Genomic DNA, 62,941 nt, shown 5'->3' on the forward strand with positions numbered 1-62,941 from the left:
GCGATGCCAGAGGAGTTTCCTGATCCTCACAGGTTTTTAAACTCACTTTTTAACAGCCCCCACTTACAAGAGCCCCCACCCAAGCCCAGCCAATTCCACCTCCTCACTTACCTATAATTACTGCTCTTTTGGGCTGGCAACGGCATGTTTTCTTCAACTACTGAAGAAAAAACAAAAAGCTTGCTTTAACTTCCTGCTTTGCTGGCTGAGGAACTCTGGGATTTGAAGTCCACAATAGAATAAAATAAAATAATAAAATAAAATATTTGTGCAGCTTTCTGAGATTTGGGGTGTTTCTGTAGTGTTTCACTCTAACTACACACAAAATTTCAGAAAGCTGTGTATGGCATTTTGTGAGTGTGTGTGTGTGTGAGTTGTGTGTGTGTAAAGTGTGAAAGTTGGTTTTTGAGCTTTTTGTGGCTGTGTGAAGTGTGAAGTGCAGCTGCTTTTACATTGTGTGTGTGTCAGTTGTGTTGTGTTGTGTGTGTGTAAAGTGTGAAAGTTGGTTTTTGATACCTCTTATTGTTTTTATACTTTGTTTATTATTATTTTATTATTATTATTATTATTATTATTATTATTATTATTATTATTATTATTATTATTATTATTATTATTATTATTATTATTTGCATTTATATCCCGCCCTTCTCTGAAGACTCAGGGCGGCTTACACTATGTCAAGCAATAGTCTTCATCCATTTGTATATTATATACAAAGTCAACTTATTGCCCCCAACAATCTGGGTCCTCATTTTACCTACCTTATAAAGGATGGAAGGCTGAGTCAACCTTGGGCCTGATGGGACTTGAACCTGCAATAATTGCAAGCAGCTGCTGTTAATAACAGACTGCATTAGTCTGTTGAACCACCAGAGGCCCTTATTTATTGTTATTGGCCATGCCCACTCAGTCATCTGACCACCAAGCCACGCCCACCAATTAAGCCACACCCACAGAACCAGTAGGGAAAATTTTTAGATTTCACCCCTGTGTAGCACCCACAATTTCTGAAGGCAAGCCATTCCATTAATTGATTGCTTTCATTGTTATAAAATTTCTCCTTAGTTTTAGGTTGCTTGTCTCATTAGTTAGTTTCCACTAACTTGCATTGCATTTTGGTGCTTTGGAAAATAGTTTGTCTTTGTAGGAGCTGCTCAAAAATCGGAACAGTACTATTATGTCACTCTAGTCCTTCTTTTCATTAGACTAGACATACCCAATTCCATTAATCGTTATCCTTCTCTTTCAAGAATCTCAACATCTTTTTTTTATTGTGACCAGCACTGGATTCAGTATTCTAAGTGTGGTCTTACTAAGGCTTTGTTCTAGTTTTAGAAATTGGCTCTTCACTGTGAGTGGCTCAGTATTTATATTGCAGACATGTTAATAATCTATAATGAACTAGAATCAGTGGTGGGTTTCAAAATTTTTTATTTCCAGTTCTGTGGACGTGGCTTGGTGGGCGTAGCATGGCTTGATGGACGTGGCTTGGTGGGTGTAAAGGTTACTGCAAAATCTCCATTTCCTCCCAATCAGCTGGGACTTGGGAGGTAGAGAATAGATGGAGGCGGGACCAGTCAGAATTTTTACTACCGGTTCTCTGAACTACTCAAAATTTCTGCTCCAGAACTGGTCAGAACCTGCTGAAACCACCTCTGACTAGAATGAATGAAAACAAAATAGAGAAATATAAATGTGTTGTATCATTTATAGTTCTTGGGGCCTATAATACAATAATTTGTTGAGGCAGGTCTGTGTCTAGTCAGTACCAGAAACAAGGGATTGTCCAAGAAATTTTATTTCTTTGAGTTGCATTATGGAAAAAAGAGGAATACAAATGATTTTAAGTAAATGAAACATACATGTTCCTCTAAATACAGTGGTCTGAGGAACTGAACACAAGATCGACACATAGATTATATTTCTGTAAACTGTAACAGATTAATATTGTAAGGTGATGAAAGAACTCTGTGGGTCAGGGAGATGCAATATTTTAATGGTAATTATTATTTATAATTAATAATTACAAATTGCAGTAGCTGTTTTTAGTCTTCCGCTAAAAGGAATTATAGCACTTGAAAAAAAATGCATTTAGTTACCATGGAAAAATTAAATCATTGTAATTGATTTCAGAATTATAGTTTTGTATATAAATACTGTATAAAAATTAGGTTGCAGGCAGTTAAAGATAACTCTAAAAAGTATCTGTGAGTCCAGCAATTTGTTTAAAACAAAACTGAACTTTTTGTTAAACCTAGAACAGAGGTACCATCTGGTGGCCATAAAGAGAAGTTTTAAATTATTAGAAATGCAGAACACGTTTTGCACTTTGCTAGGATAACCAGAAGTGAAACCAGTGTGGAACGAGACTTCATTATATTTTGGATAGTTATATAAACGAAACTCTGGAAGAAGGTGTTCATTTGGAGACAAGGCAGATGCACATTTTCTTATTGGCTGGATGGTGCAATTGGGGAAAAGGGCAGAAAAATTGGTGTTCTGACCAGCAACTTCTTTCCTTCGCTTTCTTTATGTTTTGTTCATTGCTTTCACATGGAGAAAGAAAATACCCGTAGTTGTGTGAAGAGAATGGTAAAACCAAACAGCGCTTGAGGAGGGAGAATGAAATCCCAGGAGCAAACGGCAAAAATTTCAACAAAAAAGTAATTGCTTACTCTGCAGCTTCATGAAAATGTTGGAGCAGTAGCCTAGCAGCCAATCAAAATCAGTAGACTCATGCAAGCTCTATGGTATTATCATGGGAACAAAAAGATAGTGCTATAGGTTTTACATGCCATAGCTTCAAGTCACTAGAGTTGAGTATGGCATATATTAGGTGAATTTAGGCTAGTTGTTACCTTTTAGCCAAGTTATCTCACAAGAGTTTTGTTATGAGATGCCCCTATGCACAGAGACAGCACTATTTAAAAAAATTTTTTTTTTCAAAAGTGCAGTTAAAAAGTGAGCCACGATGGCGCCACGAGTGCAGTATTGCAGGCTACTTCTGCTGTCTGCCGGCTGCCTGCAGTTTGGCAGTTCAAATTTCACCAGGCTCAAGGTTGACTCAGCCTTCCATCCTTCTGAGGTGGGTAAAATGAGGACCCAAATTGTTGGGGCCAATAGGTTGACTCTATAAACCGCTTAGAGAGGGCTGTAAAGCAGTATATAAGTCTAAGTGCTATTGCTATTGCTAAAAGACTAATTCATGTTAGAGAACTTGTGCCATCAGCTTCTGCAAACACCTTCAATGAGAGATCGCTTTTCTAATTTATTATGGTTGTGGTTGATGTTTTAATAGTCCTAGTCACCTCATGGTGAGATAGGTGGCAAACAAATTTAATAAATAAGTAAATAAATAAATATTTGTCAACTTTCTTGAAAATTTTTCCTTTAGAGAAAGAAAAGCATTTAAACAAGCATAAAAATATCCATAGGTACAGTGAGAGTTTGAATTTTTTTTCCCAACTAGCCTACCCATGTACCCTATGCAAATCCATGGTGAACCAATGGCAAAAATATGGATGCTCTCATCATACAATTGCCACAATGTACATAATAGCAGCATTTATGTGATAATGATAGATTCAGATATAAAATTGTCACTTATAAGATTTACATTCATTGTTATGGTTACTGATTCATAAACAGGACAATTTGCTTCTTTTTAAAAGCGAAAAAATTCAGTGCGGGTAGAATATTCAAGTTTGTATAAATAGTAAGCTACAAAGCTTTGTTAAAAAAGCAGTTTACAGTTAAAATAGTGTTGACCTAACCTGAGATTTCTAGGATAATTTGTGAACATAATTTATTAGCAACTCTCAGCATAATTTATTCTGCAACTTTATGTGAGACTGACAAAATAATAAAATTGCAAAATTTGCAAGGTCCTAATCAAAATTGTTCTCTCATTTTAATGTTCAGACCAATGGTGGGTTTCAAATTTTTGTACTACCAGTTCTGTGGGTGTGTCTTGGTGGGTGTGGCATGGCTTGGTGGGGGTGTCTTGGTGAGTGTGGCAGGGAAGAATACTGTAAAATCTCCATTCCCACCCCGCTCCAGGGGAAGGATACTGTAAAATCTCCATTCCCACCCCACTCCACAGGAAGGTTACTGCAAAAATCCCCATTTCCTCCTGATCAGCTGGGAATTGGGAGGCAGAGAATAGATGGGGGTGGGGCCAGTCAGAATTTTTACTACCGGTTCTCCGAACTACTCAAAATTTCCACTAACAGTTCTCCAGAACTAGTCAGAACCTGCTGAAACCCACCTCTGGTTCAGACTCAAATCTTTTCTAGAGCAGAATAATACATGTTTGCATCAGAAGAGTTAATCTGATCATTTATTTTGGAAAAGTAATTTCAAATAGAAATGCTAACTTGAGACTAAATTCTAGTGAATCTAGTAAACTTTGTTTCTGAACAGATTTGTATAAACTTATACTAAATCGCTAGTGATGAATACTTATTTGTATCCATGCCCCACTTTGACTACAAACTCATAAATATTCATACAATTGCATTTTAATGTTTTTTTTTTAAAAAACTGCTGGATAATTCTTTTTCAACTGTTGGGGAATATGTTCAAAAATGATGCTTTGGGCATTGCTAGAAACTTAAAACAGCTTGGATCTGCAACCATAGACAACATTTATCCTGAAATCACTCATGCATATTTATAAGTCTATATCAAACTTTGGCTAACTTTTAAGTAAAAGAGAAGCAAACTCACTGCTAAAGTTTAATCTAGGACAGTGTTTTTCCAAACTAGGCAACTTTAAGATGTATGGACTTCCAGTCCCAGAATTCCTCAGGCAGCATATCTTGTCTCAGAGATGAGAAAGGATTCAGAAATGTTGACATATGATATATGGCTGCGAAATTCTGAGAGTTAAAATCTGCACAATTCAAAGTCTGAAAAACATTGATCTACGAGATGTCACCAGGGTTTTGTTTCGTTGTTCGATATGTGCACTTGCCTAAGCTGTTACTCTATATAAAAACGGGCATTCTCTGACTTCCGAGAGGCTTTTTTTGTGGCTTTTGCAATCTCAAACTGTCAGTGCTTAAAACTATTGGCTTTAATATTGTTAAAAACAAAGACACAGGGAACTCCTGGTCCTCATTTATCTCATCCCTGAAATTAAAGAATGTCTACATCTTCTATGGTTGAATATACACATTGCATAACTCTTTAAAGAATGAGCTAGAATTGTTAAGGTTTTATTTTTATTTATATTATATATTTTTAGAAATAACTCAATGTGGCAAACATATCCAATGCACCTTCCTACTCTTATTTGCCCAACAACAACCACCCTGTGAGGGGATTTGGGCTGAGATAGAGTGACTGGCCCAAAATCACCCAGCCAGCTTTCATAGCTAAGGCAGGACTTGAACTCACAGATTCCTGCTTTCTAGCTGGTGCTTTAACATCTAAACCAGGGGTGTCAAACTCAAGGCCCGGGGGCCGGATCCGGCTTGCAGGATGCTTTTTTTAAAAACAGTAACGGAGTTGGAAGGGACCTTGAAGGTCATCTAGTCCAACCCCCTGCTCACGCAGGAGACCTTTACTAGGGATTCGAACTGCTGAACTGCTGACCTTTCTGATCAACAAGCTCAGTGTCTTAGCCACTGAGCCACCTAGTCAGGACTTGGGACTTGAAATTTTCATAGAAAAGTTCTGTGTGCTATTATTTCTTCTGTCATTTTTTTTTAATTAGCCAGTGAATTCTGTTCTTACTGGAGTGGAAAGGGGCCTGGTACAATAAACAGTGACAGATGTTCTAAGGAGCTACCCTGGAAACAGAGAAGGACTGGCCCGCAGTACCTCTGCCAGCGAAAACAGAGCTCAGGAGGACTGCAACCCCCCCCCCCCCAAAAAAACTCTGTTTTCATTGGGAGAAGATTGCAGAAGTCTGTTGCAGCCGAAAATGGAGCTCGGGAGCCTGTTTCCACTGGCAGAGTGCTCAGGCCAACACAGGCGCTCTCGACACAAATGATGTCGAGCTGGCAATGCCCACCCTGGCCTCTGAGGTCAAACACAATTCTGATGCGGCCCTCAATGAAATTGAGTTTGACACCCCTGATCTAGACCAAATTGGCTCTCATGCATCATACGAAGAAAGAGGTCATGTTTTATAAATAATGCTAGATTTGCACAATAGGATGAGTGTCAATAAAAACAAAAGTGCTTGCTGGTATTTAAGTAATGTGTAAAACTACAGAAAATGAAATAATTTCCTTTAGAGGGTGGTGGAATCCTGGAACTTTTAATGTGAGGGGTTGTCAAAAATTAACAGTTTCACCCCTCTAATTTAAGAGCCCAGAGAAGGTGTACAGGTAGACCTTAATTACCCACTGCTTCATTTAGTGACCCTGGAAAATTACAATGGTGAAAAAACAAGCTTTGCCACCAGTCTTTACATTTACGAGTGTCATGTGATCATCACTGGGGCACTTGGCAACTAGTGCACATTTACAATTGTTACATCATCCAATGGTCATGTGATTGTCATATGTGTGCTTCCCAACTAGCTTGCAACAAGCAGAGTTAATGGAAAACACAGACGTGAAATTGCAAGTTGCAATCCCAAGATGTCTCACCTAATGACAGAGACATTGTAAGCCCATCAAAGTCATGTTTTGTTCTTAGCGACCATACCTCTTAGTGATGAAGTTGCCAATCACAATTGGGTCACTAACCAAGGACTATATATATCACCCATAGATTCATCAAAATTAAACTAATCACGTGCTGCAGGTCAATATGTGATTCTTGAGTATTAAATTTTGACACATCTTCCTCCTGAATGGTTGCAAATTGCATAGAAAACTATCATCCTAATAACAAAACAAAACAAATACTTTAAAAAGGCTCATACTTCCAAAAACATAAGTGTAATAATAATGGATCAATCCCTCCTAGTTCTGCAGAAGTGTTTCAAGTCATTACTTTGGAGATGGTGGCATCACTGCCAACCCCCGAACAGATTTGCCTGGGAAAAAAGTTGAATTCCTGGACAGTCCTTGTAGGATCTTCATAGCAACACCAAAGTAGAATGGAATGGAATAAAAACTTTTTTGTCAATTTAAATATATACTAATCAGCATACATTAAAATGAAATTTTGTTGCATTCAGCTCTCAAAAGATAACCATTAAGCATTCACCCACATACATACACATCAGTGGTGAAATCCAAAAATTTTTTACTACCAGTTCTGTGGTTGTGGCTTGGAGGACGTGGCTTGGTAGGAATGGCAGGGGAAGGGTACTGCAAAATCTCCATTCCCTCCCCACTCCTGTGGGAAGGATATTGCAAAATCTCCATTCCTACCCCAATCTGGTACCAGCCAGAGGTGCAATTTCCAGTTCTCCGAACTACTCAAAATTTCTGTTACTGGTTCTCCGAACTACTCAAAATTTCTGCTACCAGTTCTCCAGAACCTGTCAGAACCTGCTAGATTTCACCCTGATACACATCTATGATACAGAGGAACATCGCAGTCTAGTTTGAATGTATACATATGCATGGCAAAAAAAAAAAAAAAGAATCCACCAAATTTATAAGACAGATGACATAAGGAACAAAACTGTTCCAGAATCTAGTTGTCATAGATCACAGGTGTCAAACGTGGCATGTCAAGTTGCCGTCACATGATATATCGTGACTTTTTTCCCTTTGCAGAGCTGGGGTGGACGTGGCCTACGCATGATGCATCTGGCCCGCGGGCAACCAGTTTCACACCCCTGCTATAGATACTTCAAAACCTCCTCTCAGAAACGAGCAATGGAAATATACTTCGAGCTCTAAACACATAGAGCTTGTAAGCAGTATCCTGAATAATGGGAAGCGAGCTTCCTATAATCTTCTCAGCTGTTCTTTGGAACTCAATGATATGCAACTTCTAGTGCAGGATAGTTTTTTATTTATTTATTTCCTAGTCTAGGCAATAGTTTGGGCACACTTCCTGATAGTTTCAATCTAAATAATAAACACTTCCAACCTTGCTTAGCTTTTTGAGATCAGCCAAGTTCAGCTAGGTGCTGTCATTTCATGGCAGTGAGCATCTAGGACAAAACTCACTGGAATCAGAAAGTTTCTTTAATATAGTTATTTCACAATTGGATTATCATGTGAATGGGATGCATTCTTAATTTAAAATTTATTGATATTGAGATGTATACTCTATCATTACTGGAGTTTCAGTGCCAATAGTAAGAGTAAATATCATCTATATATATAAAAGTGAAAACCACTCATGCTGTAATCATGAAATCTCCAGAACTGTAAAGCCTACAAACTTGAAATTTGCCAAGTATGTTTCTCTTGGTTTCTAGGTGCTTATTAAGAAAGGATTTTTTGAAATGACCATCAGAGCATTAGTATTTCCTATATTATTATTAAAACGCTCTGATGCTACTCCCCCTCCTCACCTCAAAAGAAATTTGCTCCAAATGCAAAACACATGCAGAGGAGAGGAGTTTCACTTTCAGTTTTACTTTCACAGCAGGAAGCAGCTTTAACACAGAACACTTGAGCTAAGCCACGGCCAGCCTCCTTCTTGTGTCCTTCTTGCTCACACAGCAAATACTGTTTGAATTTCCAAACACCCCTCAACTCTCTCACACACTGACAGGATACTAGCCAGATGAGTACCAATGGATGCTGGGACATTCTACTCCCCTCCCCCTCTGTTCCAATTGCCAGTTGCATTATAATAACACACTCTGATGCTATGGAGTTACACATTCTACATTAAGTTTCAGGCAGTAAGTGTCAATTTATCAATCCCGAGCACATAGTTTCGTTGCGACGCATGGGTCTCCAGCTAGTCTGCAATAAAATGTATATGAACATTTTAGTATGCTTTTTTTCAAGATTCCAGATTGCCATTTATGGCCAATTTTAGAAAGTTTTTCTCTTCAAGTCTCAAACCTGCTTTGAGTTGACCTGTGAATTTCACAGGTGCTCATGTAAGCCAAAAAGAAAAATATAAATTGAATATTTTTCTTGGCCACAATACAGGCATACTTTTCCAATGCTTGCTTTGGGGACTTTTTCAACTTTCTAATCTAGACTACAGCTCTTGGATTTCCATTCAAGCACTATCCAGACCCAAATATGCATAGCTTCCTAGCTCAGAGAAGATAAGCCAGATGCTGTGATCTAGATTTTGCTATCTAGATGTTGCTATATTCTTATTTAGACAAGGAAAACCACAGAAAGTAGTTTTATAGTTAGGTTTATGGCTAGGTTAAAAGCAATTAAAGCCCAGTGACAGAATACAAAATAGAAATGGAATGAAAGTCACAGTGACTGAACACATTGAAGTCCTGCCTTATCATTTATCAAACATACTAATATCAGTCATGTTTACTTGGAAAAAAGACATTCACTCTTCAGTGGGGCATTTCTTTTCATATTTATATTCTGTTAACTCAGTCATGGCCCTTTTACCTAGTTTCCAAAGGAGGGAAGGAAGGCTATTTCTATCAGTTCCTGCAAATGACACCACCTGAACTATTTAGATCCCAGCCAATTAGCACAAGAATTGTAATGGTTTTTTTAAAGGATGTGATCTCTTTTATAGGATGATCCCCAGATCATTTTGCTTTTGTGCTATTTATTGGCACAAAAAGACACAGAGTGGTTTACACTTTGACAAAACAGATAAAAACAAGCAGGTAGATGTAATCAGTATAACCAAACCCACAGAAATCAAATTGTCATCAAGTGCATTGCTCCCAAAGCACACAGGAATGGAGGGAGCAGGACCGGTGGTCTTTTTCAAGAGATGTAGGATTCCACAGTATGGGGGTTGCCATTGTTGGAAGAAATATCCATCTGGGTTCAGTTCCAAGTGGGGACAAAGACACTGGAAACATGGAGGCTGCTTGGAAAGATGGTTTAATGTTGGTCAGGATCACATGGCTTGAGTTCCTGAACAGAAAAGGGCTGAGACCCTGGCTTTATGCTTTTTGGGGCACAAGAAATAAATAAATAAATGCAAATAAATAAAATAAAAAATAAATAAATAAATAAATAATAAATAAATAAGAAGAGTATCCTGATTGGTTGTCAGACTCCCAGGGGGTGGGGTCTTAGCTAGCCTTGCTGGCTGATGTAATCTTCCCCGGTGTCATGTGGTGAGTTTCTGTTGCTAGGTGGGTCCTATTGTGTTGCAGATGATGATGGCCCATTGACAAAGGTGGGGAGAATGGGTTTCTGTCTCTGGCCCATTGACAAAGGTGGGGGGAGTGAGTTTCTGTCTCTGACCCATTGACAAAGGTGGGGGAGTCAGGAAGCTGCTTTGTCTTTAAAACATGTTTCTCCATTTCTCATCCAGGGAAATATATTCTGCGTTTTTAAATATTTTCTAAAATATTTCATTCTTCTAGGAGAGGGATGGGTGCTAACTTCCTATACCATCAAGAAGGCATGTTCCCACTATGCCTGGGAGAGACTCTCAGTAACTCTTCCCATGAGATGCACAGGACAAGTTACTGTGGGGTCCTTGATGTTCTCTGAGCTTGGTGGTTGCTGTTGTTGTTTTTTGTAGATGTTTCATTACCAAACTAGATGACATCACCAGTGCACTGATGATGTTACCTAGTTTGTTAGTGAAATGTTTACAAGAAAACAATCAAGTTCAGAGAATACCAAGAACTCCACAGTCCAACATTGAGTTACAAAATATACTCTTTTTTTCAGGACAAGCTGCATTTAGTGAGAAAGACCATCCAGATCTTTGTACAAGTTCATAGGTTACAACCACCATCTTCAATTGTATCCAGAACAGGGTGCTATTCAGCAGGTTCTGGCAGGTTCTGGAGAACCGGTAGCTGAAACTTTGAGTAGTTCAGGGAACCGGCAAATACCACCTCTGGCTGGCCCCCGAGTTGGGTGGGAATGGAGATTTTGCAATATCCTTCCCCTGGAGTGGGGATAGAATGGAGATTTTGCAGTATCCTTCCCCTGCCATGCCCACCAAGCCACGCCTGCAGAACCGATCGGCTATTGAATCTTATTGTCTCTGTTAAGAACCAGACCACTGCATTTTGTATCACCTGCATTTTAAGTTGTTTTCAAAGACAGTCTAAGTACAAAACAAAGAGGGCATGAGTCATGGTTGTAAATGCTTCCCAGTCCAGAAAGGTTCATTGGGAAGCTATGTGGTCAAAAATTTCCACTTGGTGATCCAAAGGAGATCTCAATCCAAGAGGACTCAGAAGTCCAAGCAGTCACAGATGTCCTCCCCCTAAACTAATCTAGTGACTGGGATTGAATCAGTTGGATCAGTTAAAACAGTTAACTGTTAAAAACATTGGGTATGAGCTTGTTTGGATCCATCAGTGCTGTTTAGTTCCTCCTGACTGGGAAGTATTCAGATCTAGTTTGTTTAGGATCTCTTTAGCTGAAACTCTATCAGCATGTCCATAATCTTCTCCCAAAATAAATTTGGGACTGGGCAGATGTTGTCTAACCCAGCTTGATCAAGACACTCCCCTTTCGTAATAGGCAGTACTTCCTAAGAAAGCTTTAATTACCTCCGAAATCCATCCACACACCTTTAAAGACAATAGATGGATCAATGGCTCCATCTGGTATAACTCATGTCACTGATAAACCTATCTGGTTCCTGTATTGCTACAGGATCAAAAAAATGTTACTTTGACTCATAAGGCATTATTTGAACTAGATTCCCCACCTAACACTGAGCAAATATGTTCTGCAAAGAATTGTGGAGATACGTCACAGTGGCCCAAAGAGCAATCTTCAACCTGTCTTTCCCCAATACATCACGGGTAACTCCTATAAAGGTTGCTGGATACCAGTCTGCAGATGTAGTAAGATTGTAGAAGGAATGCTTTGCTGCTCCTATTCCCACAATATATTCCTGTGGTCATATTCACTTGATTTGTTTTCTGCCATTATATTGCTTTACATTTCTTTTTTTTTTTTTTTTTTTATAAAAAAGTTTTATTTTTACAATCTTATCAAATAATTCATCCAATGTACAGTTATATACAATTAGTCGGGCCTGCCCAGTCACCACCCCCCTTTTTAACCTTCTTCCCTCTTCTACCTTCTTTTACTTTCCAAACCTTCCTCTCCTTCTCTTATCTACCTCCTCTCCTCCCTCCACCCTACACTCTTCTCCCTCTTCTACCCCTCTTCCTTCCTCTTCTCCTCTTTCCTACCTCCTACTCTCTCTTTTTTCCCTCCCCACCATTCTAAAATGGCAACTGGTCAGACCCGACCCTACATTAATTATATTTATACATCTTCAATAATCCCTGTACATTAACCATCATTCCATCACTAACCTCAACCCCCAATTCCTTCCCTTTACCCCCACCCCCACCCCGACTTCCCAGAACAAAATGCAGGGTATCAAAACTAACAATCATAATCTAAAATAATTCCTAAATTATAATCTCTAGTCTCTCACGCTTATTCACACTCTCAATTCCCCTCTCCTTCAAAAATATATCTAATACAAATTATTTCCTAAATTTACTCATATGCTATTTGATATTTTTTTATCTGATACTTATTTTGAATATAATCAATCCACATTTTCCATTCTAAAATATATTTTTCTTGTGTATAGTCTTTCAAGTAAGCAGAAATTTTGCCATTTCTGCCAGATTTGATACTTTAAGAGTCCATTCTTCAATTGTAGGTAATTCTTCTTTCTTCCAATATTGAGCAATCAAAAGTCTTGCGGCTGTTATTAAGTTCAGAATCAATTTAGTCTCTATAGCTGTACAATCCATAATTATTCCTAGTAAAAAGAACTGCGGGGTAAACTTAATCTTCTTTTTCAAAATATTCTGCATGATCCACCATACTTTAATCCAAAATGCTTTAACTTTTTTGCAAGTCCACCATATATGATAATAAGTAGCATCTTCACAATCACATCTCCAGCATTTAGCCTGTACATTAGGATACATACATGACAATTTTTTGGGGTCTAAATGCCATCTATAAAACATCTTATAAAAATTTTCTCTCATATTTTGCGCTTGTGTAAATTTAACATTCCTCACCCAAATTCTTTCCCAAGTTTCCAACATTATTGGTTGCTGAAAATTTTGTGCCCACTTAATCATACAATCCTTAACCAGTTCAGTCTCTGAATCTATTTCTACTAATACATTATACAACCTCTTAATATGCTGTTGACCTTGATCTCTCATTTGTTTAACAAATTATCCTCAATTTGCTTAACACCTATTTTTTGATCTAATTTCCATCTAGCTTGTAGTTGTCCATATTGGAACCATGTATAATTTTTCCCTTCTTCCCCCATCTTTTCTCTAGATTTTAATTGTAACTCCCCCTTTTCCATACAAAGAAGTTCTTTATAAGTAACTACCTCCATCTTTTGATATATATTTATATTTTCTATCATGTGTCTCGGGTTTGCCCATATTGGAATCTTTCCCTCTATTTTGTATTGATATTTCCTCCAAACCCTCAATAATGCATTTCTAATTATATTATTTTTAAATATTTTATCAACTTTCTTATCATATAATAAATAGGCATGCCACCCATATAACAAACCATAACCTTCTATATTCAGAACTCTTTCCTCAGTTAAATTAATCCAATCAGTAATTAATGATAAAACAACTGCTTCATAATACAATTTTAAATTAGGCATTTTAAGACCCCTACTCTAAAAATGCTTTTTTAATCAAGTTCTTTTGATAAACTTCCTTACCCCTATATTCTATTTTATCAATCGTTCGTGATTTCTGTTTTTTCCTTATTAAATAGGCAAGCCATCTTCCTGGCTTATTGGCATTATTAAACGTATTATGTTTTACATATTGTAAATTAATTGCTACTTGATCTGCCATCAACATATTAAACTGACCTCTCAATATATTTATTGATTCTTTTATTTTACTATTTCCTGGGCTATTTATCAATAATTGTTCTTTCTTTTTAATTTCCTCTTCCAGTTCCTTTTTCTTTTTCTGCAATTTATTTTGTATTTAATATTCATTTGTATAAGATTTCCTCTCATATAAGCCTTACTGGAGTCCCAAATCATCTCTATAGATGTCTCTTTTTCATATTCATAATAAAAATTCTTTCATTTGTTTTTACATTCATTTACATTTTGTTCATATTTAAACAAATTCTCATTCAACCTCCATGATCTCCTAGCCTCCTTTTCCCGATCAAATTCAATCCAAACTGGACTATGATCAGATAAAGTTCTTGAACAAATCTTCGCCTTCTTCACTCTAGAATACAAGTCATTAGTAATCAAAATAAAATCAATCCTCGAAAATGATTGGTGCCTATCAGAAAAGAAGGTAAAATCCTCTCTTCTGTATTATGTTCTTCCAAATATCTCTTAATTCCAAGTCCTCCATCATTTCAAAAAAAGCCTTTGGTAATTTGGCCCGGCTTGATACCTTCCTTAAGCTTTTTTTGTCTTTTTGAGTATCCAACACACCATTCCAATCACCCATTAATATATATGATTTATAATCCCAAAATACTATTCTTTTATGTAAAAACTTGAAAAAATTTTCTTGTTGTTGATTTGGAGCATAAACTCCTATTAATAATGTCTTCTTTCCCTCCAACAAGAGTTCAATAGCAATGTATCTTCCTTGCTTATCCACCTCAATTAATTTTGCTGATATATCCTTCTTTATATATATAACTAAACCATTTTTTTTCTCCAAAGAGGAGGCAACAAAATGTACTCCCAGTTTTGAATTTATCAAATATTTCTGGTCTAAAGATCTAATATGTGTTTCTTGTAAACAAGTAATGTCATTTTTAAATTGTTTCAAATAATGAAATACTTTCCTTCTCTTCTGCGGTGAATTCAAACCATTAACATTCCAAGATAATAGTTTAATTGCCATTATCGGCCAAAGGAAACTTTTGGAACACTAGCCGCAAATCACATTTTGCTTTAGGCCTTGCTCCTCCCACTGTTTCCGTTGTAGTAGTTGCCAGTTGTTGTTGTGCCTTCATCTCTTGTTCCTTGCGGTTAGCAGCAGCTCTTGTCAGCCTTTGTTCTTTTGAATCTGGACCCGTCATAGGTATTTCCAACACTTGTAATAAATCTTCTTCCATCGCAATCTGTTCTTGAACCTGCTTCACTTCTCTTTCCTTCACTTCAGTCTCCTTTCTTCTAGCATCCAGTGGAGAAAGACTTCCAACTTTAATGCCTCAACATAAAATTCTCTGCTTTTCCAACTGTATTGAGACGATGTACTTTCCCTGCATAATATACTATTATACCAGTTGGAATATCCCATCTATATTCAATCTGACGTTTTTTAAGTTCATTCACCAGGAAGGCAAATTCCTTTCTAGCTCTTAACATTTTGGTGGAATTTCCTTTAATATTAAAATATCCTGACCAGCAATCTGAATCTTCTCCCCCTTATATGAGGCTTGCAAAATCTGATTTCTCACTGTTCTATTTGTAAAATAAATAACAACATCCCTTGGCAACTTTTTTTGCCTTGCTATCCAAGAATTCACACGATATATTTTATCAATTTGATAAGCCACATCTACTGGACGAGCTGCTAATATCTCAGCAAATACTTCAGAAAAAATTTCCCTTAAATCCTCTTCTTTATTCTCTTTCAGACCACGAATTCTTAGAGCAAATTCCATATTTCTGTATTGTATCAAAACTATTTCATCCTCTGTCTTTTCCATTTTACTTTGAAATTCAGCCATTTTATTTTCTAATTTTAAATTACATTGCTTAATTACTTCAACCTCCTCTTCTAATAAAATCACATTCGTTGCCAAACTTTGTACTGCCATTACAAATCCTTCTTTAACTTCTTTATTTCCCACTTGAATTTCTGATATCTGCTCTTTCATTTCAGACATCTCATCAGTTATAACTTTAAATTTTTCTTCTATAAAGCCTTTTAAGTTCTCTTGTAACGCCTCTAAATTCAATGTTCTAGTCTCTGCTGTATGAGCTGGAGAGGCACCAGCTGATAAAGTTCCAGAGCTCTTTGTTACAGTAGACTTTAATTGTTTGGCTGCCATCTTCTATAAAATTATTTATTTATTTATTTCCAACTTAATATTCACTTTAAATCTTCTTAACTTCTGAGAAACACAGTCTTTTAAAGCAGTATTTAAAAAATCTCCTAGATTCTATCAGCAGGCAGCAAAGAGTTAAAGCAGCAAGTAACATGCAAATTACCAACTGCAGAGGCACACGCTGAAAGTATCACTTTCGCTTTCCACTCGTTAACTTGTTAACAATTCGCCTCCATTTTCTTGCTGTTTTCAAGCTTGTTACAAAGTATCGGGGAATCGGCTTGGCTACTTGCTTAAAGTTCTCCCACTTTCGTTCTGTCCGGTATAATCCTTTATTGTCCAAAATAAATCTCGGCGTTTGGTCGTGGTGATTGGTTCCGCCAAAGCAGAAGAATCCTCGGATCTGGAGCTCTTCGGGTTGCTGGAGGGAACTTAACCCTTCAAACCCCTTTTTTCTCAGGGGCTTTAGGGAAATTCAACCTCTGCCCTCAGCTCACCCCTTCTCCTTCTCCCGAAGAGGGGGTTTTCCGAACCGCTGGACAGCAGATTTAAGCTGTCCTAGCGATTCCACATAATCCAGAGGTTGGTGATCGTAAAGATCACCGCCATCACCTACGGTGCCAAACAGGAAGTCTCTCATATTGCTTTACATTTCAAGGAATCAGGGGTGGGTTTCTACCGGTTAGGGTGAACTGGTAGCGGTGGCAGTGGGAGGCTCTGCCCACCCGCCCAGACATCATCAAAAACACTCTGTGCATGCACAGAAGCTCCGTGCACCCGCAAAGCAGGTGCGTGCCCCTGTGCGCTACCAATAGCGAACTGGTAGAATAGAATAGAGTAGAATAGAATTTTATTGGCCAAGTGTGATTGGACACACAAGGAATTTGTCTTGGTGCATATGCTCTCAGTGTACATAAAAGAAAAGATACGTTCATCAAGGTACAACATTTACAACACAATTAATGATCAATATATCAATATAAATCATAAGGATTGCCAGCAACAAGTTATAGTCATACAGTCATAAGTGGAAAGAGATTGGTGATGGGAACTATGAAACGATTAATAGTAGTGCAGATTCAGTAAATAGTCTGACAGTGTTGAGGGAATTATTTGTTTAGCAGAGTGATGGCCTTCGGGAAAAAACTGTTCTTGTGTCTAGTTGTTCTGGTGTGCAGTGCTCTATAGCATCGTTTTGAGGGTAGGAGTTGAAACAGTTTATGTCCAGGATGTGAGGGCTCTGTAAATATTTTCACGGCCCTCTTCTTGATTCGTGCAGTATACAGGTCCTCAATGGAAGGCAGGTTGGTAGCAATTATTTTTTCTGCAGTTCTAATTATCCTCTGAAGTCTGTGTTTTTCTTGTTGGGTTGCAGAACCGAACCAGACAGTTATAGAGGTGCAAATGACACTCAATAATTCCTCTGTAGATTTGGATCAGCAGCTCCTTGGGCAGTTTGAGCTTACTGAGTTGGCGCAGAAAGAACATTCTTTGTTGTCCTTTTTTAATGATGTTTTTGATGTTAGCTGTCCATTTGAGATCTTGTGATATGATAGAACCCAGAAATTTGAAGGTTTCTACTGTTGATACTATGTTGTCAAGTATTGTGAGAGGTGGAAGTATGGAAGGGTTTTTCCTAAAGTCTACCACCATTTCTACGGTTTTGAGTGTGTTCAGTTCCAGATTGTTTTGGTTGCACCACAAGGCTAGTCGTTCGACCTCTTGTCTATATGCGGATTCGTCATTGTCTCGAATGAGACCAATCACTGTTGTGTCATCTGCGAACTTCAGTAGCTTAACAGATGGATCATTGGATCATTGGTAGCGCTGGCATTTGAAACCCACTACTGCAAGGAACCCCAAGTATCTGGCACCAAAAAGCAGCTGCTTGGGAGCAATCTCATCTAACTTCCTAGTGACAAAGAGTACAGTTGGACACATTTTTTTATTCTCTGGGAAAAATTTCTAAGGACCTTCAGAAAACTCTCTGGATCCAGCTGGTTTCTTAGTCCAACTGTTTTGTCTATCATTCCTGCAGTTTGTGTGAGACAACAATATGCATGCACAGAGTGATCTGATCATGGCAAAAGACTGACAACTTGTCCCCCATCTTCTGATCACACCATCATTTTAAAGTAAACACTATGTCTCATATGCAATCTCTAGTCTGCCTAAGACCACAGAATGCTTGGGGAAAACCAGTGGTGTTTCAGTATATATCCTAAATTAAACGAAAAAAAAAATTACCTCAAAGGCAGAATGTATCATGTTCTATACCAAGCACATCAAATGTGTGAGATGAAAATAGTGCAATGAAACAAAATAGTCAATTAACACTGCAAGTTAATAGTTAGAAACTGAGGGACCATGACAGACTGGAGGTTGTGGGACGACTAGCCTTGTGGTGCGACTGGAACAATCTGAAACTGAGCACACTCAAAACCGTAGAAATGGTGGTAGACTTTAGGAGAAACCCTTCCATACTTCCACCTCTCATAATACTAGACAACACAGTATCAATATTAGAAACCTTCAAATTTCTAGGTTCTACCATATCGCAAGATCTAAAATGGACAGCTAACATCAAAAAGTCATCAAAAACGGACAACAAAGAATGTTCTTTCTGCGCCAACTCAGAAAGTTCAAATTGCCCAAGAAGCTGCTGATCCAGTTCTACAGAGGAATTATTGAGTCTGTCATCTGCACCTCTATAACTATCTGGTTTGGTTCTGCAACCCAACAAGACAGACACAGACTTCAGAGGATAATTAGAATTGCAGAAAAAACAATCACTACCAACCTGCCTTCCATTGAGGACCTGTATACTGCATGAGTCAAAAAGAGGGCTGTGAAAATATTTAAGATCCGTCACATCCTGGACATAAATTGTTTCAACTCCTACCCTCAAAATGATGCTACAAAGCACTGCACACCAGAACAACTAGACACAAGAACAGTTTTTCCCCAAGGCCATCTCTCTGCTAAACAAATAATTCCCTCAACACTGTCGAACTATTTACTAAATCTGCACTACTATTAATCTTCTCATCATTCCCATCATCCATCTCCTTCCACTTATGACTGTATGACTGTAACTTTGTTGCTTGTATCTTTACAATTTATGTTTATATTGATTGTTTCCTGATCGCTTATCTGTTGCCTATGACTATCATTAAGTGTTCTATCATTAAGTGTTAAATTTGTACCCTATGTCTATCATTAAGTGTTGTAAGTGTTGTGCCTTGATGAAGATATCTTTTCTTTTATGTACACGTAGAGCATATGCACCAAGATAAATTCCTTGTGTGTCCACTTGGCCAATAAAAAAAAAAAATCTATTTAGTTCTGCTGAAGCAAAAAGCCCGCTGGATGGCTTTGGGCCCGTCATTTTCTCTCAGCCCTAGGCATTAAATCCACTCTGATTTACTGGCTTTGGGTTCTGAGGCATACAGGACCACCAGCTTTATGAAGTGAAGATACACTAGTCAGGGAATAAAGAAAAATTATGAACAAATCGCTCCTCCAGAAGCATGATGACCTTTCTCATTTATCATCTGGAAGACTCAAACCCAAGAAACTCCGGCTGGCACTGGCACTTGCACAACATCTACCCAATACTGATTCCCAATGGAAAACCAAATGGATCAGTGAATGCCGAGATATAAGATGTCAGAGTGCACAGAGCGTGACTATGTGAGACAACCCAGGAGCAAATACAGTAAACAGAGGTTCGTTATTTAAATAGTAGTTTTATCTAAAAATAATATATACATACAAGTACTTTGGTCAGAACTCAAATGAACAGCAATCAACAATTACAGCATGGAAACACACACACACAGATACAGGGTCTCTTCTTATTACAGTGATATCAGTCCAAAAACAGTGCTGACTCATCCCTAGCATTACCCCATCGTAGTGGCTGATCAGCTCTTAAATCATGACAGAAGTCATATAAATGATCCCATAAAAAAAGTGCCACATTTTGAATTACCACGTTGGGAGGAAAATATATCTGGTTCAGTTCCAAACTGGAAGAAAGATGCTGGAAACAACATGGAGGCTGATTGGAAAAAAGGTGTATTGGTGAACAGAACCACACACAAAGACAGCATGCAGTTCTGGGTCAGCTAAACAACTAGCTGAGTTCTTATATGGCTCTGTGTTGTTGAAGTTTGAGATTTGTGCAATATGGGCTTTGTGTTTCTAAAGAATGTGTTGGGCAATTCCCATTGTGGTTGATGACTTATGTCCTGTGCTGGATTTTGGGTGAGGGTCTGCTTGTTATAATCCTATTACTTGGCTTTTGTTAGCTGTCAAACGTTACTGTAGGGGTTTTGAAATTATCCTGTCTTGAATGGACTTCTGCTGGAAGTATTTGCTTTGCTTATGAATGGAGCCATCTATGTAGTTGGCTTCCTCTTTTATTAAGCTCGTTATCTCCTTAACTGCCAGCATCTGCAGTTAGCTTCTTCTTACAATGTTTTCTTTAGGTGTCTGACTGGAATGTGGAATAGGCTTCAAGCAGTTTTTTATTAGTCTTGGTCTTTTGGCTTTTCTGAGGCTTTTCCTTATGGCTAATATTTTATTTGGGATAAAGGGGTGTGTGTGTTGACTTCTTCTTACATGTCATCCTGAATAGGATTTGCATCTCACATGTTGGGTCTCTCTGTACAAATGGGACATAGTATTTTCCCCACAATGTGACTGAGAGGGTCCTAGTCAAACTGTAAATCACATGGTGACCAGCTGTAAACTGAGGGCATATACTGGTCCAGGATGCAATTTTTTAAAAATATAAATGATGCTGTGCTTCAATGGTTAGATGGCCTAGGGCAGTGGTTCTCAACCCTTATAGTGCTGCGACCCCTTTAATACAATTCCCTACAATGTGGCGGCCCCTTTAATACAATTCCCCACGATGTGGCGACCCCAACCATAAAATTATTTTCGTTTTGAATTTATCGCGCCTGAAGCCGTATTGGCTAGCGATCTGAACTGCTTGCGATTGCCTTGAGGACAGAGGCATTAAAGCGGAGACTGCTCCCCTATTAAGTTTATTGCTCCTGAAGCCAGATTAGGCTAGCGATTGGGAGTGATTGCAGCTGTCTTGAGAGGGAGACATCAGAGCAAAGATTTCTCTCTTTTTTAATTCATCACGCCTGAAGCCGAATTCGGCTAGTGATCTGAAGAGCCTGCAGCTGGCTTGTGGAGTCAACCATTGGAGCGCGATTCTTTGACTCGCAAGTATACTTCCCATATTTCCGATGGTCTTAGGCGACCTCTGGCAAATTGTCATTCGACCCCCAATGGGGTCCTGACCCACAGGTTGAGAACCGCTGGCCTATGGCCTAGGCCCATGATGGCGAACCTATGACCTGTGTGCCACAGGTGGCACGCGGAGCCCTCTCTGCGACCAAGTCAGCCATCACCCCAGCCCAGCTCCACAGCCAGCCAGTCTTTGGGTCTTTGTCATGCATGCACGGGGGTGGGGGGGGCATGTGCACAGGGGTGCTTGCATTGCATTTTGGGGGTTCATATGCATGCCCCCCCATGCCCTGTTTTGGGCCTGGAAGGCCTCCTGCACCAATCTGGAAGCCAGCACGGGGCACCGTGCAAGCCCCACTCCCCGTGCCGTTTTGGGCCTGGAAAGCTCAACCTGGAAGCCAAAACAGGGTGTGGGGAGGTGGTGCATGCGTAGGGGACGTGTGTGCATGTGCAGGTGGCACTCGCACTGCATTTTGGGGGTTTGCACATGTGCATCCGCATACATACATGCATGTTTTGGGCACTCGGTCCAGAAACGGTTAGCCATCACTGGCCTAGGCCCTAGAGATTGGTATTTGAACAGGGCCTCTGGTGGCTCAGCAGACTAAGTCTGTCTGTTATTAACACAGCTGCTTGCAATTACAGCAAGTTCAAGTCCCACCAGGCCCAAGGTTGACTCAGCCTTCCATCCTTTATAAGGTAGGTAAAATGAGGACCCAGATTGTTGGGGGCAATAAAGTTGACTTTGTATATAATATACAAATGGATGAAGACTATTGCTTAACACAATGTAAGCCGCCCTGAGTCTTCGGAGAAGGGCGGGGTATAAATTCAAAATAAAAAAAATAAAAAAAACATAGATCTTTTTAACATTTATATTTTGTTGTGCTTTACTAATTTAGATGTAATGTTGATAGATATTGCTAGTCCGTGTGTGATATGCCCTAGACTAACTAAATAATTATAATAAGCCCTAGAAAGCAGGCAATTGGCAAACCACTTCCAAACTCATGCCAAGAAAACCGCAGGGACTTGTCCAGGCAGTGGCAACGAATCAAAACTGACTCAAAGGCACGTGCGCACAAACAAAATAACAATTCAACCAGGATCAAGGTCTCACTTAACATCACTTCAAAGTGAATTCTGGCTCAAATTTCTTCCTGATCGGGGCGAGAGGCAGGAATTGCACCCAGAGGTGAGAAAGAGCAAAATTTTTGAACCCAGACCAGCTTTGGCTCCCCCGGCTCCTCCCAGCGTCTCCTTTTGCTGCCTCGGCTCTCTATCAGGTGGAGTTTTAAAAGGAAGGTGTTCTTGTCCGTCCCACTCGGCCTCTCCGCCTCCTTGAAGTCTTCCACGGGTGTGGCGCCTCGCCGCTGCCGGCAGAGGCCGCTGTGAGGCCACCCGCGAGCAAGCCGGAGAGACGGGAGCCGTTCTTGTCCTACGGCACGCCGAGCCCGTCATATGACCCACGGACGCCAGGAGCCAGAGGGGGGAACAGCTGCAGCCGCCGGGAGTGAGTCGGTGTCGTGGTGACGGAAGGCGAAGCGGAACGAGTTGAGCCGGCGAGGCGGACGCAGGGGAGAGAGAGACGCGGGGGGCTGGGCTGCTGTCGCTGCCACCATGCTGGCCTTGTTGTCTCGGCTGCTGGACTGGTTCCGGTCGCTCTTCTGGAAGGAAGAGATGGAGCTGACGCTGGTCGGGCTGCAGTACTCGGGCAAGACCACCTTCGTCAACGTCATCGCGGTGAGAGAGGCTTCGGAGCGCCCCCCCGACCACCACAGCCCCGGCTCGGCTCGGCTCTTTCTGCCCGGCTGGAGTTTGGGGAGGGGAAAGAGAAGGGGTTGCCCCGGGTGGCTGCTTCGCCGCCTGCCCGGGAATCCACAGCGGGACCAGAAACCGGCTCATCATCCCCCTTATATTTATATATATATTTAAAGTGCCTCCTGCATATAGGAGAAAGGTGCCACGGCAGGAGAACGTGTCCCACGCAACCTGGGAGGGTGGTGGTGGTGAAAGCCCTTTGGTCTGCAAACGCTGGCTTTTAAATGCTGCCTTTACGGTGGCGGCTTGTTAAGCAGGGTCACGTACGAAAAACGCCTGCAAAGAAGAAAGATCGATCCTTTCCTCTCCCACCCCTTCCCGAGTCTATTCCCCACGCACGATGTTTTCTGGGCAGCGTTGGCGCTACATACTAGTAAGCTATCCGGGCCCCCGTGGCTTGGTGCAGGTTATTAAGCTTCGGATGCTGCTGCCTGTTTTAGGAACTGAGGCTTCGTCTTTTTTGGGCATGGGGTGGGGCTGAGGATTTCTTCATTTCTTTCTGGGATTTTTTTTTTTAAAACCCAATTGTTCTTACTCAACGTTTTGGAGAAAACCAGATTGGTATCTTCACCTGGCTGGACCGGAGCTTCCTGCGTAGTAAGCGCTCCTTTGGGATGAGCAAGGTCAGGAGCTGCTTGCTCTGAATTAACCCTCCCTCCCGTCCTTGGGGCTGTTGTCATTCTGAATCTTCTGTGGGTGTGGCATCCCGCCCCCCCCCCCCAAAAAGGAATCGTCTAATAGTGTAGGGTAGAGATTCCCCAGGGTGGCGGAGGAGACAAAAAAACAGGCAGTTTGGCTTTATGGCGCTCTGCCTTGCTTTGGGGTTTTTCCTGCCTTTTGAAGAAATGGGATGCAAGGTTTAAGATTTGACACTGAATGCAAGATCACTTATATGTAGAGAATGCACTTACATGTGTAGAGATTGGCCTCGTTATGTAGGACTGAATATTGTGGGATCCATCAGAGAACTCAGGGTTGTCCTGGAAGCTCCCCTGTGTGTCTGAGATTTTCCAGAAAACATATAGATGGCTCACTCATATATCAAAAGTTGGTTATAACATTCAAAATTTATTGTACATTTTTAACCACTTGCCTGTAGTCTTGCTTTCCTAAGTGAGAATTGAGGCTACCTCTTGTGGAACTAGCAATCTTCTTGCACCTCAGAGGCAAGGTATTCTGTGGTGTAACAGATACTTTTCTTTGTCGTAGTCTTAATTTTACCTGGATGCTAATTTTCTTCTCAGACAGTATTAAAACAATTAGCTCTGTGAACTTATGCATGTATATTTAGTAGTAATTCTCAGTTAAGTGGGATAACTCTCAAAAGTTTTGTAACTTGCAGTCTTAGATACAAACAGAAATCTTTTGGTATGCTTTGGGATTTGGGAATATGAATCTTCATCAGATAATTTGTAGCAAAAATTACAATGTTATAGTTTAATAGGCTTTTATCCATACAGCTTCTTAGAACAGTGCTTTTTATCTATTACTTTGGTACTGGAATAAGCTGAATTTGTATGGCATACTTAATAAAGACTGAGGGGATTTAGAAAGATAAGAGTTAGTGAGTAACATCTATGAGAGTCATATGATAGAACAAAGTGGCCTTTTACTTAAAGCAGCAACAATAGGAGGGTGGGGTCAAACTGCTGATGGAAACTGGTTGGGATAGATTAAGAAATGCTTTTGCAGCGGTACAGTTTAGAACAGTGGTTCCCAACCTTTTCTTGTTTGAGGCACAACCTTTTCTTGTTTGAGGCACCCTTTTCTTGTTTGAGGCACAACCTTTTCTTGTTTGAGGCACAACCTTTTCTTGTTTGAGGCACAACCTTTTCTTGTTTGAGGCACAACCTTTTCTTGTTTGAGGCACAACCTTTTCTTGTTTGAGGCACAACCTTTTCTTGTTTGAGGCACAACCTTTTCTTGTTTGAGGCACAACCTTTTCTTGTTTGAGGCAGAACATGCCTCTTTAATTTAGCAGTTGACTTGATTATGCATGCTGAAATTAGCTCAAAATTCTTTGTTGGTGTTTTTTTTTAATGTGTTAGTTTTTACAGAACAAACAAGGTATGTGTAGCTAAGTTGGGTGTTCTTGGTAACAGTATTGTTCACTGTTGGTCTAGAATTATCATTTTGGTATATTTAAGGTATTTGTAATGTTGTAATTTACAGTTTTTGTATTGTTATAATTTACAGTTATGGTTTTATAGCTTGCAGTATAACACTACAGCTTCATCACATGTTAAATACTACTAGTTCTTTACAGCCCCTCCCTCAATATAATAAACTTGGTATGTAAATATTTTCTCTTTTTGATTATGAAACTTAGAAATGGATCCTGCTTGGCTTTTATTACATTTGTATCAATAATGTGCATAAAAAAAGAATAAGCAAGGAAGGTACTTTACAAACCAAACTATGCTTTGTAGAGAATACCATGTAATCTTGCCCTGAACTTAGGGAACAGTGCATTTGTAAATATATTTAAATGAGTTATCACTCTTACTAGCAAAATGTGTAAGTATATTATCTGTGATAGAAGCAGGCAATTGAAGCAATTTAAATTTTAAAATTCATTGATATATTGTATTTTTTTTAAGTATGATGGATACAACCCTAATTCTGACAAGATTTTCAGATGCCTTCTTAAGGGGGTATTTAAATGAAACTGACCTCTGTTTTTTTTGGGTGGATTAATGTTCTAGGATCCAATCTGGGTCAGTCACTGGACCTTCTGCTAGAGAAAGGAATTCTCTGAAGATTGAGTCTGAAATTCAGAAGACAAAACCTCTGGTCCCAGTGACTGACCCAGACTGGATCCTGCAACATTATTCTGGGATCATAAACACATGGCACAACATAGGAGAACAAACCCCTCAGGACTACATTCAGCAGTCCCTCTGCATTTAAAAGACAAAGGCCACTCTTTTGAAGACAGTAAAGTCCACATTTTGGACAGAGAGGACCACTGGTTTAAAAGAGGGGTCAAAGAGACCATCTGTGTCAAAATTGAACAGCCCTCTCTCAACAGAGGGGGAGAAATATAGCATCTTCAATCTACAACACAGTCCTTTTAACAGTTCCAAGAAGGCTCCACACCCATTTGTATCACTCAGGTGACCCTGATGAAACATAAACTTCCAGGTGACCTTAATGACTTGCATTGAATGCAAATGACCAGCTGTCTGCAAGGAAAATAAATCCTTCCATTTCCCACCATCCAGTCATAGCTGAAGAAGCTTTTTGGATAAGAAGTGAAATGTCTTCAAAGAAAAACCAGAAAGCCCAGTTGCCTTTTGAAAAAGCACCTTTGGGACAAACATGACTTGGATGTCTGAGAATCTCCATAGATATTATCCTGTGATCTATATATATTTGCCTTCATTTGTTATTCATGTTCTATTTGGGAGATGAGCTTGTTGACATGTTCTTTTTAATTTGGTTGATACATGCAGAAAAGCTTTAGTATAGATTAGGTAAAATAGGATCCTAAGATACAGTCTTGTTCATTGTTTGAAAGGTTCTTGATGTGTTCTCTGGCAGCAAAACACTATTTTTGAGGAAGAATGTAGCTCGTATCTATAGGTTGTTGAGTAGGTGCTTGAAGATTCTACTCTATTTGATTCACTCTTTTATTTCAGGTCCTGTATTTTATTTGGATGGGTATAGGTTAGAGTTGGGATTTAAAGTTTAACTAATCCAACATTTTCCCTGAAATAATTTACTTCTAAAGTGGGGAAATCATTGCAGGTTCCTTAAGAAATTGATGAAGGAAATAGACAAATTCTCTCCCTCTTATTCCTATATAATTTTTTTTTAAAAAAATGTTTAGAAATGGTGCTTTGGGCATTGCTAAAAATTCATAAGAGTTTTGGGTCTGAACCACAAATAAAATAGGTCCTGAAATTGATTCTGAATAGGGATTTCTCCTTTAAATTTAAAATATATTGATGACTTCTGTGGCTGATAAAAGAGAAGTAAACTACAGAAGGCTGAAATCAGCCCACTTGCCTAGGTAAAAGAAAATAACAGGAAAATTAGGCAAATATTCATGGAATATATTTCTATGATCAGCACTCAAGTACTAAATGTATTGCTATGACAATGTTTTGCAGAATACTTGAGTTAATATATAGCCAAATTTTATTAGTTAATTTTATTAAACTAATAAAACATGATCCTGAATGTCTTGTTCTTTGACAATTATATTACTTTTTTGAAGTTTACAAAGCAAATATCTTTAAGTGAGGTATTATTGAATTATAATGGTGAAGCCAAAATATATCAGCAATGATTTATGCTAGTTTCTTACTCCAATTATTTTTTGAGATGAGAAGGCTGTCTGTGTTAGCTTCCTTTCAAAATAATCTTCAAAGTAAACATGCCCTCTTGTAACCTCTTGTAACCTTTCAGATGAATTGTCAGCTATCTTTAACTTGGCATGTGTGGCTGTGTTTGTATAGATGAAATAAGATTTTTGTTTTTATTGATGAATCAAATTATTGGAAAAAAAACAGCATCAACTGAGTTGCTATTTATAACATAATTTTTATTTACGAAAAAGAATTTTTCATCTTAATAAAAATTGGTTTATTAGTCTAAAATGGAATAACATAGAGCAGGTTGAGATACAGAATTCTATGTGGAAAGAAGGGAAGGTTTTGTATATAAGAAAATTAAACTTAAATTTTTAAAGCAGAAATAGAATTTATTATAAGTGATAGACAATTATTTGTTAATTCAATTTGTGTAGTCATAAGATTACCAAATCTGAGCATAAAAAGTACAGATAACGACAAAATAACTACAGAAAGCCCTAATTCTTGGCTGTCATGTAATGGTTACGCTGATTTTTAAACTTCAGTTACCCAGCCCTATTAAGATGTTTCTTATTTCTCAGTTGAGTAAAAAGCTATTAAAATGTATCTTCACAAGTCCATTGATTAACTTTAATAATTAACTTATTTCTTAATTTATATAATGCTCTCTTTCAGGAGTCAACTAGGCTCAAATAAGTCCCAAATAAAAATTGGTTTATTTAGGTCATGACCAATATTTTGAATAGTGTCCAGAAACACTTTGAGGATAACCAATATATCTGGGTTAACAAGTGAGTTATGCATTTATAACTCAACTAGCTGAATACTGTGCTCCACTGCGAAACTATGTGATTGGGCTTGGTAAATCAACACAGCTTGAAAATTAATGAATAGTTACAATCAGCCTCTTCTCTCCCCTTCTCTCCCTTAGGCTTGTCCCACAGAATCCCCCTATCCTATCTCCTTCTCTCCCTGAGGCTTGCCCCACAGAATCCTCCCCTATCCTATCCCCTTCTCTCCCTGAGGCTTGCCCCACAGAAGCCTCTCTTATCCTATCCCCTTCTCACCAGAGTTATTTTCAGATTGGGAGGGGGAATAGAAACTAATTAGCATCAGAGTGTGTTAATAATAATATAGGAAATACTAATGCTCTGATGGTCATTTCGAAAAATCCTTTCTTAGTGAGCACCTAGAAGCCAAGAGGAACATACATGACAAATTTCAAGTTTGTAGGCTTTACGGTTCTGGAGATTTTGTGATTATGGCATGAGTGGTTTTCACTTTTATATATATAGATTTGGCTGCAGCGCAGTGGCTTTGTTGTTATTGCCATATGGTAAATGCTACATTGTTTTAGATGGTATTACAAACCTGCTTTACTTTTGTATTGGTCTTCCATTGATAACAATATCTCTCCAATAACAGATTTAAATTAATAATTCATAATTTACCAAATTATAGGCTCAGGACTTTGGCTTATTTTGTATTGGTGTTCTTGTGCCCTTTTAATATTTATTGAACGTTAAAAGATAGAATCCTTTCTTAGATTGGAGTTGATACATATTTAATGTTTTACCTAATTACTTCATCATAATTCTTGTATTACAAGTTTTGTTTAAGAACTAAAGTGAACATAATGGTCAGAAATCTAGGTAAAACTTTCATTTTTTTTTCATTTTGGGAATGAAATTAGACTGTGATTTTATATACCTTTTCTTTTGGGTAGTAAAGTATAGGATAGTATTATAAATTGTCTATGGCATACAAGCCAAGAGGAACATACATGGCAAATTTCAAGTTTGTAGGCTTTACGGTTCTGGAGATTTTGTGATTATGGCATGAGTGGTTTTCACTTTTATATATATAGATTTGGCTGTAGCGCAATGGCTTTGTTGTTAGAAAAGGTATATTTGTATTTATGTGCAGGCCTCATTGTAGCAAGTATCTCTGGAACAATTTCACTTATGTTAATGATAATAAAGATAGTCTTAGACTTACAACTATTCATTTCGTGACAGTTTGAAGTTACAACAGCACTGAAAAAAATGTCTTACAACCATTTTTCACACTTATGACCATTACAGCATCCCTTTGGTCACATGATCAAATTTCAAACACTTGGAAATTGGCATGTATTTATGATGGTTGCAATGTCCCGGGGTCATGCGACCTTCTGACAAGCAAAATCATGTTACAAAGAACCATGTTACTAACTTAACAGCTGTGGTGATTTACTTAACAGCTTGTGGCAAGGAAGGTCGTAAGATGGGTCAAAATGTTCATAAAAACTGTTTTGTTTAGCAATGGACATTTTGGGCTGTATTGTCATATTGAGGACTACCTGTACAGCATGGCTTTTAACTGCAAAGTAAACCTTATGTACAGTGTAGTTTCTTATGTAGTCATGTAGTTTCTTATGTCATTCAAACTGGATCATGACATTTTCCAAACGGATATAATAGTAGACTCATGAAATAAGATGTTACAAAACTGGATTTACTACAAAAGAATACCCAGCCCAATAAATTTACCCAGTAAATTCAGAATATTTTAATAACATTGAAATCATCTGTTACGAAGCAAAGCATGCCACTCCACTTAGTGTATTAAAGCAAAGGTTGCAGAATTGTATATGCTCTTTTTCTAATTTTATGGAATAATATTTTTGGTTGTTAGTGATTGCCAACATGATGCTGTTTTGCTAATTTATGGCTACTGGGGCTAAAGCTAGTGGACAGTTCCATGGCTGATTTTGATATATGAAGGTTTAGCAGTGACCTTTGCTAAACCTTTCTTGTGATCTTTATTAAAAGCCTACAGATGCAAAGCACAAACATGTTGCAGCTCTAAATATGAAAAAGAATGCAAAAAAAATAATGAAATGGTTTTTTGTAGGAAATATATTTTTAAATATATTTTAATTAAGGGCCATATTTAATAAGTTTTTTAATTACTGTTTTAACTTGTATTTATTCATTGTTATTTTATCTGGCTGTGAACTGCCCTGAGTCCTTCGGGAGAAGGGCGGTATAAAAATTTAATTAAATTAATTAAATAAAAATATATACAAATATATCCCAAGTGAAAAGGAAATTACAGCTGCATTTCAGTTAAAATATGCTTGCAAATAAGGCAATCGGTTTTAAGGCAATGGCAAACCCTTCACATTAAACAATTGAATCTATCCAGATATCAGTATGTTGATTTGTGTAGCATATTGACAATAGGGGGAGGAGTGTTGAGGGAAATTGTTTCTGATTTACCTAGACAGAGATGTTGAGTTTCCTTGTGGAGCCAGGTGAAAAAAGTTTCCCTAGGCCTAAAATTAATGTTTCTGTTTTTGGTCATATGTACTACTTTCATAATAAGAATGAAGTCAGTTTATTTATACAGTTATATAGAGCATTCACTACAGAGGAATTATTGAGTCTGTCATTTGCACCTCTATAACTGTCTGGTTCGGTTCTGCAACCCAACAAGAAAAACCCAGACTTCAGAGGATAATTAGAACTGCAGAAAAAATAATTGCTACCAACCTGCCTTCCATTGAGGACCTGTATACTGCACGAATCAAGAAGAGGGCCGTGAAAATATTCGCAGATCCCTCGCATCCTGGACATAAACTGTTTCAACTCCTACCCTCAAAACGACGCTATAGAGCACTGCACACCAGAACAACTAGACACAAGAACAGTTTTTTCCCGAAGGCCATCACTCTGCTAAACAAATAATTCCCTCAACACTGTCAGACTATTTACTGAATCTGCACTACTATTAATCGTTTCATAGTTCCCATCACCAATCTCTTTCCACTTATGACTGTATGACTATAACTTGTTGCTGACAATCCTTATGATTTATATTGATATATTGATCATCAATTGTGTTGTAAATGTTGTACCTTGATGAACGTATCTTTTCTTTTATGTACACTGAGAGCATATGCACCAAGACAAATTCCTTGTGTGTCCAATCACACTTGGCCAATAAAATTCTATTCTAAAGGATTTCAGGTGGTTTGCAAAACAGAATACAGTGTGTAAATCTAGCCTAATTAAGCCAGCCCATTGCCACCAGTGCATCTATTCATTTTGTGGAATATCATTTTGGAGACTAGAAGGTGGAGGCATTCCATATCTCGGATGATGCGGTGTTGGGTTGGGGGGCGGGAAAGGAAAGCCACTGGAAAGGTGTGTCAAGGTTTCACTGTCCTTATCTCCAGGGAATGGTAACTCTTAGCGTTGATTGATTATTGATTATGGGCCAAGTCCTTTTAGACTCCTAGCAACCACAGATTTTCTTCATTTCAATTCTTATCTTGCTCTTTCAATGTGCATTGATCGCCATCGTAATTCAATCCACCCATTTAGTTGTTTGTCATCTTCTTCTCCTCTAACTTTCCCAGCATTAGAGCCTTTTCCAGAGAGCTGGGTGTTCACCTAATGCATCTATCAGTTTTCTTGGCTGTCCACAGTATACTCAGGAGACTTCTCTAAGTTCCGTGTTCAAAGGTGTCAATATTCTTCCTATCCTGTTTGTTAAAGATGAACTTTTGCTTCCCTAGAGTATCACAGGAAATACCATGGCTTGTGTGATTCTGATATTTAGCATATTTTGATATTTAAATGCACATGGCAAGATGAATCTGGGTGGGATAGTTGATTTTGTAGGTACCTGGATACCAAGCCCTGTAGTGCTTTAAAGCAGCACTTTGAATTAGACTGCAAACAAAACAGTAGACAGCAGTTATACTGTTAAACATGCCATGTTCATTTAGCAGATGAGTACTTCATTTTCATTCAAATGAGCACTGGAAGCATCCAAGTTTCTTCAAAAGCAGCTGCTTGTAATACACGCTACAAGTCTTATTACCTGTTTCCACCTAGTCTGAATATTTAATGGCAATTTACAATCTGATAGTCATAAAACATAAAATCACAGTTGAAAGCAAAGAAGATAATATTTAGTTTTTGTTGCTTCAATTGCAATTGATTCTAAGTGATGAACCAACTACTTATACTGTCATGACCTCATGACAGAACTTGGGTCTGAGGAGGACGATGAGATGGAGCTTGGGTTGACAGAGGAATGACTGGAGGAACAGGATGAAACAATCCCAGGTCCCTCGGAAAGGTTGCCAGCAAAGGAGAGAGGGCTCAGGATGACCAAGCAAGGGGGGAGGAGAGAGCAGACAGTGGAGCTCCAGTGATGAGCAATTACCTGAGCAATTACCTGAGCATTCTCCGTGCTCATTACCTGAGCACAGAGAATGGAGAGGAGGAGGGATCAGTGCAGGCAACCCCACTACTCAGGAGGAGGGCACCCCGCCCCTCTTCAAAAGGCTCACCTGGGGAATGAGATTTAAAGAGATGCTGTTGGGAGGGGTACTTGTCGGGAACAAGCATTGCCTTTTTCCAGTTTCATGTGCTGTTACCAGCAACTGGATACTTTGCTTGCCTTACCCTGTTTGCCTTTCCCTGCTTGCATTGCTTGCCTTGCTTAGCTATGTGTGACTTTGCGGCAACCCAGTTCTGTTCTGGGTTGTGCTGCAGTCCCAGTGAACTCTTCCTGTGACGAGGACTCCTTGGAACCAAATTCCCTGAACTGTGGCTGCTCTCAGAACTGTGTTGCTCCTCTGGACTAATAGCAGTCAGGAACTATTGGAGGTGTGTGTTTAGAGCTTTGTTCCTGGACTTGGAGTAAACGGTGGGACTTTTGGGGGAAAGTTGGAGCAATAATAATAACTGATGATTTTATGAGCAATAACTCATAAAATCGTCTGCTACAATGTCCTTCCTGTCGAAGACTACTTCAGCTTCAATCGCAACAATACACGACAGATTTAAACTTAATGTGAACTGCTCCAATCTTGATTGTAGAAAATATGACTTCAGTAACAGAGTTGTTAATACCTGGAATACATTGCCTGACTCTGTGGTCTCTTCCCAAAATCCCCAAAGCTTTAACCAAAAACTGTCTACTATTGACCTCACCCTGTTCCTAAGAGGTCTGTAAGGGGTGTGCCTAAGAGCACCAGCATCCCTACCGTTCCTGTCCTAGTGTTCCCTTTGATTGTATCCAATTCATATGGTTATTTCATGCTTATACTTATATATACTGTTGTGTTTGACAAATAAATAAATAAATAAAATAAAAATAAAGGAGAGTTAAGCCTTTATTCCAACTTTGCTGCTTCCGTGCCCAGCCCTGGGTTATCACATATGCATAATAAATGCTAACAACAATAGATCATGTCTGATCTCACTAAGACAACAGTATTATACCTTGAAGGCTGTTGAGTTCAAGTACAGGTGGTCCTCTGTCAATGACTCTTCATTCCACAACCGTTTGACTATACAACAGTGCTGAATGAATGGTACTTAATCACTGGTCCTCAAAGTTCTGGCTGTTAAAGTACCCCTGCAGTTATGCAATTGTGATTTGGGCCTTCAGCAACTACTACAAATTTCCGAGCATTGCAGTTTTTTATGATCGTATGATTATGATTTTCATGGCCACTTCCACAAGCAAAGTCTATTGGGAAGATAGCAGGAAGTTGGAAGTCACAACCACAATGATATCATTGTGTGCTGATTTGTTTAACTATGGTGATGGTAATTGGGGACTGTTGGAAGTATCGGAACTGCCATCACTTAGCAGCATGGTTATGTGATATTGCCCTTTATGTTTAGTGATGGATATTTCAGTCTCACCATTGTTAAGTGAGGACTACCTATAGCTTTAATAAATTTACAGAGGATGTTAAAAGGAAGAGGCTATTTTTATCTCCTATAAGGAATGTTTGTTTCAATGTCCTATCCTGCCAGATATCTAGGTAGAAGAGAACTTAAACAATACTTTGTATGTATTGGAAGCATAAAATAAGTGCTCTTAAAAATACCCATATCATCATTTAAATAATTTTCCTCTGAAACTTTTCCTAATTTACTGGATAGAAGTAGAAAGAAGATCCCACTTCTTACTTCCATTGTGTAAATGCCCATTCATTCCTTCTTTTTTTGTTTTTTGTTGCTCAACAAGGTACCAGTCTATTGGAGGATCACTTTCATAATCCCATGATTATTCCAACTTCTCAAGTCTTCATAGACTTCATAGACTTGTCAAAAGCTTTTTGAAATTCAGGTATCAATAGGATTACCTCCATCTGAATGTTTTTGACACTTTCAAAAAACTTAAGTGGTTTAATGAGGAACAAACTGGATAAAAAACGAATCATATCAAGGGGAAGGAATGGATCTTTATCAACAAAATGATATGCCCAAGGCAGATCAGGACTGAAATAGGTGAACTGTGGCTAATTTATCCACTTAGTGTAAAAAGGAGCACCATAAATTGGAGTCATTTACTCCAATGGATAAAAATATGCATATATTTGATGTCTCTTTCATTGATATTTCTGCTTCCTAGCCTGTACAGAATAATCCTTTATTCCAAACCACCAGTTAAATTTTCAACTGTTCAGCATTTATTATTTAAACGACTCCTAAAGAGTCTTAAAATAGTCTTCCTAGCTTGGGCTTTGGGCCTTGCAAGATAGGTATTGGAATAGTTGAAACTGTTACATATAAAACTTTGTTGTTGTTGTTAGTTGCGAAGACTTCCGACCCATTGTGACCCCATGGACAAAGTTCCTCAGGCCTTCCTGTCCTCTACCATCCTCTGGAGTCCATTTAAGCTCACGCCTACTGCTTCAGTGACTCCATCCAGCCATCTCATTCTCTGTCGTCCCCTTCTTCTTTTGCCCTCAATCTTTCCCAGCATTAGGCTCTTCTCCAGTGAGTCCTTCTTTCTCATTAGGTGACCAAAGTATTGAGTTTCATCTTCAGGATCTGGCCTTCTAAAGAGCAGTCTGGGATGATCTCCTCTAGGACTGACTGGTTTGATCACCTTGCAATCCAAGGGACTCACAGGAGTCTTCTCCAGCACCATAGTTCAAAGGCCTCAATTCTTTGGCGCTCAGCCTTTCTTATGGTCCCACCTTCACAGCCATACATTGCAACTGGGAAAACCATAGCCTTGACTATATGCATTTTTGTTGGCAGGGTGATGTCTCTGCTTTTTAGTACGCTGTCTAGATTTGCCATACCTTTCCTCCCCAAGAGCAAGCATCTTTTAATTTCTTGGCTGCAGTCCCCATCTGCGGTGAACTTGGAGCCCAGAAAAATAAAATCTGTCACTACCTCCATTTCCTCCCCATCTATCTGCCAAGAATTGAGAGGGCCGGATGCCATGATCTTAGTTTTCTTAATGTTGAGTTTCAAGCCAACTTTTGCACTCTCCTCCTTCACCTGCATCAAGAGGCTCTTTAGTTCCTCTTCACTTTCTGCCATTAGAGTGGTATCATCTGCATATCTGAGGTTGTTGATATTTCTCCCAGCAATCTTAATTCCAACTTTTGATTCATCCAGCCCCATCTTTCTCATGATGTGCTCTGCATATAAGTTAAATAAGCAGGGCAATAGTATACAGCCTTGTCAGACTCCTTTCCCGATTTTGAACTAATCAGTGGTTCCGTGTCCAGTTCTCATTGTTGCTTCTTGACCTGCATACAGGTTTCTCAAGAGACAAATAAGATGTCTGGTACTCCCATCTCTTTAAGAACTTGCCACAATTTGTTGTGATCCATACAATCAAAGACTTTAGCATAGTCAATGAAGCAGAAGTAGATGTTTTTCTGGAACTCCCTAGCTTTCTCCATGAAGCAGCATATGTTGGCAATTTGATCTGTAGTTCCTCTGCCTCTTCGAAATCCTGCCTGTACTTCTGGTAGTTCTCGATCCACATACTGCTGGAGCCTAGCTTGTAGGATTTTAAGCATAACCTTGTTAGCATGTGAAATGAGTGCAATGGTGTGATAGTTTGAACATTTTTTGGCAGTGCCTTCTTTGGAATTGGAATGTAAACTGACCTTTTCCAATCCTGTGGCCACTGTTGAGTTTTCCAAATTTGCTGACAAATTGAGTGTAGCACTTTTATGGCATCGTCTTTTAAGATTTTGAATAGCTCAGCTGGAATACTGTCTCCTCCACTAGCTTTGTTGTTGCTCAGATTTCTTAAGGCCCATTTGACTTCACATTCTAGGATGTTTGGCTCAAGTTCAGTGACCACCCATCGTGGTTATCAGGGATGTTAAGCTCGTTCTTGTATAGTGCTTCTGTGTAATTTTGCCATCTCTTCTTAATCTCCTCTGCCTCTGTTAGGTCTCTGCCATTTTGGTCCTTTATCATGCCCATCTTTGTGTGAAATGTTCCCTTCATATTTCCAATTTTCTTGAAGAGATCTCTGGTCCTCCCTATTCTATTCTTTTCTTCTATTTCTTTGCACTGTTCATTTAAGAATGTATTCTTAACTCTTCTAGCTATTCTCTGGAATTCTGCATTCAACTGGGTATATCTTTCTCTTTCTCCCTTGCCTTTCGCTTCCCTTCTTTCCTCAAAGAAAGCTTCCTCAGACAGCCATTTTGCTTTCTTGCCTTTCTTTTTCTCTGGGATGGTTTTAGTTGCTACCTCTTGTACAATGTTGCAAACCTCCGCCCTAGTTCTTCAGGCCCTCTGTCTTATCAGATCTAACTCCTTAAATCTATTTGTCACCTCTACTGTATTTTCATCAGGGATATGATTTAGTTCATACCTAAGTGGCCTGGGGCTTTTCCCTACTTTCTTCAATTTAATCCTAAATTTTGCAAGGAGAAGCTCATGATATGAGCCACAGTCAGTTCCTGGTCTTGTTTTTACTGGCTGTATAGAGCTTCTCCATCTGGCTGCAGAGCACATAATCAATCTGATTTCTATGTTGACCATCTGGTGATGTCCATGTGTAAAGTCATCTCTTGGGTTGTTGGAAAAAGAGTGTTTGATATGACCATCATATTATCTTGACAGAATTCTATCATTCTGTGCCCTGCTTCATTTTGCACTCCAAGGCCAAACTTGCCTGTTATTCTTGTAATCTTTTGGCTTCCTATTTTAGCGTTACAATCCCTCATGATGATAAGCACATCATTTTTTGGTGTTAATTCTATAAGGTGCTGTAGGGCTTCATAGAACCAGTCAATTACATCCTCTTCAGTACCAGTGGTTGGGGCATAGACTTGGACTACTGTGTTATTGAATGGTTTGCCTTGGATTTGGACTGAGATCATTCTGTCATTTTGGGGATTGTATCCCAGTATTGCTTTTCCTACTCTTTTATTGATTATGAAGGCTACTCCATTTCTTCTGAGGGATTCTTGCCCGCAGTAGTAAACCTGATGGTCATCTGAATTAAATTCATCCATTCCTGTCCATTTTAGTTTGCTGATTCCTAAGATGTTGATGTTCAGTCTTGTCATCTCTTGTTTGACCACGTCCAGCTTACCTTGATTCATGGATCTTACATTCCAAGTTCCTATGGAGAAAACAGCATCGGACTTTCCTTTCACAACCAGATACATCCACAGCTGAGCATCCTTTTGGCTTTGGCCCAGTCGCTTCATTCTTTCTGGCGCTACTAGTACTAGCCCTCTGTTCTTCCCCAGTAGCATATTGGACACCTTCCAACCTGAGGGGCTCATCTTCCGGCGTCATATCTTTTTTCATTTTTGTACTGTCCATGGGGTTTTCATGGCAAAGATACTGGAGTGGATTGCCATTTCCTTCTCCAGTGGATCATGTTTTGTCAGAACTCTCTGCTATGACCTGTCCGTCTTGGGTGTCCCTGCACGGCATAGCTCATAGCTTCATTTAGCTATTCAAGCCCCTTCGCCATGACAAGGCAGTAATCCATGAAGGGGATATAAAACTTATAAAAGTTAAAACTTATAAAAAAACCAAAAACTTGTAACTGACCTCCTCAAAACCACTGCTGAGTTTTAATGATTTACTGTTTTGTAACAGGTTTGGGAGTATTCTAGTATTCTAATCATTTATTTGTTCAATCTTTGATTTGTTGGCAGTAAATAAATAACAGCTCTGCTGCTTAATTTTAAGCTAATATGATTTTAATAAGCATATTTTACTGAATAAATATGGGTAACATGCAATACATTGTATGTCTAGCAGCTTATTAACAGAGAATTGGACTAGTAGAGGGGGCTGTAAAAGCATTATGAAGTCTAAATTATAATATATAAATTATAAATTATAAGTCTAAATGCTATTGCTATTGCTATAGTAGTGATGACTAGGCTTGAAGGTTATATGCTGCTTCCCGAAACACAGTATTACTTGAATACTCATTACCAAAGAGCAATAGTGAAGCAGAACTTTCTCTGTCCTGGTTTTGTTTTAAAAACTTGTTGATACATCCTTATTATTATTATTATTATTATTATTATTATTATTAATTATTATTATTTATTCAATTTTTATATCGCCCTTCTCCCGAAGGACTCAGGGCGGTGTACAGCCAAGGTAAAACAAACAATGTAATATACAATTTAAAATACGAATTAAAAAACTTATTACATAATTGGCCTAAAACTTTGGAACATAAAACTAAAACCCATTAAAAATTAATAATAAAAATTTAAAACCAATAAAATTTAAGCCAGCCCTGCCCGAATAAATAAATGTGTTTTCAATTCGTGGCGAAAGGTCCGAAGGTCAGGTATTTGGCGTAAGCCCGGGGGAAGCTCGTTCCAGAGGGTAGGAGCCCCCACAGAGAAGGATCTTCCCCTGGGGGCCGCCAGCCGACATTGCTTGGCGGACGGCACCCTGAGAAGTCCCTCTCTGTGTGAGCGTACGGGTCGGTGGGAGGCATGAGGTAACATGTTGCCCCTTATGTATGAATCAGAATTAAAGGGATCATGTTTTAGTAAAACATTTTTTAGTCTTTGTGATTATAGACGCGAGTTTGAAAAAGTCATGGTCAAAATGTTTCAAATAAGATTCTTTCCTTCTACAGATATAACTGTACATTGTGCCGTCAAAGTTTAAATAAAAACATTTCAGGGTGAACGTTTTCACAACCCACCAGCTGCCTCCTTTGTGATGAATATGTTCTTAAGTATATTCTCTCAGTGCTTGTAAAGTTGTTGTCCAGTCTCAGAATGATTCATAGAAATATAAATAGGAGGAAATAGAACATATTCCCTTTTTATAGAGTTTTACTTTACGTTACTTGTAACTCAAGGGTGTGAAGAAAGCAAAAGAAAAAGGCTTTTAAGTACAGCTAGACTGTGGGGCATAATCAGATAACTTCCAGTCAAAAAGTCTTAGCTAACTAGATATAATGAAAAGGATTGATATATGCAGGCTTTTATGAGGTACATAATGTTTATGTGGCGAAACGTTCAAGACTGCTGAACACTAATTTTGGTGTGCTTAAGTCTTAGTCTCTTGGTCAAATAACATGACTCATCACTGCCATGAACAGCACATGTATTGGCAGCTATGCTTTGTGCTTGCTTAATTTAAAATCTTATTTATGCATTGGTATGTTGATAGCTGACCTGTCAGCAAGAGAGATTATATTAACCTATTTTTTAGGGGCATAGGGGCCTCTTATGCATCATTATATGTCATTTGCAGCTACTGAACTAATTAAATCAGGACATGGAGACTATCAAGAACAAGAGCAGTAATGCCTCATGACAGTTTTTGCAAGCATTTCCATATGTTACAGGCATTGCTGTGTTAAAATTCAATTACTCAAACATTCCAGAATCCCTTTATGATGTATGAGGTCAAGATTGTGAGGATGTATAATTTTCCCTAATTTTGCCGATTTGTAGTGTATCAAAATTTTCATATGCATGCCAATATATTAAAATACAATCGTCTATAAGTATTTATCAGTTGCAGCTATTACTTTTAAAATCTGGCAGAAAAAAAATGAATGCTTCACTTTTTTATATCAAGTATTTGGCATATTTAAAAGCAGATCAAATTGTGGAATGTGCTTAGGAAAGTAACAATCATAAAACGTCTAATTTTCCTCATCTGAAATCAGTTCATGGATCAAGACGTCAGAGTTAAAATGAAACAGGCTGACTCAAGATTAAGGCTGTATCTTCTCCCCTTATTTATTTGACCTATATGCTTTGCTCAATATATATTGAGGAAAACTGGATTGGAAGAGGGTAAATAGGGTTTTAAAATTAAAATAACCTACACTATGCTAATGACATTGCCTTGGAAGCTGAAAATGTAAATGATCTGCAAACTCTAATAATGGAAGTTCAGGCACACAGTGGAAAAAATGTCCTAAGATTAAAAATAAACCAAATTAATGACAATTTATACAGCAACCAACTTAAGAATGAACAAATGAGCAGAAGCTACCAATAGGGAAGGAACCATCAATCAAGAAATAACACCACAGATTTACACTTGGTAGAGTAGCAATGAAGGCAATGAAAGATAAGATATTCAGATATGCCTACAAAGATCAGAATCATGCAGGCAATGTTTTTCCTTGTGACACTTTATGGAAGCAAAGCATGGACTTCAAGGAACAGTACAGAGAGAATATTAACACATTTTGAACTTTTGAGTTGGAGAAAATTCGTGAGTATACCATAGATTGCCCAAAAACAAAAATAAACCCAACCCCCAGACCAAAAACTTGATCATAGAATAAATCTATTCAGAGATCTCACTGAAGGCACAAATAAACAGTCACAAATTATAATATTTTGCACATGTGTAGACATCTTACCTTGTGAAGTTTATAATGGTGGGGAAACTAAGAAACAGAAAAAAAAAGAGGATGCACTTTTACTAACATACAGGCAGTTTAGCGGCTAACTATGGAAACTCACTTGATGACTTTGTGAAAGTTTTCAACTGCTAGTCTTCATCTGAGAAGAAAACTTCTTTATACTGTCCTAGACTTTACTGAATCTTTACTGACATCACAGCTTTTTTTAGTAGCTTTACTAAAGTATGTCACACTTATATAACCACCCTTTTCATGGACAGATGACTCTGGATAATGTACAACCAAGTGATGATACCATACTCAATGACTATGAATGATCTCACCCAGAGGCTTCATGAAGATATTAAAATAGGAGTGGGGAGAATAGTGAACCCTATAGAACCCCACATGACTGGAATTGAGAGTGGGACCTGTTTCATCTAAGCTTTTCTGTAAACCATGGACCATGTCAACCAGATCAATGAGAGAGGAGAGGTTGAACATGACCGTAATCTAATCCAAAGCCTCAGCTTCCCTCCTGTTCCACATAATGACCAAGGTTCAGGCAAACCATCAGGGATAAGCCCAGCTCTGGAGCCAGTCTGGGTTCATCAGTCCTGGGGATAGATCAATCTAATAGATCCAGTCTCCTTATGGCAAGGGGGCAGTGGCAGAGAATCTGATTACTACCAGGGCAAGATCTTTCTATGACAGATGAGACACAATTCCCCCAAATTCAGAATATATTGCTACTGCTCTGTTGAGAAAACCAGGGGTGCAGCTACAGCCCCTGGTTGGGCTCTGGATGATCTAGGATAGACCCATACTAGGGTTAGACACCGTCATGGTGACCACAACGTCTAAGCTACCTCAGACTGAAGTCCCAAGAACCATAAACCTGGGGAACTGCATGACCAATCCTGAGACAGAATCAGGAGGCTCAGGCAAGGAGTTTGCTATGCATCCAAGAGGCTGTACAATAGCGACAGTCCCAAAACAGGGTCTCATATCTAGTAACTTGTGGAGCAGCAGAGAGAGAGAAAACTTAAGAGAGCTTTGGAAGATAATCTGACCTGACATAGAGTCTCAACTGATGTCAAACCCAAAACTCAGCTGGGCACATTTCTGAGAGGTCTCAGTAATAGACACCAGATTGGCTCTCTCATCTGTGATTAAGGAAGCCTTTATACAAGCTAACACTGTGTTTAGCAGCAGCAGCCAAAAGCCCAGTCTTCTGAATATCAGCTGACAAGGAAATGGGTTGAGTCACTTATGTGGTGATGCTATAATGAAAAAGATGCACATTTTATCATTTGGGTAATGCTGTTATTAAACAACTGGTATAAATCAGTATAATGATGTAATTGTCTATTTAATAGATATTTGGGGACCCTGTTCTGCTAAATTGATTTGTAATTTGGGAGTGTTGTGAACTTAAGTAGAATTCAGAGCAAGAGGTAGCAAAAATGTATAGTGAAGAATGGAAAGGATTCATTATTATTTTCCATGGTGGAATAATGACTGATTCGTTGTATATAGTCAGGCAACGTGTGTTTTTGCCTATCCTATATTTGTAAATGTTTCCAGAAGTTCACTGCATAAGAACTTGTCTTTATCTTTGGGAATTCTAGAAATATATTTCAGTTTTGTGATTTAGCATAATAACTAGAATAATCAGGCTTCATTGTTTTGATTTTTATTCCTTTTTTTAAGAATGAATTATTTTCATTCTTAGATTCTGATTTATTTAAACTGTGAATGTTTGCATTGCCATTCCATAACATGCCATGACTCTTTGTTGGGATAAAAATCTCTCTCTCTCTCCCTCCCTCCCTCTCTCTCTCTCTCTCTCTCCCTCCCTCCCTCCCTCGCCCCCCTTTCTCTCTCACACACACACTTTTTATTCCAACAAAGACTCATGGCATCTTATGGAATAGTAATTCAAACATTCACAGTATATCATGCCTGCCTGTCTGCCTGCCTGCCTGTCTGTCTATCTATCCATCCATCCATCCATCCATCCATCCATCCTCCTTCAGCATAGTAAGTTTTGCTTTTTTGCACAGTAGAGTGACAGTTCACTGTTTTCAAGCCCAGACACATCCATTTCAAGCTCCTATGGAGTTCTAAGCTAGATAGAAGTCCTTGGAAAAAGAAGTAGCAAAGATGCCAAGCAGTGCCTTTAATAGCGTTCAAGGTAGAGGAAAAACTATGTAGAAGATCCATAGTGGTGTTGCCTGCTTCTTTTCTCAGCAGATCCTGAGAGAGCAGTGTGAGGCTAGCTTTACATTATTATTCTAGAGTCCAATTGAGCTGGCCTAGAGCAAGTACTTCATGAATTCAAGGGAGATATGTAGACATACGTTTGCATTTATTGAAATTATAACCTACCCAGAATCACCTTGCAGGGAGATGGAATAGCAAACAAATTTAATACATAAATATATTTTGAAGTGTTTTCTCACATTTGTTCCATCTTGGAATATACCATATTGAAATAAGTAGCAATAAATGCTTTAATAAAATTATGAGTAACTTATATGTTACGTTACAGTATAATATTAGTTGTATAATTTTTGAAAATTCATTTATCATATTTCACAACTGTTTCAAGCCTGGGCTTATCCTTTAAGTAAACTTTCAGGTTTTATGCTTTGGAATAATGTTGTATGACGCTGACTTTATACTTTCCCACGAAGTGCATAAGTTTTTCAAGTTCTTCCAGATGCTATTGTGTCGCCTTAGGGTGTTGGGAAGATTACTTTTTATGCTGATGTCCAATTAAAAAAAAAAGGAACAACATGAGACATTCTAATTGGCCAGTGCTATTTCCTAACGCTTTTTGAGAGTAAACTATTTCCTGGAGTAGCCTTTTAGATTTAATAGGGTATGCTGGGAAGCTTGAATAATTTCTATCCAATCTTTCTAAACCAACAAGGTATTTCTGAGTCATTACATATGACTCTGAATATGTCGGCCGTTCCATCCTTTTTCCTTCCACTTTATAATTTTCCTGGCCTCACTCACATGCGATACATGCTCGTGGACTGTCTTAATTGCAAAATTTAACCTTCTCAGACAGAAGGGGAAGAAAAAATAAGGCTAAATAAGACTTAGTATTTCAAATGTTCTCTATTCTATCCAGCAATAACCCTTGTATCTGAAAGCAACTGCCTGAAAAGATGACTCAGCTACTTGACAGAGCTCACTAAAGGCTTTTCTCTTTTCTGTCTTCAGTCAGGCCAGTTCAGTGAAGACATGATTCCTACAGTGGGCTTCAACATGCGGAAGGTTACCAAGGGTAATGTCACAATAAAGGTAGGTATCCAAGTTAATTATATTTTGCTAATGAGAAAAGCATGGGAAGAGTCATTAGTCTTAATCTTTGAATAAGATTAACATACCGTGTTTCCCCGAAAATAAGACCCTGTCTTATATTTTTTTAAGACCCTGAAATAAGTACTTGGCCTTATTGCCATGTGCTCAAAAGCCTGACTGGGTTTATTATCAGAGGATGTCTTATTTTGGGGGAAACAGGGCAGTTCCCTGATCTGCTGTGTTCAAATATAGAGGGAAAACATTACATAGAACATTTTACTAAAATCTCATGGGAGAATATGTGGTATGTAGTCCTATCTTTGAGGAATAAACTCATGTAATAACCTATAAATATGACTCCTCTCAAAAGAAATATTTAGAGGGAAGTCTGAGACCTCAGAACTGTTGCACCCACTATTTTGTACTGCTGGGTTTCAAGTTCACAAGTTGTATTCTAGGGGCCTGGTTTGTCTCTGTTATGGCCCGTCGGCCGCCAGCCCCTCCAACAGCCGAATCAGAGGAGGAGGAGGAGGCATGGGAGGCAAGGTCAGCATCAGGGCAACCTGAGAGCTCCGAGGGGGAAGAGGGAATGGAGCTGGCAGAGAGAGAGAGAGAGAGGCGGAACCTGGGCCATCCATCGTCTTTCAGATGTCAACAGCCCCCAGGTCTGGAGGTAGTTGATGAAGAAGAGGAGGAACAGCTGGGTCCAGTGCCTGACGTGCGGCACTGGAAGAGGAGAGAAGAGGAGAGCAGTGGAAATCTGTGGGCCGATCCTGGGGAAAGAAGAGCCACCACTGCTAGCTCTGGGGATAAAAGGCAGAGGGCGGGGATGAATAGGTGTGGCAGACAACTATTCATCTTATGGCTGCCAGGACTTATTAGCCTGCGAGAAGAGTGAAACTTTTTGCCGGGGCTGCTGGTGCTCCTAATAAAGGAATCTTTGAGTTAACTTCGGAGGGTTTGTTGTGTTTGGAGAGCTGGATCAGAACACTCTGGTATAACAGTACAACCAGAGCACCACATAAGATTGTCTCTGCGAACTTCTGCAAACTTCTTATCTGGTGGGAGATGAAACTAATTAAAGGCATCTAGAGCAATGGTTGTAAAAGATCACAAATGAATTTGACTAAGCAGTGGCCTACAAAGTAATAATAACAGTGGCAAAACATTTGTACTTCTTTGTTGCTATTGCAGCCATAAATTTCTGCCCACTAAACCAATTCGAGATGACCCAGTTCCTTTTGGGAAATACAGGAGTGACAAGGTGGCCAGAGGCCCTGTGATGTTTTGTATGGGACTCTTTGGGGATCGAGGCAACGCTGATGAAATCTGTACAATATGTATAATCCATTCCAGGCTGAATAGGATCTGCTGTTCTGATACAGTACTTAGGGACAAGTTACTTTGTCTGCATTGTTTTAGATTGTTCAGACCTGTGTAGGTCTTTAATCAGCATCTTATATTGCAGTGATGGCTAACCTTTTCCGGTTAGTGCCCAAAGTATATGTACCCGAACCCCCAAAATGCAATGTGTGCACGGCCCCCATGCATCCACGCACCTCATGCACGTGCCCTGCCCCCGAACATGAGCGTACACCCCTGTGCATGTGCCCTGCCCCCCCGCGCATGCCCCCTTACCCCACTCATGCGCAGCAGAGACCCAAAGACCAGCTGGCCGGCGGGAGGCGTGCGCACATGCACAACAGAGCTGAACTGGGGCAATGGCTCGCGTGCCATAGGTTCACCATCATGGTTATATTACAATGAGTATTAAAAGAGATATTTGGTTGCTCTTCCTGGTAAATGAACATTGTGAGCTATAGTGCTCTTTTTAGTTGGAAAATCTTCAGATATAATTCTTTTTTTTCCCCCTCTTAAAAAGATTTGGGATATAGGAGGACAGCCACGATTCCGAAGTATGTGGGAACGCTACTGCAGAGGAGTTAATGCTATTGTGTAAGTTTTTTGTGTGTTATTTTAAATGTTTTTTTCCTGTTGTGTTTTGTTGCATGTTATTCTCAACTGTTTGGTAGGAAGTCTGTATTACAAAACCATGAAGTTCTTTAAACTAAGGCTTGGAAGCCTAAAGGTCTTACCTCATTCCCCCGTCCTTTTTTTAGGGGGGCCCCCATGGCCTATTACAGAAATTTCATTACAAAATGTCACAAGATGGTATACATTTATTTATTTATTTAGCAAAGGAAGAATCAAAATAGGTACATTAAGGCTCTAAGCTTATCACACCTAATTTACTTAAAATGCTCCCTTTCAAAAGCACAAAATAAAACTTGCTGACCTTTTTGGGTGATGTAATTGTAATGTGCCTCTCCCTTCTCAGAAGCTGATTTTATATAGGTAGTCCTTAAGTTATAACCTGCTACTATTTAGAATTATGATGGAGCTGAATGAAGGGGACTATGACCAGTCCATGAAGTTACAGCCATTGCAGTGTTCCTGCCATCATGTGATTGGGATCTTACCAAGTGAAACAAAACCTAAGATTGAGGCTGCAGAAACCTAGATGACCACTAAATGGTGGCAAAGAGATTCAGAAAATACTAATATTTTGCCGCCATCTAGTGGTCATCAGATTTTTGCAACTCAGACCTGGTAGCACTAACTTGGAGCACTTAGCAAAATATGAGACCATCAAAGATTTCTAAAAGAATGAGCTTAAGGGCATGATGGTAAACATGATGGATGCAGGTTTCTAACATCATGTTGTTTTACAAACAGGAAAACATTAGAATTTTTTTTCCTTGGTCCAGACAAAATAACAAGTTATAAAACAGTTTATTTATTTTCTATATTTCTAAATTATTGCGTTCCCTAAGGTCTCAAGCTTTATAACATGACAAAGGATTCCAGAAAAAGTTAAAATAGAGTATTAAAAAACTTTATTATTAAGTAATGAAATACTTCCAAATGCTTTTTTTTTTTTTTGCATTTATATCCCGCCCTTCTCCGAAGACTCAGGGCGGCTTACACTATGTCAAGCAATAGTCTTCATCCATTTGTATACTATATACAAAGTCAACTTATTGCCCCCCAACAATCTGGGTCCTCATTTTACCTACCTTATAAAGGATGGAAGGCTGAGTCAACCTTGGGCCTGGTGGGACTTGAACCTGCAATATTGCAAGCAGTTGCTGTTAATAATAGGCTGCATTAGCCTGTTGCGCCACCAGAGGCCCAGTTTTGGAGTTGGGAGTGGAGAATGTTAACCTAAGATTTGTTGCAGCTTTTCCTTGTATTACTCTGACAATGATATTCTGAATCTAAGTATTTGAGTTAATGATGACTATGTAATTTACATAACTTTAGGTTATACTTAGATGAATTCTAAAGTCTCAGATGAAAATGTTTTTAATTATTGCAATTATAAATGAAAACTTGGAATTCACTATTGTTCAATACTTAACGTGGCTTAGAAGCCATATTGGAACTCTGTGGTGACATAAAATATAGATAGTCCTCGACTTATTACTGTAATTCAGTCCAGAATTATGGTTGTAAGTTGTTCTGCTTGTTAAGCGGATCAACACATGGCTGAATCTAATTTTATGGCAGCTTTTGTTGTGGTCATTAAGTGAATCAATTTTACCCAATGGATGTTTTTTCCCCCTGAAACCAGCAAAAAATATCAAACATCACAGTCATATGACTGCTGACCATAATGGTCAGCTGGTTGTCAAACACTAAATCCAATCACATGACCACAGAGGGGTGCATCTGTTGTAATTTCAAAACTGGATTGTAAGTAACTTTTGGGGAGATCTATCATAACTGATCATTAAGTGTCCAGTTATAAGTGGAGGAGTACTTAGAATTCTAATGTTGAAACTGTGTTACTAAAACAGCTATCAACATATTAAAGTATAGTATAAGGAAATAGTTAGGGAATACTGATCCCAAAGACGATCAATTTAGCAATTTTCAAATTTGATGTGTTTTCTTTTTTCTCCTCAGTTATTATGAGGAAGAATTCTGAAAAGCTTCAACATATTTTAAGATAATTTTAGCCATGCTTTGCTACAATTCGATGAGTGTGGTGGGGTCAAATTACCCAATTTTTAGTCACTAAATGAGATTTTGGCCTGCAATTTTCTGATACCTTTTGTAACATTTCAGTGAAATTCCTAGTTATTTGAAATTCTTTGGGAGGGGAATATTGGTAATATTGCTGGACTGGACTGGTGTACTTTGCATTGCACAGACTGATTTAAACAAATTCTTTTTAATAGCTATATGGTAGATGCTGCAGATCGTGAAAAAATAGAAGCTTCTAGAAATGAGTTGCACAATCTTCTAGACAAACCACAGCTACAAGGAATTCCTGTGAGTAGTGGACATGTTAATCCTGCCTGAAAATTTTGAAGAAATCGATGAGGAAATGTGATTGAAATTTTAATTTGTTTAGAAAATAATTGCATTGTTGTCTGTGGACAGCTTTTTTTGACGTTTGTTATATTGCTTATTAAGCACACACCTGTCATGTAAATCTTTGATTTTTATATTATTATCTTTAGTTTTTTTATATATAATCCAAGTTGAAATAGATCTTATAAAAGCTTCGTCAGCCACAGACCACAGAAATATACTAAAACTGTAGACCTATGTACAAGTTGATAAAAGGATGAGTGATTTAAAACATCTTGAAGTATTGAATAAATTATTAAGCAGGACAGGAGTATCTTTTTTCACAAAAGAAAGAGAAAGTAAAGAGCTTTGGACTATCTGTGCAGAAAAAGATTGACCTGAAATGACTATTGGCCAATTATTTCTGACTTGTACTATTCGATTTCTACTGTACCAAATGTTCACTTTTGAAATGACTTTCCCTGCAGTTTCTGAGTTCTTCTGATAAGCAGAATGGCTTATCTGGCTGTGTCACTGTCAGACTAGCCCATCCTGTTCTGTATTACAACCTATTCTGTATACTCTTCCATGACCAAGACAACAGCAACATACAGAGTTATAAGAGACATTATTTGTGAGCTACATATGAATATAATGCATTGATAGCAGAGGTGGACAACCACTGCTCCCAGAATCATGCCACCAGACAAGATCAGCATGATTTCCTGCTATTTTTAAACAAAAAAAAAAAAATTAAGCTAATGATGAAGGAAGGATTGAAAATTCTGCTAGCTCTGATATTTTGGATATGCCTCTAGTAGCCCAAGTGGAAAAAAAAGTGTTCTTCTAGCTCTGGAATTCATGTCTATCCCTTGTCTAGAGGAACATCTGATATTTATCATTCATCAGTAATATGTTTTTTTTAAAAAAAGACTGACTATTCATATCAGGGAATAAATGTTGCAACTTTAGTTCCTTAATATGAGTGTTTTATTTCCTCAATGTGTCACAAAAATGGATTCTTATTTAAATGAAATTTAACTGCTTCCTGCCTTAAAAAGCTAAGTGCTAAAATCAGTACATATTTTCTGTTCGCAGGTTCTAGTACTTGGAAACAAAAGAGACCTTGCTAATGCACTGGATGAGAAGCAGCTTATTGAAAAAATGTAAGTGAGTAAGCAAGCATATCTTAAGAAGTAAGGTTAAAAAAAAACATGCTTTAAATTGGTGTGTCCAACCTTGGCAACTTTAAGACTTGTGTCTATAGAGATTCTCAGTCATCCAGGTCATGGTTGTCCCAGGGGTGCTCTTCAAGAGGCAACTGGACATTCTGGGTATTTTTTGAAGATGTTTCGCTTCTCATCCAAGAAGCTTCTTCAGCTCTGACTGGATGGTGGGGTATAAATCCTTCCATTTCACCATCCAGTCAGAGCTGAAGAAGCTTCTTGGATAAGAAGTAAAATGACTTCAAAGAAAAACCTTTTAAGACCTGTGAATTTCAACTCCCAGAATTCCCTAGTTAGCCCATGATGCTTTGCTATTTCATCAGTCACATAAGGGCCTATGTAATGTTGTCCATCAGTGGTAAATATGGGTATGTCCAGCATATATCACATAATTCTTTTTAAGAATTTCCTGGATCTATAAAATGATCTGTGCCTGGACTTTCTAACAGTAGATTACTTTAGTTACGGTTATTTTGATATGTATATATGTTTGCTGTCATAGGAGAAAGTTTCCAATACACTGCCTTTGTAATTAAAAATAATTCATATTTTAATATGAATCACATGTACATCACGTTTAATAGGATGTTGCTGTCAGTTTTCAACAAATTATGAATTGCTTCTCTTCCAGGAACCTGGCTGCTATTCAAGACAGAGAAATCTGCTGCTACTCCATTTCCTGCAAAGAAAAGGACAATATAGGTAATAACAATATCAGTAATGCTAACTTTAGAGTACACAGTATGTTACCCTTGACTACCACAGTTCAAAAAGGACAATGTCAAATTGAAACAAATTTAAAGGAAGGCTACTAAAATGGTGTACCATTGTGGAACAAAGCCTCTGAGGAACAGTTAAAGGATCCAGATGTGTTTAGTCTACAGAAAGATATGATAGCTCTCTTCAAATATTGGAAGGGTTTTCACAAGATGAGGGAATGAATTTATTCTGTGTTGCCCAGCAAATAGTAGTAGAATTAAAGAAAAGTCAGGCTAGACATCAAGCTGTAAGTCAATGGAACAGGCTGATACATGAAGTTGTGAGTTTTTCTTTGTAAGTTATCTTCAAATAAGGCTGGATTCTGAAAGATGCTAGATACCCACCCCTGTTATAACAATTTCTGGGTAGTTTCCAAACAAAAATTTAAAAAACCAAACCAAACCCTATTAAGTTAATACCACTTTATAATGCCTTCTTAGTAAAGCTGCATCCAGTTTTGGTCAGCACAATGTAAAAAAAGAGACTCTAGAAAGAGTGCAGAGAAGAGCAACAAAGATCATTAGGGGACTGGAGGTTAAAACCGGTGGTGAAATGCTCCTGTTTCGGACTGGTTCAGCCGATCCGGTAGTGATGACAGCCAGTGGTTAGGAGAACTGGTAGCAGTGGCAGCTAGAGCAGTGGCAGCTAGAACTTCCCCCTGGATTCAACAACTTCTGGACCTTCGGATCTTTTGCCGCGAGTTTAAGACCTATTTATTTGTCCACGCGGGACTGGCATAGAATTTTTAGTTGTTTATGGGTTTTAAATTTTTAATTAGTTTTTTGGGATTTTAAATGCATTTTAAATTTGGGCCAAATTTTAAATAAGTTTTTTAATTAATGTTTTATTTCATTGTGTATATTGGATTGTTATTTTTATTCTGGCTGTTCACTGCCCTGAGTTCTTCGGGAGAAGGGCGGTATATAAATTTAAAATACTATTATTATTATTATTATTATTATTATTATTATTATTATTATTATTATTATTATTATTATTATTATTATTATTATTATTATTATTATTATAGGCTCCACCCACCTGCCTGGTCGTTGTTACTTCCTGATTTTACTTCTGAAAAACCGGTAGTAAAAAAATGCTTAAAAAGTAAAAAAAAAAAAAAAGGTCCAATGATCAGCTGACGTGGGATCATGGGAACTTTGTTTTTTTACTTATAAAACATTTTTTTACTACCGGTTCCGGAGAAACAAAGTGCTCAGCTGCTCCCTCTTTTCACTCACCTGCGCTTCCTGCTACGGATTTTCATGCCTTGCTTCACGCGCCTGGGATTGTTGCCCTCGTCTTCTTCCTCCTCCTCTCCGTCTTCCAAGTGGAAAAATGCCAGGGACAAGTGCAAAAAGAAGCGCACTTGCTCCTGGCATTTCTCCATTGTAGGAAGCTTTTGTACCTGTGAAGGCAAGTCTGGCTTCCTGCGCTGCTTGCTAAAAACCTCACCAATACCACTGTGCCTGCGGCTTGTGTGTGTGTGTGTATGTGTGTGTGTCTGTGCTCCTGGTTTTTCTCAGCAGCCCATGCCTGACATCTTGTCCCCAGCCAGCTGAACTGGAATTCATTCATCCCTTCTGGTCTTGCTCGAGCTGGGCTGGTGAAAGCCGCCCCCAGATCGCCTTGGGGGTCGTGTGACGGCCAATTTCTTCTGCTCTTAAAGCCCTGGAGCGGATCCGGATGCTGCCATCCCAAGCCTCACATGTTGTACCTCCCGGGGTGGCTGGAGCAGCCAAGGTGCCCACTCCCCTTCCCAGTGCGGCGGGGGTGGGGCGAGGTGCCTTTAAGATGAGCGGACAGGGACAGGATGTCAGGCATGCTACAAAAGACCAGGAGCAAAGACACATACACACACAAGCTTTAAAAGACCTTTAGAGCGACTCAGGCCTCCTGGTTGGCCTCTAAAGAAAAGAGGAATGAAGGCGGGAGTGGTTTGGAGGGATCATTTCTCCCCTCCCCTCCCTGCCTCCACACTGACATTCAGTGCAGCCTTGCTTGGCCCCTCCCTGGCTGTGCCCCAAGGTTCGTTGTCGGCAAGCTGAACTGCTTATGTGTCAAAGCCATGGTCAGTCACCTGAAGTTCACCCATGATGAGGAGCGAGAGGAAGGGAAAACAAAGATTGTGGTGGGTGGCGGCTGAGGAGGGGTGCTTGTGTGCGTGGGAGGTGAGTGACCGTGCTCGTCGCAGGGGAAGAGGCGATCGATTACTGCTTCATATGTATAATTAACGAGAGCTGATAGAGGGAACGATTCCCCAGACTACCAAAGTGCCCCCTCCCACTTTTTTCTCCCTGCTGCTCTGTCCTACACTCATAGCCACTTCTTCCTCTCGCTTGCTGCCGCCCCCCCTCCCGCTGCCCAGAATTCAGGATCAGCCTGGCACACATGATCCGGGACTGAGGTAGGGAAAGGCAGGACAAGGCATTGTACTTGGGGGAGCGCGCATACGCAGCCTTCCTTTTGCTTGCTACATAAACTCAGGGCTGAAGGGCTTCCTGTTTGACCCCTCCCAGGACAGGGCTCAATTCCACACTCACCTCCCACCCCACTTGCCACTCTGCTTTCGGCCTTATATATTTATAGGAATATATTTATAGTTAAAAGCCAGACTATTGTGTCTCCTGCATTCCCCGAGCCGGGCCTCCTGGCTGAGAGTGATTCAGAGAGTGAGGGGGAAGAGCCGACAGGGCTTCCCTCTGCAGAATCTTCCTCTGTGGCTCCGCCCCAGATTCCAGAAGCAGGCCAGGAGGTGGAGGAGGAGCTGACACGGCCTCTTTCCCCCGACCCTCCTCCTCCTCCCTGGCAGAGCTCCAAGAGCCTGCTGCGGAGAATCAATTGTGGTTAGATGCAAGGCAGTGATGCCGAGTGAAGTGTGCGCAGCAAAAGGAAAGGAGGGGCCGGCCCAGGGAGTGCTGAGTCATGGAGCCACACCCCACAGGGTATAAAAGTGGGCGGAGCTGCCTTTGGGCTCCATGACGGACAAAGACTGACTTCTGGGAGCTTCGGCTGTGTTATTTTGTGATTCAGACTTTGACTTCTGTTTATTCCTGCACTGCAATTACGCTGGTCTGAGGAGAACTTGGCAGGCAATCACAGGCTCATTGCCTGAACTGTTATCTGTCATTGGAGTAAATTGCTGGCAAAAAAAGTCAGCTTGCGTGTCGTTTTGATTGTGGTTGGGAGGGGACAGAACACAGAAGTTCCTGACCGCTCATCTTAAAGGCGCCCCGCCCTGGCCCCTGGGAAGGTGAGCGGGCACTTTGGCTGCTCCGGCTGCCTCAGAAACCCCCGACCGGCCTGCCCTGGAGGCACAACAGGTGAGGTGGTGGTTGCCCCCGGCAGGCTCAAAATGGCAGTGCACGGATCTGCTCTGGAGCCTTTAAGAGCAGCAGAAATCAGCTGTCATGCCACACGACCCCCAAGGTGATCTGGGGGCGGCTTCGACCAACCCGGCCCAGGCAAGGCCATAAGGAATGAATGAATTCCCCAACTCCGGTTCAGCCAGCCTGGGACAGGATGTCAGGCATGGGCTGCTGCGAAAGACCAGGAGCGCTAAAGGGCTATTTAAATTTATATGCAGTATTTTTTTTTCTTTTACAAGAATCTGATTTTCTTGCATTCATCTTTTAATGAACTAATACTTGATAGCAAGTCTTGCTTTGTGAAAAAAAACTATTAAGTGACAAAGGATCTTGTTAAATCAATCAATCAAATTTTTAGATATGGTTTTCATAGAATAACACCTACTGACTAAAGAATTTGAATTAGCACTTGGGCAGCCTTTTTGCCTGCATTGGAATTAATTTTTAATTTTTTTAAAAAAAGTTAGTAACGCAGTAGGAACAAATGTTGAACGAATTAAAATTACCAAAGCCTGTCTAAATAACTGCCACAGATTTTAACAAACCTCAGAAATATTTTCATTATTGATTCAGTCACACAAAACGTGCTTCTGCTTGCTATCTTACAGTGGATGTTTCTGGAATCTGGAAAAAATGAATCCAAGTGCTCTCCAGTTTAAATGCTGATTTTTAAGGATGATTAGGTACAGCAATTATCTTAAAAACCAATTGTTGTGTTTCCCTTTTTTCTTTTAGATATCACACTTCAGTGGCTTATTCAGCACTCAAAGTCTCGAAGAAGCTGAAAACGTTCACATAGCTGCTCATTTGGCCATATTCTCAATTGTCTACTCCCTCCGTGATGAATTGTTATCCAGGATAGTCCTCCTGTGTTCCAAGGAATTGCCTTTTTTTCACAGTTCATGCCTCCATATATGCACTGCTGAATGACTTATAATCCTACTTCTGTCAAAGAGTTGGCTAGAGTTGTCATAAGTCGTGCAAATGTTTTTATTCATTTCATCTAGACAGTGGCAGTGGGTACTTCTTATCCAGAATTTTTTTTCTCTCTCTCTCTCTGGTCTTCCTGATCCAGATTTTGATATTAGATTTTTCTGCACAATTATTTCATTCTTGTATGTAGCCGCTCATTGGAAATGCTGGCACGTGGTCGCACAGGGATTAGGTCGATTCTTATTATAAAGCTTTTCCGACACTGTTTAAATGAGATACTGTACTAATTTTTCCTCTCAGATGCATGTGATGTTTATTGTAAAAAGGTTTCAATGGAAAGTAAGAGGCACTAGAATTAAATCACTAAATTATCATAAATTCTCAAACTGTATTCCTCTCAGTGAATAAAAAATTTAGGTTGTCAGCTTTTTTCTTTTGGGCATTGTACAGGGCATTGCTAATTTCTTTATATTTGCTAAAGCTCTTTTAAGTGGAGCAAGGAATAAAATACTTCAAAATCAGCCTCTCAAAAAATTGAACATATAAGCAGGTATTATGTAACGTTGAATTAGATGGAACAGTCACATCTTTCTTCTAGAAATGCTTTACACAGGCTACAGCTTTATGACATTCTGGATGTCATATTGATTTCCAGCACAAAAATATGTGTCACTGTCTAGCTTATTCTTCTATTAATGGAGTAGTTGTGCACAGTTGCACTTGGTGCTAAATACCTAGGCTATTGTGACAACACTAGGTTTGCCTGCTTCTCACTGTGTAATCATGTATAAAGTTCATAGGCTATGAAACATTAAATTGTGTCTTGAAGCACAAGGGAATTTATGAAGTGATTGTCTTTCTCAGTTAGCTTCTGCAGCATATAGGTTATTTGAACTGGAAAAATTAACACTACTTTCATATCTTTACATTCTTGGTAGTGTCAATATTTAAACAGATTTGTCAAAGCTGAAGTTGTTGATGCAGTAATGTTGAGGTAGGCTACAGTATGCAAATACATGGTACAAGTGTTTTGGTTGCTCCTCACTGTATTATTATTTTTAAAAAAACACCTGTATGTATTTAAATGCTGTTCAAAGCCCTTGTTTAATATGTTTGATGCATCCATAGGTACCTTCTTAATGTGCTTGTTCAAGTACAAATTGTTTCTCAAAAATGAACATTTTATATTGGATCAAGTACTGCTATTAGCTATAGTATGTTTTCTTTTGTTACCTGCATGCATAATGAAACTTCTCTGGCCTTATATAGATATTCTGTTATTTTCAAACATTCTTTGCCAAAAGGCATGGATGGTACCTCTACAGTAATACATGAAATGTTTGTATAAGCCTGTTGTAGTTCAGTCATAGATCATCTGGAGAAAGTAAAATGAGAAGCTACAGTGGCAGCAAGCCTAAATTACTTTTAAAGTGTGCTTAATGCATTACAAGTGTAATGTACAAATTCTATACTAAATTGCACCATTTTCCCCATAATGATTGGACTGAGGTTACAACCTAAAAATGTGCCCCTGCACAATAAATTTTGAGTTATAACTGCCATGGCCTTATTGTTCCCGTACAAATTCCTGCACTGTTGCAACACACTAGTATTGCCTCCGTTTACAAATTGAGCTTGCAATTTTAACTTCTCTATGCTTTAATAAAATCCTATATTGTTGGTGCTGTAGAAAAGGTTCACTGACTCCCGATTGTATATGTAGCTCACTATGGACTGCTGTATTTGACAAGAGCAATTCTGCTTGTGCCTAAAAATATAAGGAAATTGAATTAGAACATGTCAGCCTTTCCTGCAAGAACTAAATTATTGTTTAGGTAACTGGCCTTTTGCTGAATTCAATATATTTGGGATTTTAGTGTATACCACACAGCTTTCAGTGTTTTGACGTCCCCAAACCACTATCAACTTTTTAATCTTGCATTAATCTTGGCATGTGAACAACTTACACATTTATGAAATTATGTAAATATGTGAATTTTTTTATTTAGTGGAATGCGTTTTATTTGTTTACTGCTATTTAGCTTTATCCAATAAACTTTAAGTTTTCAGGGTCATGTTGATATTTATATAACTTGACTCCTCAAGAATCGTTGTCAAGTTGAAATATGTAAGAGTACATATCTATTCCAGTTATTTAACTAAAACTTGAGTGTGTGCTTTATATACTACAAGTAACTGAAGTGCCTGAGTTAGAGACCATTTTCTCTCTCCATCGTGTATTCTAAAATAAGAGCACATGAACCATGTTTTGGTATAATGGTTAAAGGTCTTGAGTTCTACTTCTGCCTTAGATATGAAACCAGCTTTGGGCCAGTCAGTCTGTCAGCCTTAGGAAGAAAACAAGGCCAAGTGACTCTTATAATCTTATCAAGAAAATCTTATCAAGAAGATTGCAGGAGTCAAGACTTGCTTGAAGACCAACAGAAAAAAATATAGCCAGTTATCTATCTTACTTAATAGAAACATGTTTTCTGTACATTTTCTTTTCTCCAAAAATACTGCTTACCCACTAAGTGCTTAAAACTGGGATAGAAAAATTAGAATAGTTTCAAATCCACCATATATTAGTTCAACTCTCTCAAAAGAGCAGAATCACCAGCGAAGGGAATTAAAAAAAAAAAAAAGGGAGGGGGTTTCCAGCTTTCTCCAGCAGAGACTTTTGGCATGTTTTCTTCAAATTAATGTATTGGTCCTGAGATGAGTAGAACTTCTGCCAGTTTAAGATAGCATAATGTGACAAAGATACTGCCCCGTCACAAAACAATTATATATGTTTGCATGTAACTGAATGGTCACATCTGATTTATTCTATTTGCTTTTGAAGCCAAATTTGCTTTTGATTTCTATTTGCTTTTGAAGCCAAATAGCGAAATTGAAGTGGAATTGATAAGTAGTAGCATTAGCTGACCTTCACTTAAGCATAAGGCCTGCTGGATAAGACCAAAATTCCTCTTACAGCAACTTTTTCCTGCAGGGGCCAACCCAATATTTTTGGGACAGAGACATACTTACTCTGTGCTGTCATTGTTCCTTTACTGTTGATGAATGCTGTTCTAGTACAAGGGGGGAAAGTTAATTTAAAACATAGCCAAATTCTAATCACTAGACTAGAGCTTTGCCTCTTGACTAGGAAGTCTAGATTCTTTCAAAAGTTCCACTGTGTAAAAGTTTTGAAAAGCCTTATAATAAACTTTTAAGGAAAAAGGATGCTTATCATTTTCTCCAGATTGTATGCTACTGGATTAATGTGAGGATTTTAAATTCAATATATTATTGCCATAGAAGTCTAGGAAAAATCAGACAGCTTTTCCCTGGGTTCTTTGTCAAGTCAGGAATTCAATAATCTCACCAGATGAGATTTTTTTTAAAAAATACATTTTTTCATCCAAAATTATCAGATAGCTTTGGATAGGCAGCCACAATAGAATGTCCCTCTGCTTTCCTTTTTATAGAGTTTTAATTTAAAGGTTTAGCTAATCATTAACAATAGAATGGATTACCTTATTACAAAAGAAATGTTATCTTGGAGTGAAAGCAAACACTTCCTTATTTATAGTTAAATATGTATCTTTTTATCTAGAGCTAAAACATCCATTTTCCATTTCTAGAATTATATGTCGTTATCTGGGTTTTGCTATTTGATATCTATGTATATATACGGCATGGAACTAGTTTTTATTAAATGATATTCCTTAATTTAAACTTATTGTAAACATAAAATTCCAGAAGGATTTTAGATCAACAATATTTCCAATAATTTCTCTATTTATTTGTGGTTAGCAGATGGAGGAGTCGGGCAACTTCTAAATTAATAAAATAAATCTGATTATCATAAACGTGACTGCAGGGATGCATAAAAATCATGCAAAACCATATGCAATTGGATTCCTATTGTATATATTCTCCTGTTGTTTGCTTAAATGTAGTCCTTGAGTTTTGACAATAAATGAGCCCTGCAATTGCAGTTGCAAAGCAGGTTGTAAAGCAGGTCACTAGTCACCAGACCTGATTTTATGACATTTTGTGGCTATTGTTAAGCAAATGCAGCAGTCATTAAGCAAATGCATTGTTTGCAATGGGGCAGTTTTTACCAGAAACAGGAAGTAAATGCTGGATTCTAGCAAAACCATTGTAAAATCATGGTCAAATAACCTGAAAATGACCATAAATGTGGACTGTTTGCCAAGCGCCCAAAATGTCATGTGACCACAGGGTGGGTGAGAACAGACATCAGACTTTTGAAATCAGATCCCAAATAGCTTGTGCGTGTGTGTGTGTGTGTGTGTGTTCTGTTGTAATTTCAAATAGTTGCTAAAGACTATCTACGACAGCAGTCCTGGGGTGAAATGCTAGTGGTTTGCTAGAAAGCAAGAAATCCTGCTTTCTAGCAAATCTAAATCGTGCAGCACAGCTGTTTCCCGCCCTCCCCCTTCTTAAGCCTCCTTTTCCCACGCTGTGCGGTAGCGCCTGCGGTGCACCTGCACGTAAAGCGCATGTTTGGTGTGCACTGCGCCTGCGCGCACAGCATGTGGCACACACCACGCATGCGCGTGCAGCGAACTGGTGGCAAATCTTGGAAGATTTCACCACTGAGCGGCCCCCAACCTTTTGGGCACCAAGGACTGGTTCTGTGGAGAAAGGTTTTTCCATGGACCGAAGGGGGGGGCATGGTTTCATGTGCTGTCTGCATCCTGCAGATGGGGCTTTGCTTGTTTGCACGGCCTGGTCTCTGGCATGCCGCGGACCAGTGCCAGTCCCCGGACAGGGGATAGGGGACCCCTGACCTACAGTACTGCTCAACATACAGCAATGTATACCCACTGTCGTGTCCCACTCCTCCGCTGACGGCCGGGTCAGGGAAATCCGAATCAGGCTTGCCTCTGCAGCTCTGCCCAAAGTCCTAGCAAAGTCCTCAGAGCAGGCAGGAGACCAGTAAGTGACTTCAGCAAGATAAGTTCGACTTTGCCTGACTCAGAGACTGCCAGAAAGCAGATCCTTTATATAGGCCATGGGATGTGGCTCCATGACTCAGCACTCATTAAGGCCTGCCCCTCCCTTCCTTCTGTTGCCTCCACCTATCCAATCTTCTGATGCGAGGGTCACTCCAATCAGCTGTTGGAAGTAAACTTTCCTCAGGCTCACATGCTGTGGAGGAGGGGGAGGGGTCTAGCTGCTCCGTTTGTCTGGGCATGGAGCCAGGGCTGGGGCCGGGGGATGCTCCCTCCTCTGCAGCCTGCTTGGGCATGGAGCCAGGGCTGGGACCGGGAGGTGCCCCCTCCTCTGCAGCTTGTCTGGGCATGGAGCCAGGACTGGGGCCGGGAGGCATACATTCCTCCGTGTTCGGGAGCAGATAAGCAGACCCCGGCTGCGGTGAGAGCGGACAAGACACAACACCCACATTTCTTAGCTATCCTTTGCTTCCTAAGAAACGGAATATTTTAAAGACCTCTTCTTGATTATATAAAGCTCTTCCTTGAGAAGGAGGATTTATGTCTGTAGTTACGCTCTTAACTCTAAACCTTCTGGGTAATTTTCTCTGAAGTTTTGTAACAATATTGCAGAACAAGGCAGATAAAATAAGCTGTATGATACTTCACAAATCAAATGCTGGGAAGTGAAACAAAATAACTATTACTATTTTGGGTACTGTCTGTAAATCAGGAACTGCTGTAACAATATTGCATCTTAAGCAATGGCACAGTATCATGATTGATGTGACAAATGTTGCTGAGAAATCCATTAGAAGCCGGCCATCCTCCACTTTCCAGTGTAGAGAATCCACCAGGGCAATCAAGACATTTCCACCCTAAATAAAATCAGAATCCTAAACAGGAAGGGAGAACTTTTCTTCAAAGAAAACTATGGAATATTAATTTATGATTTATTTATATGTACTGTTGATCTTATGGAAAAATGATTTGTGCTTTGTATGTGATATAATGTAGACAGCAGCAGTAGTTATCTCTTTCATGCATTTATGTAATATAATATGAGCAATGTAATTAAGGCAGTCCTTGTGCATCACATTAAAAAGAGAAATAAAATAAGCATTCAGGGAATAAATTGTCTATAGATAGAACATGGGATAACAAGGCTGGAAGGGACCTTGGAAGTCTTCTATCCAATCTCCTGCTTGAGCAGAAGACCTCATACTATTGAGAATCTACCCAAAGTCACTTCCGGGAGGGATAAATAAAATAAAAATTGAGCAATCTTTATTCCCAGTTTATAGCCACTTTTATACGAAGCACTGTTTTTTTAATAACTAGAATTTGTATTTTCAGAAATGGAATATTTATAAAGATTTTTCATTCTTCTTAACTAGGTTAGGACAATCTAATGAGCATAATCTAATACCATTGGACCTAACGAGAAGCAATATGAAAGCTCTCCATCATACCAGTCATTGTTGTGTCATCATCCTTTTCCAACAAACTACCTGAAATGCAAAACTTTTAGCAATTGTCAGTTGTTCTAATACTGAGGGTTTATTCCCCCCCCAACAAGGCTTCATTTTAGCCATTATTGCTTATGATATTTTGTTTAATGTGCATAATTTTTCTTTGCTTCTGTTAAAAAACATAGGCAAACTCAAGGCAAACTTGAAAAGAACATACCTGTAACTCATGATCCACAAGAATTCTCACGTGCTATTAAATGTAAATGTTTAACTGAAATTATAGGGCTTTCTTAATTAAAAAAAATGATTCCTCTTAAAAAGGAACAATGGCTTTGCTGCTGAATTTCATAGGAAAACAAAAGCTAAATGCAAATTGTCTAAGTACACTCAACATTGGACACCCCTACCCCAAAAAAGAACCCCAGGTTATGTGAGTCATATTATTCTTGTAAAATTACAAGCAGGTTCTGGTTATTTTCTGAGGCTGAATGCATATACGTTTTTCAACAGTAAATAAAATGCAGAGCTTCAGAGCAAGCTCATATAGTACTTCATACCTGTATTATTTGGTGTACATCCAAGATCTGATTAACTAATGAAAAATTGATATCTCTCAGAACTTTGTATTTATGCATCTTGGGAATACTCAAGAAAACTGAGGACTAACGCTTCATTTAATTACTTAATTTTCCCCATTAAGTCCTGCTATGCTGCCTCATTATTGGGGGTGGGGGGTTAGTAGGTATTCCTGTGCAGGATAAACAGAGAATACTGGTTCCCAAGATATGAAGGCCATCTCTGTTAAAACAGGCAACCACCCTGTATCAGGCATTAGACAATATAGGAAGGTGTGATAAATCATAGGTATGTTTATCAAGATAAACTGATTATATTGACAGCCATTAAAAGATAAGATGCAACATTAAAATAACTTTTGTAAAGACACAAGATGGAAACAGATATGGAAAAACATGGAAAGTCTTCCAAAAGATCTATAACCTCAAAAGGTTTCAAACTCAAATAGGTTTTCTAAAGCAGGGGTCTCCAACGTTGGTCCCTTTAAGACTTGTGGACTTCAACTCCCAGAGTTCCTCAGCCAGCTTTGCTGTTCTAAAGGATAGCAATGGACATGTAGAACTGATTGAAAAAAGATCAAATAGGGATGGAAGGAGTATACTGAAATTCTGTACAGTAGACATGCCAATATATAAGATACCTTAGAAGATATTATCTCCTTACAAGAACCTCTAGTATTAGAAAATTAATTTATACCAGTCATTACAAAGTCAGAAGGTTACAGGCACTAATCGAATACCCACAGAAATATGCCAAGCAATAAAAGATTTCAATAAGTGCTCTAACCAAGCTTTGCCATCACAGTTGGAGGATGACACAATGCCCAGCAGATTAGAAGAGGTCAATTTAATATAACTACAAGGAGACTTAG

At 39.0% G+C, this 62,941-nt stretch overlaps 1 protein-coding gene across 1 annotated transcript; it reads left to right on the plus strand.

The window, feature by feature from the left end:
• Nucleotides 1-22,764: 22,764 nt before the first annotated feature.
• Nucleotides 22,765-58,324, plus strand: ARL8B (ADP ribosylation factor like GTPase 8B). Its single transcript, XM_058168529.1, has 7 exons — nucleotides 22,765-23,072; nucleotides 44,348-44,428; nucleotides 46,311-46,384; nucleotides 48,673-48,766; nucleotides 49,886-49,953; nucleotides 50,645-50,715; nucleotides 54,876-58,324. Exons 1-7 carry the CDS (start codon nucleotides 22,950-22,952, stop codon nucleotides 54,923-54,925), a joined length of 561 nt encoding a protein of 186 aa, XP_058024512.1. The 5' UTR covers nucleotides 22,765-22,949; the 3' UTR covers nucleotides 54,926-58,324.
• Nucleotides 58,325-62,941: the final 4,617 nt, after the last annotated feature.

This window comes from Ahaetulla prasina, chromosome 2 (assembly GCF_028640845.1).
Source record: "Ahaetulla prasina isolate Xishuangbanna chromosome 2, ASM2864084v1, whole genome shotgun sequence".
Taxonomy (NCBI): Eukaryota; Metazoa; Chordata; class Lepidosauria; order Squamata; family Colubridae; genus Ahaetulla; species Ahaetulla prasina.

What these genes read in the sequence shown, in the direction of transcription:
- ARL8B (XM_058168529.1), top strand. Translation starts at nt 22,950, where the DNA reads ATGCTGGCCTTGTTGTCTCGGCTGCTGGACTGGTTCCGGTCGCTCTTC. An exon ending in AGGGTAATGTCACAATAAAG is followed by an intron (nt 44,429 to 46,310) that starts GTAGGTATCCAA and finishes CCTCTTAAAAAG; the next exon opens with ATTTGGGATATAGGAGGACA. An exon ending in CAAAGAAAAGGACAATATAG is followed by an intron (nt 50,716 to 54,875) that starts GTAATAACAATA and finishes TTTTTCTTTTAG; the next exon opens with ATATCACACTTCAGTGGCTT.